Here is a 60,948-nt window from a genome sequence, read left to right on the forward strand (position 1 = left end):
AGTGAGGCCTGAGAGAAAGTCTCCTGGGGATCTGGGGGAACGTTTTCTCCCTGATTAGGACATAAAAAGCACATGCACAAGAAAGACTGTTTCCCACTCCTTTTCGTTTCTGGATAAGGTCTTGTAATGATACGATACCCTGGAGCTGTGGCAGCCTTCTTGAGACTATGAGAACACAAACCTGAAGATGAAGTTGAATACTCTGATACACTCTACAGATGGTAAAAAGGAAAAGTGGTCCTTCATGTCATCTTTGAACTTCTCCTTTGACTAACCCTAGAGCCCCTATACCTCAGGACTTAGAATGCCGCCTAGTGCATATGAGGTACTTGACAAACATCTATTGAATGAGTAAACAAATGATTTTAACTTTTCGAGATTTGTCTTCCTAAAAGATAAAAGAAATATCTATCAAAGCTAAACCTTCATCTACTCTATGATCCGGCAATTCCATCCCTAGGTATATATACAAAAGTGTTATGTGTTCACAATAGACATGCGAAAAAGTGTTCATAATAGCTCCAAACTGGAAGCAACTTCAAATGTCCATCAACAGGAGAATGGGCAGGTAAATGCTGGACTCTTCATGCTTTGGATTGGTGTGTAGCAACACAAAAGAGTGAACTGTTAACACTCACAACAGAATGAAGGAATCTCACAGAGAAAATATTGAGCAAAAGACAACATCCACATGAAGACATCCTATTGGATTCCATTAAATGAAGTTCAAGAACAGGGAAAACTGGTCCATGGTAGTAGAAATGAGTGATTATCTCGAGGGAGGGGCGGTAATCACTGAGGAACAGGGGCAGGAGAGATGCTCCGGAGGCGATGGAAATGGTCTGCGTTTTGGTTACGTGGATTTATACACGTGACAAATCAAGCTGCACGCTTAAAATGTATGCACCTTGAAATCGACAGAAACAATGTAAATCAACTATAATAGAAAAAATCAAAATCCAAAAAATAAAATAAAACGCATGTACCTTACTGTATAGGTTATACCTCATTTTTTAAAAAAGCAAAAAAATATGTTTAAGGAAGTATAAGAAACATTTTTTTACTGTGACTTTATTTAGGGAAGGTATTACCTTAAGTTCCTTCCAAAAGAACCTTCATAATCCCACTATCAAGTAGGCATTGCTATCATGCAGATATGAGACTCAGAGAGATTAAGTTACTTTCCAAGGTCACACAGCTAATCATGGCAAAGCCGAGATGTGAATACAATTTATCTGACTCCAAAGCCCATGGCTCTTTCTCTGTGTTACTTTAAAACAGGCAGGTACCTGCATAGCCAACTTCCCAAGGTCATGAAAAGAATTATCACTGTGACTCAGGAATACTCTTCCAGAGTGTGGATTTTTTTTTTTTTTTAATAGAAACTGCCTAAGTAGAACAGAAAAAAACTTTATGTAACAAAGAGAGTCATTGCAGAATTTGTAACAGTGAAAAGCTGCAAACAACCTAATTATTCAACAGCATATAATTAACCAAATTATAATGCACATATTCAATAAAATATTATGCAGCCATTAAAATTATGCTCAAGAAAGCTTATGATATAATGTTCAATGGAGTAAAATGGAATAAAAATTGCATTTACTGTAAGAATACAACCATGAAAAAAAATTTTAAACTCATGCCTATAGAGGCAAAAGCCTGAGAGTGTTTGCATGTAAAGAACATTAACAATGTCTGCCTCTGAAGAAGATGATTTGCCAAGGTGGGTGTAGGCATTAGGATGAGTGGAGGGTGAGGGAGAAGATAGGAACTTTTAATTTTTGCTTTACAAACTCTGCATTTGATTTGTTTTACAATGAAGTTGCATTTTCTGACAAAATTTTAATTCATTGAAAACAACTAGGGAGTGCCCATTGTGGCTCAGCAGGTTAAGAACCCAACTGTTATCCATAAGGATGCAGGTTTGATCCCTGGCCTTGCTCAGTGGGTGAAAAGATCCAGCGTTGCTGTAAGCTCCCATATAGGTTGCTCAGATCCGTTGTTGCTGTGGCCGTGGCAAGGGCTCTGTTTCGACCCATAGCCTGGGAACCTCCATATGCTGCAGATGTGGCCCTAAAAAGACCAAAACAAACAAACAAAAAACCCAAAACAAACAAAAAAACTGGAAAGAAATTTGTAAAATATTAACAGTAATTGTCTTTGGATAATAGGATTTAGATGATTTTTTAAAATGTCCTCTCACCTTTCTATACTTTTTTTTTAATGGCCACATCTGCAGAATGTGGAAGTTTCCAGGCCAGGGGTTGAAATGGAGCTCCAGCTGCAGCCCACAGCAACACCAGATCCGAGCTGCATCTGTGACCTCCACAGCACCTTGTGGCAACGCTGGATCCTTAACCCAAGGAGCAAAGCCAGGGATCAAACCCTCATCCTCACAGAGAAAATGTCTGCTCCTTAACCCATTGAGCCACAACAGGAACTCCTTTTTATACTTTTTAAAGTTTCCTATGAGGAGTATAGGTTTCTGAAGAAATTATTCCTGAAAAAATTAAACTTATTTCATGAGATGATGTATTTATTTGAAAGCACTCTGTAATCTTTGAAGCCATTCAATTACAAAAGTGATTTCATTACTACGATAAAACATATTAAATGCTGGAAATGCCATTTGTAAAGTCAAAGGGCAGATCCTCTAACCTACTGCCCACGCACTCAAATTCTGTGCAGGTGCCACCTTCTAGAAGATGGGAGGGAGGCTAGGCAAACCACCACCACCCACCCAGAACAATTATAATGCCTAGAAGTTTTTTTCTGGCAAAACCACAGGTGTTAGATTAGAACAGCAGTTCCTTGGGGCTGTGTTTCACAGCCCAGGCAGCACATTAGAGCAGCCTGAGAGAAGTTTGTAATGCCCCACCCCCAGAGATTAGAAAGCATTTGTTTGGGGTGAGGCCCAGGTGTGGGTATCTTTTTTAGATGTTTCCCAGTTAATGCTAATAAGCAAAGTGGAGGTGATGCTTTGGGGAGATTCTGAGGATAAATTCTCCTTGCAAAGTGCTGGGAAGAATTCTAAAACCCCTCTGGGATCGTTTAACTCTCTAACCAAAAAACTGGAAAAATACGGCTTTCTTCAAACCAACCTGAGGTTTTTGTTTTTTAAGTAAGAATTTTAATTGCCACTTTCGTCTCTATAATTTACAAAGGTCATCATGGAGATAATCTTATTTGATAATCTCACTGAATTAAGACAATGTATGTAAAGTGCTAACAGATGTAACTGTCTAGACAGTTCTGGGAGGTTCGGTGAGGCAAACGCTATTATTTACATTTTGCCCAGGTGGGAATTGAGAAGAAAAGTTCAGAAGTTTCCCAAGGTCAATTAATAGCAGAGCTGAACCCAGATACCTTCCCCAACTACGACATGCTGGCTTCAAGAACTGGCTTCTACCTTCGAGTTGCCCGTAATATTGCACTAGAACAGAAGATTCAAAAGAAGCCTCGCCTTCCTCCTCTCCCACAGCATCCCCAGCACTTAGAAAGCAAAGTGAACACACAGTGGTCCCTTGGTACGCATGTGAGATTGATTCCAGGACTCACACAGATAACAAAATCCAAGGATGCTCAAGTCCTGTATATAAAATGGTGCGGTATTTGCATTTAATCTAAGCACATCCTCCCATATACTTTTTTTCTTTTTTTGGTCTTTTTAGGCCACACTTGAGGCATTTGGAGGTTCCCAGGCTAGGGGTCCAATCAGAGCTGTAGCCACCAGCCTACACCACAGCCATAGCAACGCCGGATCCTTAACTCATGAAGTGAGGCCAGGGATTGAACTTGCAGCCTCATGGATGCTGGTCAAGTTCGTTAACCACTGAGCCACGAAGGGAACTCCCTCCCGTATACTTTAAATCATCTCTGGATTACTTATAATACCTAATAATCATGTAAGTACTATGTAAATAGTTGCCAGTGTGCAGCAAGTTCAAGTGCTTTGGGGAACTTTATGGATTTTTTTCCCCAAATATTTTCGACCCATGGTTGGTTGAATGTGAGGATTCAGTTCCATTCGAAGGGCTGCCTGTATTGTTCAGACGTATTTTACATGGAGTTGTGCCACCCACTAGCACTGCTGAGAGCAGGGCCTGGACGCATGAGTAAGTGTGTATTGACTGAAAGAATGAATGACTGTATCCTCCAAGATAACATTACCCCCATTTGTCTTAGTCCTTTCAGACTGCTCTAACAAAATGCCAGAGACTGGGTGGCTTATAAAAACAATCATCTATTTGTCACAGTTCTGGAGGCTGGGAAGTCCAAGATCAAGGGGCTGGTATGTTCAGTGTCTGGTGAAGGCTCACTTCCTGGTTCGTGGATGGCACTCATCTCCCTGTAACCTCACATGGCAGACAAGGTGAGGCTGTTACCGAAAAGATGTTACCAGAATCTGGGTTCTTGTTCACCGAGCTGAAGAATGAACTTCGAGAACACACAGGAGGCCAAGCAAGCCAAGTCTTTATTACAGGAGAGCAAATAGCTCCCCGCACAGACTGGGATGGGGAGGAAGAGTCTCCCTTTATATTGTTCTACGGAGGTTTTTATTTCTTAAGGATGGGGGTACCCACGTGGGGTCTAGACATTGTTCCTGTTTCTGATTGGCCTTGTCCAGCCCCCTATAGCCGGCCTTATCCAATAGGGGTCTTAGAGATGAATATGCCCCCTAAGTTTTATGGCTACTTTGTTCTTTCCCCTAGACTGCACGTCGCCTTTCCTCTCAATCCTTCCCCATCAGTCAAGGGGTGAGTTAGACGTTAACATCCACCCACACGTAAAGCAGATATATTTTCTATTGAAAACAAGGCCTGTGAACGCCCAAATCATAGACATTAATCCACAGCTATACCAAAGAATGCATCAAGATATTAATCAGCAACTATAGAAGAGAAGCCCAGGTTCCCACACTACCTACCTAAATCATCATTCATTCATTACTCTGCCTCGAGAGGGCTCTCGGGGGTATCATTTATAAGGGCGCTCATCCCATTTGTGAGGGCTCTACCCTCATGACCTGATCACCTCCCAAAGGCCCCACCCCCTAATATTGTCACATTAGTCATTAAGATTTAACATATATATATTTGGGAGTTGGGGACACAAACATTCAGTCTATAGCACCGTTTTACAGAGGAGGAAACCGAGACTCTATGAGGGCAGGTAATGTGCCCGAAGTAACAGAATTTATTCGGGACAGAACTGGAAGGCAAGAGAACTCAGGACAGCCAACTATGTGTTTTTATCAAACATCATACTAAACTACCAACTTCTGTGGTATTTAGAGACCAAGCCGTAAGGACGGGCTCTTAGAGATAATTTATGTGGCAACTCTTCTCTAGAAATTATACAAAGATATTATAATAGGAGGGATATTGAATAGGATTTGGCAGCCGTGATTTGCTATTATAGTGTTTTATTGAAAACAATTCATTTTATTTAAGACTTACTTCCAAAATCCTTAGCCTGATTAATGACAACCTTCTGAAATGATTTTTTTTAAATAAAAAAGATTTTGCTTCCTGAAAAATTCACATAATATAGTCTGTGACTGATCACCACAGTCATATATTTAGATCCACAATTACTAGATACAAATAAAAGAGAGCTGGAGAGAAGATAACATAAATGCTTTAAATCAGGAAAGGAAAAGACCTCTCTAGTCAATGTCTTGCAGAATCATTAACCAAAGTCCTAAACTGAAGTTCAAATAATTGAAAAATGAAAATGATCCATCTACTCTTGACAGGGAGATTGCAGTCTTATAAAAAAGTTGAATGCATCTGTGGATGAAAAGAATTGACACCACCATTTGGTAATTGGCTAAATAACAGTCATAAACAAATGGAAAAAATAACCAAATTGAGAATAGAAGTCAGAATTTTCCCCATCTTCTTTAAGAGGTCACAATACTTTGACCTAGAATTTTGATCGCTAAAATCACCAGTTATGTGGAAGAGCACCGCCTACGGTAAAAAGCATTATAATCATCCATCGTCTCTCTGTCCATTCATTCACCCCATCATCCATCCATCCATTCATCTATCCATCCACTAGGTTGAACAACATGAAGTTGCCATTATTTGATCATTTTTGATTTCTAAGAAAAGCAACTTCATGTGGTTCAGTATAAAATATTCAATTAATGCTTATTGAATGTGCCACCATGTTCAGTGCACTATGCAAGGTTTGGGGAGTGAGGCTTGAATAAGAAATACTCCCCATCTTTACAAATCTCCACTAGGAGAAACGCACACCAATTACTCTTTATAAGAGGGTTAAGGATCTGGTGTTGCTACAGCTGTGGTACAGGTCAAAACTGAGGCACAGATTCAGCCCCTGGCCTGGGAACTTCCACGTGCAGCAGGTGCTATAGGATTATATTGATGTGCTGTATATGCATAGAAAGAACATACAGAAAATTGTGAGTTGGGGAGTCCCCTTGTGGTGCAGTGGGTTAAGAACCTGGCATTGTCAGGAATTCCTGTCGTGGTGCAGGGGAAATAAATCTGACTAAGAACCATGAGGTTGCGGGTTCAATCCCTGGCCTCACTCAGTGAAGGATCCAGCACTGCCGTGAGCTGTGGCATAGGTCACAGACATGGCTCACATCATGTGTTGTTGTGGGCCAGCAGCTATAGCTCCAATTCACCCCCAGCCTGGTAACTTCCATATGCCTCGGGTGCAGCCCCTAAAAAGCAAAAAAAAAAGAAAAAGAAAAAAAAGAATCTGGCATTGTCACTGCAACAGCTTATGTTGCTGCTATGGCTCAGGTTCAATCTCTGGCCTGGGCAATTCCATATGCCTCAGGCATGACCAAGAAAAAAAAATTGTCAGTAGGGACATGGTTGGTGGGAGTTTATAAAGTTATTTTTCCTTTTCCTTATTTCTTCTATTTTAAAACTTTGTATTCAATGAACATGTATTATTTTTGTAATAAAAGTTTTTTGAAAATGTAACATGAAGTCTGCAGAATTGATGAATAGTTAAGATATATGTATACGATGAAGGACTTAAAACTTGAAATAGATAAAGCAACCTTATAAATAAGAGATTTAATATAGAAACAGACACTGGTCAGATCATACATAAAAACAGAGTTCTCTTGTGGTACAGCAGGTTAAGGATCTGACACTGTCACTGCTATGGCCGGGATTGCTCCTGAGGCATGGGTTCAATCCCTGGCCTAGGACCCTCCACAAGCTGCAGGTGTAGCCAAAGAAACAAAAAACAAAAACAAACAAACAAACAAAAAACAGAGACCACAACTTGCAGCAACCATTTTGGAAAACCAATCTATTATTTATAGTCACCAACCCAGGCAGCCAATATTCTATCTATAAGTCAGACCACTATTTCTATCAACTGGTCCAGAAAGCCAAACAATAATCTCTATAGCAACTGGCCCCAAACAGTTAAGACTTTATTAATCTCTGAGCCTCCCTAATTTTTGTCCCCACTTTGAACTTAGGACCAACCAGAGATAGCCCAATATGTGCCCCTAACCAACCACATGGGATGTCTTGCTTCTCATGAGCTTGCCTCAGCTTCCCCAAGCCAACAGCCTCCAACCGGGGCACGCCTGAAGCCTCCCTTGTTTTACTGTAAAAATTTCCCACTCCTCTGCCAGCCTTACAGTCTCTGCCAAAAGGCACTAATGGTGGCTGACTCCCTTGTTATAGCAGTCTAAATAAAGACACCTTGCCTCTTATATGGTTGGCCTTCACTTACTTCCACAGAAGAGAGAGAGAAATGAACTTGGGAATGAGCTTAGCACAGAGAATGCAAATGACAAAGGCATATACATTTATGAGAAATGGGCAACTCTCCACACCCCACAGATCACAGGGACTAGCCGGGTTCTGAACCAGCCCCAGGAACATGAAGCTGTTTTACTTCTTTGCGTTTCCTTTTTCACACCCTCTTTCAGCATGCTTTACCCCCAACTCCTTAACCTGAAAAGGAAAATCTGGAGCCACCATATGCCTCTGCTTTGGTTTGGTCTTTGAAGGCTAAGTTGGAATCAGGGAGACGTTAGGAACCAGATTTTATCACTAGAATATCAACTCCATGAGGGAAGGGAGCATGTCTGTTCAGCCTCCTCCACGTGCCCAGTTGAATGATTGAAACAAACATATGGATGCATCCAGGGCATAAGCTCTCTGTGGTACCTGCAGGAAATCAACTCAAATGACTAGATCATGTCGAAAACCTATTTTGCTTCCCTGAAGTTTCTAAACCAAGGCACATTCAGAGAATACCTCTGGTCCAAGCCATCAAATGTGGTCCAAATAGACTAGCCACATGGGAGGCAAATATTGGGGTCATCACTCCCTCATAACTTGTCCTATGATGTTCAGTACTCAGTTGGACATAGCTGTGTTTCTAACTCTTTCTTTGGTGCTCGCTGGATAGTAAACATGAATCGCTATTAATAATAATTTTCCACTGCACGTCCAGGACAATCCATCCAGAGAAAATTGGAACTTCTTCTTTGCTGAGGTCCAGTCCCATCAATTTGATGCTCATTTTATAGAAAGGCCATTGAGCAAAATTAATGTACCCAAACAAATAGAGTTTGTCCTTGTAACTGATTCTGAGTATGACAGGAAACAAAAGGGCTGCCTTAATGGCCTCCTCTGGGAAATTTATTTTCAGAACATTGAGTTATTTTCTTCTACTTGACCAGATTAGATTAAACTCCTAGTGAAAGAAAGAAACTAAAACTCAGTGATTTTCATAGAAATCACTTTGAGATCTAGCTTCATTTAAATTCACTTGTTATTGTTCAAGTCAAATAATGTTATAATCCTGGGGTTATTTTACTCCTTTCCATTTGACACTTTTTGTCCCATTTTTTTCACACTGACCTGAGCATGTTTCACTCCCAGCCTCTTAACCTGAAAAGGAAAATCTAGAGACACCATATGCCAGCAATGAGGGAGCCTGAGTATCTTTAAAATACTATTTACTGTACTTTGCCATGAGATAATACTTTGGATTACTATCCAAAACTCTGGCTGTCCTTTTTCTGCTGTATTGGACACATCAGTCAGGGAACCTGCCTCATTCTTAGTCGCCCGGCAGGGGTGGGGTGGGGTGGGGTGGGAGGGTCTCCCCCACAGCCTCTGGGATGTTTTATTCCACTCTGAAAACTTGCCAAGAGAAGGCTTAAGTGAGCTCATGTTACCCATAAACAGCTGCCAAAATCAGGAAGTTGTGAACAGATGGGAAGTTGTTGCTGAGAAGCAGCAGGAGGGGAGCAGAAGAGATGGGGCAGAGCAGAGCCAGCAGAATGGCAGGGAGCTTGGGACCCCTTGCTGCTGAGGGGTAAGGGAGAAGCTTAGTTCCTGATGAGGTTTCTCTCAAGTTCAGCTGGATGACAGTTCAGGTCACACGGACTTCCTATCATCAGGTGTATACTTAAAAAAACCCAACAGCAAGAACCTGAATGTGCTTCTCTCTCTCTCTCTCTCTCTCTCTCTCTCTCTCTCTTTTTTTTTTTTTTTTTTGTCTTTTAGGGCTACACCCACAGCGTATGGAGGTTCCCAGGTTAGGGGTCGAATCAGAGCTGCAGCTGTGGGATCTGAGCCGTGTCTGCAACCTACACCACGGCTCACTGCAATGCCAGATCTTTAACCCACTGATCGAGGCCAGGGGTCGAACCCCCATCCTCATGGATACTGGTCAGGTTTGTTAACCACTGAGCCATGATGGGAGCTCCTGAATGGTGCTTCTCTTTTTTAATACAAAATAGATGAATACCCGCCCCCAAACCTCATCACATTTGGAAGATCTTAATCTTCCTGTCCAAAGAGGGGTCACGAAACTGAGAGGAACCATAAGGTATAGGTACGAGTTCTAATCCAGCTCTGCTTCTGATTTGTGGGTCATCATAAGGAAGGGATTTAGCACCTCTAAATCTAGTATTTCAACCATAAAATGGAGTTGGACCAGATGCATTCTCTTGGTCATTTTTGTGGCCACACCCACAGCATGCGGATCCCCAGCCAGAGCTTAGACCCGCACCACAGCAGTGCCCTGAGTCAAAGCAGTGACAACATCGGGTCCTTAACCCACTGAGCCACCAGGTAACTCCTCACTTGGTAACTTTTTTTTTTATCATTTACTTATAGATGTATATTTTTCTGCTGTACAGCATGGTGACCCAGTTACACATACATGTATACATTCTTTTTTCTCACATTACGTGTTCCATCAGAAGTGACTAGACAGAGTTCCCAGTGCTACACAGCAGGATCCCATTGCTGATCCATCCCCCAGGCAACATTCTGCATCTATTTTTTTGAGTGCCTGCTGTGTGGAAGTTCTGTGCTGGCCGCTGGGACATAACAATGATCCAAGCACAGGTTTTGCTCTTTGGGCTTATATTCTCGTTGGCAAACAAGTTATTACAAAGTCGTATGATGTTAGTTCTCTGTTAGAGATAATTCACTTGGAGCCATTGAGGAGGGGCCCTTATTCCAGTTGGGGAAGGAGGCCCTCGCAGAAGCTTTCCTGGGAACACTGAGGTCTAGATGAGGATTGGGCATGTTCTAACTAGAGATGGAAAGAAAAGAATGGTCCTTGTGATGGTTAGTTTCGTGTGTCAGTTTGGTATGCTGCCCAGTTACTTAATCAAACACTGATCTAGGTATTGTTGAGAAGGTATGTTGGAGATGTGGTTAACATCTGTAAACCGGAGTTCCCATCCGTGTCTCAGTGGAAACGAATCTGACTGGTATCCATGAGGATGCAGATTCGATTCCTGGCCTCGCTCAGTGGGTTAAGGATCTGGCGTTACCATGAGCTGTGGTGTAGGTCACAGATGCGGCTTGGATTTGACATGGCTATCGCTGTGGTATAGGCCGGCAGCTACAGCTCTGATTTGACCCCTAGCCTAGGAACTTCCATATGCCAAGGGTGCGGGCATAAAAAAAAAAAATCCATAATCAGTTAACTTTATGTAAAGGAGATAAAGTGGGTGGGTCTCATTCAGTGGGTTTAAAGGCCATAAGAGCAAAAACTGCATTTCTCAGAGATGCAATTCGAGACTACAGCATCAAGTCCTGCCTGACTTTCCAGCCTGTTGGCCTGCCCTACAAATTTTGAACTTGCCAGCCCCTACAATGGCATGAGCCAGTTTCTTGAAATAAATCTTTCATATCCTATTGGTTCTTTTTCTTTGAAGAATCCTGACTGATACATGCAGGCACACACACAAGCCCTTAGATGGAGAGGAAGCCAGAAGGGTGGGTTAAAGACAATGGGAATGGCAGGGTCCAGAACTGGCAGAGCCTTGTAAACCCAAATAACATTTTGGATTACATTCCAAGCACTTTGGGAAAATGCTGAATCTTTAAGCAGAGGAGGAGCAATTTGGGAAGGCCAGTCCAGCTGCTCTACAGAAAAGAGATTTGAGGTAGAAGGCCTTGCCGATACCTTGGGTTGCCTGTCCAATATCTTTTCCTCCCTTACCTCTTATAGGCAGAATTATAATATGGTCTGCTGTCTGTCTATTCAAGGTGACTCAGAAAAATGGGATTATATATTCCTGCCTTGGAGAATAAATTCTGATTGGCCCAAGTCAATATGATGGTCCATTCTCTTTGTCTGTTGGTTCCATAGCAGGCATGTGAACCAGACACGGCCATTGAACTCTGAGGGGAGGCTTATCACGGGAGACTTCTGGGAGAGGCGTCCTCATTTGTAGGAATGCACTGGGAAGACAATACCTTTCTGCTTTTGCAGTCATCACTCACTCATGAGATTGGCAGCCCGAGAGGGAAGCCAATAAACTAGGCATGGATGAGCTAAAGGATGGAAAGAACCTGGGTCTCCAGTGACAGTGATGAGCCGGAGTGAACTAGCTCCCAAATGTGCCCTCTTGTTGGCCTTCTTTCTAAGTGAGATCTCTTTTAAACCAGTGTGACTTGGGATCTCTTTTTTTTTTTTTTTTTTTTTCTGCTGATGACATCCTAACTATCTGGGGGGCTAGAGTAGAAGTGAGAATCCAGCTAGGAGATAGTTGGAGTGGTATAAGACAGAGATGGTCAAGGGTGGTAGTGGTGAAGAGAGAAGTTGGTGATTCAAGAGATTATTTCAGAAGTAGAATCAACAGGGTGAGTGGTGGATGAGTGGAAGGATGGATCGATGAAGTCATTAGGGAAGTTCCATGCCATATGCCATGTTGACAATGTTTGCCTTAGTACATTTGGGCCACTTTAACAGAAATACCATATGTTGGTGGCTTATAAACAGTAGAAATTTATTGAAGGCTGGGAGGTCCAAGATTGTGGTGCTAGCAGATTTGGTATCTGGTGAGGATCTGCTTCCTGATTAATAGGCGCTGATCTTTTCACTGTCTCTTCGCATGGTAGAAGAGGGCAGGAAAGCTCTCTGGGGTCTTTTTTTTATAATGGCACCAGATCTATTCATGAGAGTTCCACTCTCACCACCTAATCACCTCCCAAAGGCCCCACTTCCAAATACTATATATTGGGGATTAGACTCTAACATACGAATTTTGGGAGAACATAGTCTATGGCAATTGCTTAATATGCCATTTGAAAATTTCTTATGGACCAGGAATGATTGCAGTTACACATCTGAGGTTCTTTTGCATCAACAGTACAAGCCACGATGATACAAGCCACGATGGAGTTCCCGTTGTGGCTTAGTGGTTAACAAACGCGACTAGTATCCATGAGGATGCAGGTTCGATGCCTGGCCTTGCTCAGTGGGTTAAGGATCCAGCAATTGCCGTGAACTGTGGTGTAGGTGGCAGACGAGGCTCAGATCCTGGGCTGTGGGCTGTGATTTATGCTGGCAGCTGTAGCTCCGATTTGACTCCCAGCCTAGGAACCTCCATATGCCACAGGTGTGGCCCTAAAAAGACAAAAAGACAAAAAAATTAGTTATCAGCATGTGAATTTGTTTATCGATCTGTATCAGAGCCCCAAGTCTAACTCTAGGAGCAGAAGCAACTGTGCAGGCGCTCTCCAGTGTTAACACGGAGCCAAGAGGGAGGATTTCCAATTGCCAGAGATTCCGCGAACAAATAAACATTTACTTTATTCTGAGGTCAGCTTGTTGGGAAAGCCTGGCAGAGAAGCAGCTTCCTGAAGGGAGTGGCCAGAGGTCATTTTAGCGTAGCTGGGACACCTTCCTCTTGGGGGGCTTGGACAGGTCTGGATATGATGATTACAGGTATGTGTAGCCTGTCACCTGACTGCTCCTGGATCCTTGCAGATGGGCCTGTTACACACCCAGTGAGGATGGGACAGTGTGAGGACGCTCAGAACACATTCAAGGCGTCCTAATGCGACCTAATGCAACCGCATTCGGCATGTGGTGTCTCACAGGCAGATTTTTCTGGCAAATTTCCTTCAACAAAGAGCTCGCATTGTGAGGTTTGGAATCATGGTCTTTTCAGCCATGGAAAAGCATTTCACCTGGTTGCATTTAGGAAGCAATTTCCCTTATTTTTTTGTGAATATTTCTTAGGTTTTTTCAGTGGCTTCCTTTTTTTTTTTTTTTTTTTTTTTGACAGTCATCAATTCCAAGGGAGCTATGCTAATAGACACACTGAGGTCTTGGTAGGGAACCTTTCATCTGATGATGACAGGTGCCAGTTACTGCTGTGGGTAACTGGTTTTTTTTTTTTTTTTTACAGTGAGTTGAATAGTTTCCCCAATAGGGGGAAAAATTGTGTCCATTCAAAACCTCAAAATGTGACTTTAGTTGGAGATAGAGTCTTTGCAGATGTAATTTGTTAAGATGAGGTCATACTTAGATTAAGGCATGCCCCAAATCTAATGATGGTGTCCTTATAAAAAGAGGAGAGGTCAAGCAGAGACACAGAGAGGAGCAGGCTAAGTGACGTCAGAGCAGAGATGAGAGTGAGGTGTCCACAGGCCAGGGACTTCTGTGAGTTACCAGAAGCGGAAAGAAACAAGGAAGTGTTCTCTCCAAGAGCCTTTGGAGGGAGCGTGGCTCTGTCGACACCTTGGTTTGGGGGACTTCTTGCCTCCAGAACTCTGAGAGAATACATTTCTTTGTTTTAAGGAATGCGGTGTGTGATGGTTTGGTAGGGCAGTTCCAGGAAACAGGCTTCAAAGGCTTAACCCCAGATCTCGGCAGGCCCACACCGGCTCACCCCATTTCTTTCTCTCCATCCTTAGGCTTAAGGATTTGACCTATTTTCCTTTTCTTTCATCAGCTGTCACCACCCACCGCCTCCCCTCACTCAAGCCCAGCAGCAGAGTGGTACCCAGTTGTCCCAGCTCCCCATTTTCCTTGTTGACAAGCTCATAGTCCTCTCTGTGCTTTTTGGGCTCTTTTGCTAATTACTACAGACAGGCAGGCAACCCCACAGGTAAGAATGAGGGGGAAATTACAAGGTGTATAAAACTTGTTAAACCACAGTTCCTGCAGTCTGCCTTGTTCCTGGATTTATCTAACATCTGCAATTAAATTGGCACTTGGGTATTTTTTTTGCTTTCTATCTGTTAAAATAAAAAAAAAATCAAATGGTGTACTTCTATTCAGTTATCAAATGTTTTAAATATTTCCTAAAAATAACATAAACTGCACACACTGGAAGTATCAATGCATTTTAACCAAGTACTATATTTTTAACCACCACCACGGCCTGTGTGCCACAAACCCATCCTCATCCGCAACCAGGATTTTGGAAAGAAAAAAAAAAATCTGGCAACTATTTGCTTAACTCCCTTCTGAGATGGTGCCATCTCTGAGCAACTAGGCTTCTGTCCTTCATGTTCATTCTGGGGCATGGCGCTGACCAGCCCTTTCCATCTTTTCTTACTGACATGTATCCTTTCCTTTGGAAGCTCTTCTTCTCACCTGGCAGTTATGATCGTCACCAGAGGTCTTCATGGCCCTTGACTGAAACCTGGGAACCTGGGTCGCCACCATTCCTGATCAGAGCGACTCACTGTGCCTAAAATATTTGTGCCAACAATATGGTTTGTGCTAAATACCTGCTTTGTTTCTAGGGATCTGGCATTTTGGTAGATGCTAGACAGGGGGTGCCAACATGACTAGCCCCAGTAAAAAACCTCAGACACTGAGTCTCTATCTAATGAGCCTGGGAGACAACATTTCACACGTGTCAGCATAACTTGTAGTCTAGGGAGATAGGAGTGTCCTGGGTGCCTCCAGTGGCACAGCAGTTAAGTGTCTGCTTTCCTCCCAGCTTCATCTCAGGTGCCTCTTACCTCTGCTGACTCTGCTCTGTAGCCTTTCACGTCAATCCGTCATAGATGCGAATATGACTATAAGCTGAGTCCTGTGAGTCCTGCTCCTGGTGAATCATGAAAGCTGGGGGTGCAGCTGGGGACCTCCCAACACAAGCTTTCTTGGTGATGTTTGAGGAGCAAATATCAGTACCACCAAAAAGAACTAGGAGGGATTGATAGCTTTCACTACAAAATATAATCACAGAACTCCTTTACATATAATTTTATTTATTCATTCATTTGTTCATGAATGTAGGAAACCCATGGTCACGCACACATTATGCTCTAGCCACTCTCTCAGGCACTGGAGGGAGTGAGAGAAGTGCAGGGAGAACATCACATCCTTCCCTACAAGGGGCTCAGTTTCATGGAACATTTTTTTTTTCCTTTTTTCTTTCTCCAGCCCCACAGCATATGGAGTTCCTGGGCCAGGGATCGGATCTGAGCCGTAGTTTCTACCTACGCCACAAGTGCAGCCACTGGGGATCCTTTAACTCACTGTGCCAGGCAAAGGATCAAACCTGCCTCCTGGCGGCTGCAGAGATACCACCGATCCCGTTGTGCCACAGTGGGAACTCTTCACAGAACCTTTTTTTTTGCTTTGCTTTTTAGGGCCGCACCTGCGACACATGGAGGTTCCCAGGCTAGAGGTCCAATCAGAGCTACAGCTGCCAGCCTACGCCACAGCCACAGCCACAGCCACGCTAGATCCAAGCCACGTCTGCGACCTGTACCACAGCTCACGGTAATGCCGGATCCTCAACGCACTGAGCGAAGCCAGGGATTGAACCCACCACCTCATGGTTCCTAGTTGGATTCGTTTCCACTGTGCCACGATGGGAACTCCCCTCATTATACCTTTAAATAGAGAAGCACCACGGGAGGGGGTCAGAGCAAGGATGTGGGGAGAACACAGGGTGGAGACATGGTGACCTCTGCTGAGGAAAGTGGGGACAGTGTTCTGAAGGAGTTGACATTAAACTGGGACTTTGAGGTCAGGTAGATGTTGGTCAAAGGGAGAAGAAGGCAGGGATGATTCTGACAGCAAGAACAAGGACACAGAGAAATGAAATATCTAGCTTTAGAAATAGAAGTTCAGGATGGCTTCAGCTGGGACGAGGTGAAACCTAGGGTTGATATTAGATTTTAGACATGATGTTAGAGTTTTAACATGGTAAATGTTTATGTTTGGTTTTGGGTTTGGGTTTTGGTGAGTAATGGGCTGACATTAGAAGTTTGTGACTGGGAGTTCCCGTCGTGGCTCAGGGGTTAACAAACCCGACTAGTGTCCCTAAGGACATGGGTTCGATCCCTGACCTCGCTCAGTGGGTTAAGGATCTGGCATTTCCTGAGCTGTGGTGTAGGTCACAGACATGGCTCAGATCCTGCATTGCTATGGCTGTGGTGTAGGCTGGCAGCTACAGCTCTGATTCACCCCCTAGACTGGGAACCTCCGTATGCTGTGACTGCAACCCTAAAAATACAAAAAAAAAAAAAAAAAGAAGTTTGTAACTGGCCATTGACAGAGGAAAGGATAAAGAAAATGTGTTATGTATATGTACAATGGAATGTTCCTTTGCCATACCAACGAATGAAATAATGCCACCTGCACAACATGGATGGACCTACAGGTGACCCTACTAAGTCAGAGAAAGACAAGTATCATATGATACCACTCATATGTGGAATCTAAAAAGATGATGCAAATTCACTTACTTATAAAACAGAAATTGATTCACAGAGATAGAAAACAACATAGGGTTACCAAAGGGGAAAGAGGGGAGGGGTAAATTTAAAGTCTGGGACTAACAGATACACACTACTATATCTAAAACAGATAAACAACAGGACCTACTACATAGCAGAGGGAACTAGAGTCAATATCTTTTAATAACCTATAATGGAAAATAATCTGAAAAAGTATATATATATTCATATATGTATACATATATGTATGTATATATATATATATCTGAATCACTTCGCTGTACACCTGAAACCAACAGTAATTAAAAAAAGCTATCTCCTGAAAAAAAAGTTAGTGACAATGATCAGAGCTCATAATTTAGAAAGGACCTTCCATTGGTTTCCTAAGTGAAGAAAGGCTGTATGATAGAATGGTGAAGAAGGAGTTCCCATCATGGCACAGCGGAAATGAATCCAACTGGGACCCATGAGGTTGCTGTGGGTTCGATCCCTGGCCTTGCTGAGTGGGTTAAGGATCCAGCGTTGCCATGAGCTGTGGCGTAGGTTGCAGATGCGGCTTGGGTCCTGCATTGCTGTGGCTGTGGTGTAGGCCAACAGCTGTACCTCCGATGAGACCTCTAGCCTGGGAACCTCCATATGCTGAGGGTGTGACTCTAAAAAGGGAAAAAAAAAAAATGGTGAAGAAGGTGGCCTCGCACCACTGGCCTTCCAACCCCAGTCCTGCAGTTTACATCGGGGTCATCTGGGACAAACCACTCCACCTGTGCATGCCTTCGTTTCTCCATGTGTAAAGAGGGACTAAGAAGAACCCCTGCCACAATGGATTGTAATGAGGGCGTATGTGCAAATAAACTCAAGGCACGTGGAACAGCATCTGGCTCTCAATAAACTGTAGCCTTCATTATTACCACATTAAAGCAGCATTTGTTTCACAAGTATTTTATCTGCACGGACATGTCAGGGAACAGATTCTGCTTAAAGCAAGATCCAGTATTAGTATAAGATAAATGTGGGTAGTGACAGAAGGTTTTCATTAATATATCGGTATTCAAATCACAAACCTATACATGTAAATATTGAAGTGGAACAGAATACAAAGATTGGAGGGCTCATCCAGAGGATCTCTGTGTCTCCTCTAGGCAATAATAGATTCCCCATGGAGCAAAAGTCCGCTGCAGGAGGGAAGCATAAATTAGGAGTTTGAAATTCACAGGTACCAACTACCGTATAAAACGTAGGTAAACAAAAGAACAACAAATCCACTGCAGCTGACTAGACAAAGCCCATACAGATTATCAGCCAAGTGACTATTATTGGATTTACTCAAAGGTCAGTATCCTTTCTGTTTTCTGTCCTTACATAGGACTTATCAGTTGAATCATAATTTTAAAAATCAACCACATTAAGACTTTCACCTGAGGGAGTTCCCTTCGTGGCACAGCGAAAACGAATCCGACTAGTATCCATGAGGATGCAGGTTTGTTCCTTGGCCTTGTGCATTGAGTCGGGGATCTGGTGTTGCCATGCGCTGTGGTGTAGATCACAGATGCGGCCCAGATCTTGTGTTGCTGTGGCTGTGGTGTAGGCTGGCAGCTGCAGCTCTGACTCAGCCCTAGCCTGGGAACTTCCATATGCCATGGGTGCAGCCCTAAAATGCAAAAAAAAAAAAAAAAAAGACTTTCACCTGAGTCAAGTAGTTCTTATTTCCCTTTTCCCCCATTGCTATTAAAAACAAAACAAAACTTTCAATGCACTAGAATCACTTTAATGTAACTTTTCAGTAAAAATATACATACACAAATGAAAACAATGCCAAACACATATACAGAAGTAGAAGCTACAGAAGTTTCATATAGAAGGGATTTGGAAATGCCCATGTATTTGGAACATCCGTCTCCAGACAGCCTAACACGCTATCACTATCACCCTCGATTGTGTCAATTATCCCTTTGAGTGTTTGACTGTTGTGTTAGTTTCTTGCCCCTGTTCCTTGGATTCCTTGGTTTATGGTCACATCACTCCAGTCTGTGCCTTATCTTCACATCTGCTTCCATGTGTCTTTTCTATTTGTCTCAAACTTCCCTCTGCCTTTATTTTATAAGGAACACTTGACATTGGATTTAGAGCCAACCAAGATAATCTAGGATGATATCACCCCCAAATCTTTACCTTTATTACATCTGCAAATTCTTTTTTTCCAAATAAGATAATAGTCACAAGTCCCAGGGATTTGACAAGGACATAATCTTTGGGGGAAAATTACCATTCAACGCACTACAACTGATCTTACAGAGACAGCTGTGAGTGATGGCTTGAAGTGATCCCTCAGTTTGCTACTCAGGAACTGAACCTGGGCAGCCTGGCTGAAAACCAGGAATCCCAGTCACTAGACCACCAGGGGCTAGAGGCTAAAGCTGAATTGCCTGATTCTTTTCCCCTGTTGAAAGCAAGAATGTTTCAAGGAGGCAAAAACCATAAAAAAAACAGGCAAAAAGTTTATTATGATAAGCACAACACATGTGGAGAATATTCAGGGAAGCAGTTTAGTAGCAAAACAGCACTCAGAGAGAGAGGACTGTGGATACCTCTGCTAGTAAGCATGCCAAAGGGGCGATTTAAATCACTGTTTTTTTTTTTGTTTGTTTTGGGGCTGCCCCTGCAGCATATGGAGGTTCCCAGACTAGGGGTCGAATTGGAGCTACAGCTGCCGGCCTACACCACAGCCACATCAGATCCAAGCTGTGTCCGTGACCTACACCACAGCTCAAGGCAACACTGGATCCTTAACCCACTGAGCAAGGCCAGGGATCAAACCCACAACCTCACGGTTCCTAGTTGTATTCGTTTCCGCTGTGCTATGACGGGAACTCCTTAAATCACTTCTATGGTGGCAGTTCTTCTAGGTCTTTGCTTTCCTTTGGGCAATTATCTTGTTTTATTCCTCACACCTGATCACACTCAGGGCCCTCTCCGATATACATGTGCAACTTTCAGCCAAGATGGATTCCAGCATGAGGGTTTATGGGAGGTCAGCACAACTTATTATGGGCTGGCGTCCCCTCCTTTTTTGACCTCAAGGGCCCTTTCTGCATATGTGCAGCATAACCCGCTGAGCAAAGCCAGGGACCGAACCCGCAACCTCATGGTTCCTAGTCGGATTCGTTAACCACTGAGCCATGACGGGAACTCCGAAAATAATTTTCTTTAGCTGCACTCACAGCATATAGATGTTCCCAGGCTAGGGATCAAATCCGAGCTGCAGCTATGATCTACTACAGCTGTGGCAATGCCAGATCCTGTATCCCACTGTATCGGGCTGAGGCTCAAACCCATGCCGTTGCAGAGACAACACTGTATCCTTAACCTGCTGTGACACAGTAGGAACTCCAAAAAATAATTAGTGATAGAGTACTATGTGACTTTAACATATATCTCAGAAGATCAAAGATTTGAGTGACATTGATGTTACAAAGTAGTTACCATAATCCTCTACTTATTTGAACATATTTTCACAGTATTTGTGTCGATAAAAACCAAAACTGGAATATAAGTGATGCTGAATCCTGTTTTATCTAACAGTAAGTAATATCCTTCTACTAATGTGTGAACAACAAACAAAAAAATAGCACCGTTCATCTCACTAGAAGATACATTTCCATAAAAATATGTCATAGGAGGTTATCTCAGACTAACCCTTTTATAGATAAAAGTTAAAAACTTTGGATAAAATATAAAAGCAATTATTCAAAGATGCTGGAAAGTAACCAAAAACAGGCAGGCAGAATGTGAAGGGACGGACACTCTTCAAAGAACTGAAATAGAATGAGTGTGACTTATGCTCATACATCTTTTCACTTGAGGGCACCACTCAGTCTGCCCTGTGAAAGGCAGTGGGAACTCAGTGAGAAAGCCACAACTGTAACGACTTAAGGGATTAGAGAATGGAGACGGGGGGTCCCAGAGCGGCTGGAAATTGAGGATGGAAATCCTTAAAAGGAAGGAATAACAGAGTGCGAGAACTCCGAAATCTATGCATACGCTCTGCCCAAAACCTTGGTTGACTCCTGATCTCTGTGTGCGTGGAGTACAAACTACCTACCTACTTGTATACGTCAACACTGGTTGGCAGAAGATAACAGAATCTAGAGGCTGTACAATATATCATATCCAATATCCAGTATACAGTAAACAATTAACAGATATATAAAGGAACAGGAAAGTTTTACTTGTAATCCAGAGAAAAAGTAGTCAATAGAAACTGACTCCAAGATGACTTACATGTAAGAATTAGCAAAGATCTTTCAACAGTTCTTATGAATACATGTAAGGACTTTTAAAAGTGTATGGTCGTAATGAATTAACAGAAAAACTCAGTAGAGATATAGAAACTTTAAAAAAAAAAAAAGGAAATTCTAGAACTAAAAAGTACAACATTTGACTTAAAACACTGAGTGGGCCTAATAGCTAATTAGAAATGGCTGAAGGGTTGGCAAACCTAAAAACAAATTAAGAGAAATTATCCAATCTTCAAAACAGATAAAAACTATTGAAAAAAAAAATGAATGAGACCTCCTGACCTCTAGGACAATATTCAAGAGTCTAACATACATGTAATAGGAATCACAGAAAGAATGCAAGAGAGAATGGGGCAAAAAATGTTTTGGAAAAATAATGGCTGAGGAGCACCCTGGTGACTTAGAAGTTAAGGATACGGCATTGTTACTGCTCGGCTTAGGTTCAATACCAGGCCCAGGAACGTCTATGTGCTGCAGGTGCAGCCAAAAAAAAGTCTGAGATCTCCCCAAATTTGATAGAATACATAAACTGACAGATTAAGAAACACAGCAAAACCCAAGCAGGATATATAAAAAGAAACTCATACCACAGGCTATTGAAAACCAAATGAAACAGAAAATCTTAAAGGCAGCTAGGGAAGAATGACATAGTAGAAATTGGGGGGGGGGGGTAAAGGGACACAGGATTCAGAAACAATGAAAGCTAGAGGACAAGGCATCACATTTTTAGAATTGAACTTGGCGCAGGAGTAGGAGGCCACATCAATGCAGAGAACATACTCTTTGAAAATGATAGTGAAATAAAGATAACTTCAGATAGGTGAAAACATAGGATTTATCACCAACAAACATGCATTACATGAAATACTTTGAAAAATTCTTCAGAGGGAAGGGAAATGGTACTAGATGAAAACTCCGATCTACAGGAAGGAATAAAGAGCACTGGAAATGGTAAGCATGTGGGTAAATAGAAAAGAATACACATTTTAAAAAATATTCTTAAAAGATGTAACTGTTTAAGGCAGAAATTATCCATGCCTTTACACATATGTGGGCCTCGTATATATGACAACGATAACATAAAGGACGGATGATAAATAGAACTTTACTTTTGCAAGGTTCTTACATTTTACAGCAGTTAGTACAATATGAGATCTGTGCACATTGAGCCAATTTCAGGATGCACATAGTAAGCGCTAAACACCACAAATTAATGTAAAGAGGTCTAGTAGAAGGTCAATAGAGGAATTAAGATGAAATATGAAGAAATATTGATTCACCCAAGAGAAAGTAGAAAAGGAAGAACAGAAGAACACAAAAGGAAATGAAACAAATAGAATACAAATTGAAATAATAGTAGATTTATATCCAGCCACATTAATCTTACATTAAATGTTCATGAACTAAAAACTCCAGTTAAAAGGCAGAAATTATCACTGACCCGCAGATGGCACAGGGGGTTAAGGATCCAGCATTGTCACTGCTGTGGCTGGGCTTTGATCCCAGCCAGAGAACTTCTGTATGCTGCAGGTTCAGCCAAAAAAAAAAAAAAAAAAAAAAAAAAACAGAAATTATCAGACTGGATTAAAAAAAATTAAGAACCAACTATAAGCTATGTATGAGACACATACATATTAACTATAAAGACACGAAAAGATTGTAAAGAAAAGGAAAAAGACTTATCAGTAGGCAAGCAGTTAACCCAAGAAAGGAGAAATGGTTATTTTAATATCAGACAATGTAGAATTCAAGTCAGTATTAAGAGATAAGAAGGTACAGTTCATGAAAGAAAGAAAAAAGAAAAGAAGGAAGGAGGGAGGGAAAGAAGGAAGGGAAGAAAGGTCTGATCATCAGGAAGACTTGAAAGCCTAACAGAAGACGTAAAAATCCTAAAAATTCACCTAATAAGACAACCTAAAAATTTATAAAGCTAAAACTCACCAAACTAAAAGAAGAAATAGACAAATCCACAAAGTTAGACTGTAATATTCTCTCAGTGAATGATGGAACTAAATATAAAAATCCATACAGATTTGGTTGATCAGAATAATACTCAATACTTAACTGAATTGATATTTTTAGAAAAAATTGACAGTTATACAACCACTCAACTGTAGAATACACTTTTTTTTTTTTTTTGATGCACCCGAAGCATTTGGAAGTTCCTGGGCCAGAGATTGAACCCCAAGCCACAGCAGTGAAAGGCTGGATCCTCAACCCACTAGGCCGCCAGGAAACTTCAGAACACACCTTCTTTTTAAAGCACCCATGTGATCTTCAAGATATATAATATACTGCGTTATGAAATTCCAAAAGGTTGAAATCTTCTCTGGCCACAACAAAATTAAATTAAAAATCAATAATAAGGAGTTTCCAATGTGGTGCAGTGGAAACAAATATGACTAGGAACCATGAGGTTGCAGGTTCCATCCCTGGCCTCACTCAGTGGGTTAAGGATCCGGCATTGCTGTAAGCTGTGGTGTAGGTCGCAGACACGGCTCAGATCTGGTGTTGCTGTGGCTGTGGCACAGGCCGGGCTCAGACTGGACCCCTAGGCTTGGACCTCCATATGTCATGGGTGTGGCCCCTAAATGACAAAAGACAAAGAAAACAATAATAATATGCAGTGACCATTTTGTAATACCTACAGAATTATTCTATTGAATACCTGAAACTAATATAAAGTTATGTCAGCTATAGTACAATAAAAATAATATCTAGAGGAATCCCTAAATATTTGGAAATGAAACAACACACTCAAATGATTTAAAGAAGAAATCATACAGAAAATTTAAAACTATTTTGAACGGAATGAAAATAAAAGCACTACATATCAAAAATTGTGGACTGCAGATAAAGCAGTGCTTAGAGGGAAATGCATAGCTATAAATGCTTATATTTAAAAAAAAAATACGGAGTTCCCTGGGGGCTCAGCAGGTTAAGGATCTGATGTTTTCACTGCTATGACTCTGGTTACTGCTGTGGCTCAGGTTCCATCCCTGGCCCAGGAACTTCCACGCACTGTGGGCATGGCCAAAACTAAACCAAAACAAAACAAGAAAACTATTAAAATCCTATCAACTATACTTCAGCTAAAAAAATTAAAACATAGTAAAGTCCAGAATCAATAATGTAATCTTTCATTCTAAGCAACTACAAAAATAAGAGAAAATCAAGTCCTAATTAAGTAGAAAGAAGAAAATAATGAGCAAAAACCAGTGGAGAACAGATCATCAATAAGATGGCTTTTTGAAAAGATTAAAAATTAGTATAAACTTGTAGCTAGATTAGTCAGAAAGAAAACGAGAAAATGCAAGCTACCAATATCAAGAATGTTTGAAACAAATGACAACGTCCCGGCTCATGGACTTCTAGTGCTGGCAACATGTTACCTAGAAATATGTAGGTGTAGATTGTGCTAAACTCTATGACAGAATTCTGCAGGGAGGGAGAGATCCATTTGGGTTGGGAGAAGCACCTCTGCAAAAATAAGTTACCTTCGTCCGCAGAGCTCAACCCGGCGAGACCTCTGCCAGGTTTCTTTCCGGGCCCTGGAGGCAGGTGGCGACCCCGCCCCACGACCAAAGCACCGCCCCCAGCCCCAGCCGCCCTGGTCCTTCCGCGCAGGCGCGTGCTTGGCGCGCAGTGGGGCGCGGCCAGTGGCCGGGCGGGGCAACTGTCCTGAGGGCGCCGAGAGGGACAGCACGCTTGTGAGGTCCCCTGGGTTGGACCGAACGACGCCGGTACCCAGCGATGCCGAGGCCAGACCCGGGTGCCTCGCCCCTCTGAGCCGGGCTCTGCGCGGAAGGCACAGAGAGAGGCCATGGCGGAGCCCTCCGAGCCCGGGCGGCCGGCGTCCGCAGGCAGCGGGAGCCTGGAGGAGGAAGAGGACGAGGAGCGGGAGCCGCTGCTGCCCCGGATCGTCTTGGCCCAGCCGCCGAAGGGCGCTCCGGGGAGCGCCGTGAGGCTGGTGAAGGCTGCCGAGGAGGAGGGCGCGGCCTCCGCTGGCCAAGCTGGCGACCAGGAACTGCTGCTCCAGCCCCGGGATGCGTCTCTCTCCCCATCCCTGGGTTTGGGGCGCCACCGGAGCTCGCCCACTCACCGGGACCGGCACCGCTCCTTGGGTTCAGGTGCGACCCAGCTCTTCTCTTCTCCCGCGCTCTCCCAGAGCGCTTGTCACCGCCGCCGCTCAGCCCCCATCCACGTCCCTCCTCGGGGGTCCCTGTCCCCGTCGTCTTTCTGCCTCTTGCTAGCCCTTGCCTAGTAGGAGAGGCTGTCGGCCAGGCGTCCCCTCCGGTGCTCAGGCCGAGGCGCGGGCCGCCGGTCACACCTCGGACACCTCGCTTTTCTCTCCTGCTTCCCCGTTTACTCTCACCTTTTCCAGGGGCTGTTGACTGTTCCACCTAAGGCTCAGGGTTGTCATTAAACTCTGGTCCTTGAGGCCTCCGCTAAGAGTGAAACGAAACTTTGGGAATCGGACAGGAAAACTTAACTCTTTAAAATGACGTAAGTTGTTTGCGCAAGTTTGGACTTGAGTTTTGGATTAAGTACCCTGAACTATCGAGAAAGTTGTGAATTTGCCAGGTGGATGACAGCCGAGAGGGGGAGAGAGGGGGGAAGAGAGAGAATATCCGGTTGTTCTTGGGACACGTTGCAAAGACTTTTTAATTAAATACTGTTATTGTGACGTTAGTCAGAGGGCAGAGGCAGTTGAATATCTGTACCTGCTCTCTCGCAAAGTTTTCTTTCTTGAGTCATTTCTATTTTTATACTTTTAAAAGAGAAAGAAAAGCCTTTATTTTCACAGTGAAGCAGCCTGACAGCCCCAGGTGAAAGAGTGGGTGGTTGAAATGACGATGAAAGGTAGTACAACGTAGGCACGCGGCTGCAGGCATGGATGTTGATAAATCGAGGTTTTTGGCATGGTCGAGTCGAATTAGGCTAATTTGATAGTGGAATAGAATAGACTACAGGCTAGTTTGTAAAGTGGTCATGAAAACGCCTAAGGATGTTTTAAATGATGTTGCATTGCACCTTGGGTATCACTCTGTTTGTGACAGCTCAAAAAAGCACAGAAAATGTGGTTTTCAGTAATGTGGCTTCATTTTCCTAGAGTCATTAGATTTTGCATGTCTTGCTATTAGTGCGCTAATGGACCTTCTACAGTTCACAGAATTTTGGTTAGACTAGTTATTCGAGTTGTAGGTGAGCTTAAGGTCAAACATTGCAGAGTACATTGGAGAGTCACAAGGGAAGCAGACTTTGATGAATAAAGCTTTAGCAAACCAGTCTAACATCCAGGTCAGCTAGCTACGATTATGTTAGCTATTGGATGCATTGACAGTACAGCATTAAACAGAAAAAAACAAACATGAGGTTGGGACTAGATCATCAATGGATCCACATTCACCCAGGTACATTGATAATCTGGGTGTGTATTCCCTAGAGTCCAGTCTGTAGAGTAACTAAGATTTGTGGTGGCTGGTTTGCCTTTCTCTACCTCTAAGTTACCTGCGTAACTAGATTTTTAAAAAGCCTAAAATCTTGAAAGTATGTTTATTTTATGAAAGTGAGCTCTATAAACACGTGATATTAAGGCCAAAAAAAGTAAAAGTGGGGATAGAATATAATATTTGAATTCAAATGGATTATTAAAGAGAATAACAGCCTTTTAAAGTGGTAATAACTTATATCACAGTTTACAGTTCGCTGAGGTCTTTTTGTGCGTATGCTTTATTAATTCTCACAAAGCAAAGCAAGTTACTGTTATTGACCTTCATGCTAGGTGTGAGGATCGCAAATAAATTAAAACTGTAATGACGAGTAGTTGATAGAACTTCAAAGGTAAGGCAAAGTCAAGAATCAGGAAGTGGAAAAGTGGGACTGAGCCTAGTTCTTTCATGTCCTGTACTTTCTCCATTTTTCTATAGAAATGTAAAATAATTGTTAACTTTTGTTGAGTTATATGGAGATCTCTCTTTTTTTTTTTTTGGCCTTAAGCCATGGTGTATAGAAGTTCCAAGGACAGGGATTGAATCCGAGCTGCAGCTTCGGCAACGCTTTAATACACTGCACTGGGCCAGGGATCCAGCCTGCACCCTGCACCTGAGTCGATGCAGTTGGATTCTTAACCCCCTGCACCAGGGCAGGAATTCCAGGAGGGCTTATTTTTAATGGATTTTAAAATAGTTTTGAGGAGTTCCCATCGTGGCTCAGCGGAAAGGAATCTAACTAGTAACCAAGAGGATGCAGGTTCGATCCCTGGCCTCGCTCAGTGGGTTAAGGATCCGGCATTGTGAGGAGCTGTGGTGTAGGTCGCAGATGTGGCTTAGATCCTGAGTTGCTGTGGCTGTGGTGTAGTTCGGCAGCTACAGTTCCGATTCGACTCCTAGCTGGGAACTTCCATGTGCCACAGGTGTGGCCCTAAAAAGACAAATTTTTTTTGAACTGTTAAAAATATTTTTAAAATTTCAAAATGTATCATTAATTAGATGATTAAGTTTAATTTTTAATGAGTTCATTAACTTACTTTGGCCTTTGCCATCCGATTCCATGAAGCCACCTCTCCAGTTCCAAGAAATTCTTGCCTTTCCAATGATTTTAACATCATTTAATAATGCTTAGCCCTTACATTTATGTAAACAGGAGCTTTCTGTACTTTAGCCAGTAGAAGAATGTCATATGTCTGTTATCTTTACTTGAACAAGGCATGTGACAAAGTCTAGAACCAGCATAAGCCATGGCGTTGTTGAATCAATGTCAAAGAATGATTAGTGGCATAATCCTTGTTCTGGTTGTCGTTTTAATCAGTGAGTTGGAGAGTAGTAAAGATGATAATAGTTAACAGCCACAAAACAGTTAATATGTGCAGGGCATAGTTCCATGTGCTTCACATATATTTATTATAACCTGCCCTATGATGTCAGCACAATTTTTTGTTTGTTTTTTTTTTTTTCCTTGGGCCGCTCCCTCGGCATATGGAGGTTCCCAGGCTAGGGGTCGAATTGGAGCTGTAGCCGCCGGCCTACGCCAGAGCCACAGCAACGTGGGATCCGAGCCAAATCTGGACCTACACCACAGCTCACAGCAACACCGGATCCTTAACCCACTGAACAAGGCCAGGGATCGAACCCGCAACCTCATGGTTCCCGGTCGGATTCGTTTCTGCTGTGCCATGATAGGAACTCCTGATGTCAGCACAATGTTTTATTCTCATTTTAAGGAAGCACTGAGAGGTGAAGTGACTCTTCAAGGTCCCAGTTAATACAACACCAGGAGCACTGTTCAATTTTGTTGGAGAGCCTAACAATTAGAGAATGGCATTAGAATTCACTGAGAGCTACAAAGTAAGAGAAAGTGTGTATTTATAAACTGCTTAATGATTCCTGGTGGCTTATGAATGTGCAAACCAAATAAAATCATCTAAGAATAAGGGAGAAAGATGAGAATGGGAAATAAAGGTAATGAAATAAACTTGACAGAGGCTGGAAAAGGAATACACAAAGCGCACGTCACACTCAATGCAGGCAGAGCACAGATTTCACTTTAAACATTACTGAGCAGCCAGCCGGAGAGAAACACAATCACGGTGTCCGTAAAGTTGCAACAGGCTATTTGAACCAAAACAAAACTGACAAAAAAAAAAAAAAAAGAAAAGAAAACCCATCGTGCCTTCTCTTGGAGAAGAGACTCTGTGCTGTGAAACATCTTTGTAATAAAAGCAATGAATTTCCTAGGAGTGTTTCTTACCACTTTCCTGGAGTTTGTTTCAGTAGAAGTACTTCTAGTGGGTAATGCTGTCAGCATTGGGAGGTCTAGATTCGAGAAGCTGAGCTTCTGGTTTAATTTAGAAAGGGAGGTATCAGAAGAGTAGCTGTCCCGAGGGTCTTGACCGTGCTCCCCAGCCGAGCCTCTGAGAGGCAGTGGGCAGCTGTGTGCTGGAGATGCTCCTCAAGCAGTAATTGGAGCACCCTTATTCTCTGTTTCCCATTTATTGCAGAGGTCCATCATTCAGCACATGTTTCAGCGCTTCTGAGGTGCCCGTGGAAATCGAGGCCTTGGAGAAACAATGGTGGCCAGATAGCACATGGATGGCCAGTCACCAGCCTTGTCCCTACAGAACCTTATAACCTAACGGAGGAAAGAGTCAGTTCAAACGAACAGCTCTAACAGAGCATATATGTGCCCGGATGGGGAAAGCTGAGGGTTCCATCAAGCCAAGCCCTGGGTTTAGGGGCCAGGACGCGTTGGCCTCCAACTTGATACTTGGTGAAGTACACTTGGTGAAGTTCAGATCAGCACACTTGTGAGACAGCTACTCTTTAGAAAATATTCTGGCCAGTGGGTCAGAAATAGTCCCAGCCCTTAGGTGAGAAAGAGTTCACTTTGGTATATACTAAAAATGAGAACTTGATAAGTTACCATGCATACTTATTTAAAACTAAATATAAAAGTTACGTAATGGGTTCTCGTAATCCTTTTTTGTTTTTTTGGCTGCTGTGTGCAGCAGCTTTATAAGAGATTGCAGTTCCCAGACCAGGGATTGAGCCCAAGCCAAAGTGGTAAAAACACCACATCCTAACCGCTAGACTCCCAGGGAACTCTGATTTTCAATTTCTACTTACCAGAGGATCAGCCTAACCCTTGAGTGTGGTTAAGGGCTTGTTAATAAATAATTCTCAGATTTATTGGGGGCCTACCTTGTGCCAGGCACAGTTTTAAGCACTTGGCCTCTATCAAAGGACAAAACAAAGATCTCTGGCCTCCTGGAACTTAGATCATTTTGTCACAGCAAACAGGTGAAGTCAAAGGATCGGTAAGATTAGCCATAGGGAGGCAGCTTGGCATATACATCAGAACTGTGTGGGCAAAGTTTCAGAGGGTGGGCTGGACCTCCTGGGAAGTCTGGAAAAGCACTGGAACTCGGCTCGGACACCACTTCTCTTCAGAGGAGTCCCAAAGGGAGTATGCAGAGGTAGAACGAGATTCTCCTCAGAAAATTCAAATGTGTTTTGATACAGGGACAAAAATTTCAGTTCATCTCATAAAAGTAGTGAACGTAATTTTAACTGAAAAAATGTTTAGTACAGCTGATTAAGCCTCTAAGCTATTAAAAATCAAACCAAAGACAGCAAACCTTCAAATCCCCGTGGCACATGCGTCCTCAAGTGGCGTAACGTTAGGATGTGTTCTCCAAGTTAAACTCACTGCTAAATGTACATTTAAGCAACTAAAATGAAGAAAGTTGTAGATTTAATGGTGAAGTATGAGTCAGAAAAATTATCTACTGAAAAATAACTGAATTTTAGAATAGTTGATATTGAGTCTTTTTTTTTCCCTTCCTGGCAGTAATTAGGTAGGACCAGTTGTCTTTTAAATGCCTTTCTGGATTGTGATGGTAAATCCAAGCCATCTTCAAAGAATGTGAGCTTTCGTGTCGCAAGATAACCTCATTTGTATAAAAGAATTGTTCAGAAAGGAATAAGTTAAAGAAAAAGGGGTCGAGAAACATCCTGGCTGATTTTATAGGAATGGTTCTGATCTGATTTGGGTGGAAGCTGAATTAAGTTTTCAGAGTATGATCCTGGGCTCCAAGAGAGTAACAAAGGCAGGCAGGTTCTATGATGAACTCATAAAGCTCAACTCATAAAGCAGTTTGATAACATCTCGGCGTCATGTCAAAGTCTGCACACAGTTTCCAAAAGAAGTGCCCAAGTGCAGGATGGGAGAGACCAAGCGTGGTCCATGAGTTTAGCCATTTCAACATGAATCAGTAGCACATCAGCAGTAAACAACGGATGTACTACGGGAGTGCTTCTTATCTGGGTATAGCGTCCAGAGATGTCTCTATTCTCTGCAGAAGGGCACTGATTCTGGAGACCGTGTTTTAAGAAGGCACATTGAAAAACTGAGACATGAAACAGAGGTGCAACTCAGATGTTAAACAGCCTGAAAACACTTCCATGTGGAAGGAGATGGAGAATAAAGAAGACTCAGGGGAAGGTGAACTGATCTTCAGCTCTTTGAAGGGCTGTCCCAGGGAAGGGAGGAGTCCATAGACTTTTGTTCTGCTCCAGACGGCAGGGCTAGGACATAGGGTGAAACTACAGGAGACCTATTTCTGAAAAAGAAGTTTATATTTGTTTTCAACCAAGTCAACAAAGCACCAAAAAAAGGAGTGATCTCTCTTTGCAAGTGTTTAAAGACCACCTGCTGGTGATATATTATGGAAAGGATATTAGTGCTGAGAGCAAAGTTGAAATAAATAACTTTTCCAGTTCTTTCTTGTTGCTAAGAGCCCCGACCTAGAAGAAATATCATTTGACTCATGATAATGATTGTTAGCACATTCTGCCACATCAGTAACACTTCATTTATTCATTTAAATGTTAAGAACCCACTAAATGCCAGTCCCTCTTCCAGGTGCTAGGGATACACAGTGAACAAGACCAAGTTTCTCCCTTCGTTCTTAAGAATTTTCATGGAAGAGATAATAATGATTTGGAAATGGGCATATCAGTTGCATAGACATGACCAAAGTACTTGGGTTATTTATTCTTTTAAGTAGGTTAAACATGCTGAAAAGCCTTCTTGGTAATATTTTTCGCAGCACAAACTTTTGAAAACTAGTAAATAGTTGTATTTGTATGTGAACTAAGGCAAATTTTAAGGAAAGTTTACGGTTTGCATTTTTATAAGTTTAAATGCATGTCGTAGTATCTAAATGCTTTCACAGTAAAATGTGAATAATTTTTGGCTTGTCTACCACTTTGAATGTTTCATTTTTTAATTCTACATGTGTTTATTGAGTGCCTCTTATGTTCCAGGCAATGTAAAAGTTCTGGGCATATAGCAGTGAAAGAAATGCTTGTCTTCTTGGAGCTCACACCATAAATAAGTTATATGTTAGGTGATAAGTGCTAACAAGAAAAATAAAGTGGAGGTTAGTGGAGACTGGGTAGGGTCTTGAGGGCCAAGATAAAGAACTTGGGACTTCTTTGAGTGAGACTGAGAACCCTCGGGCTGTTGTGAGCAAAGGGGAGTGATGTAACCTGATCTTGTTCTAAGAGGATTACTCTAGCTTCTCTGTTGAGTACCGGGAGGACATGGTTGCCTACAGGGTGCAAACTAGTTAGACTCTTGTAACAGTCTAGGCAGGGGTCGATAGTGACTTGAATCATGCGGAAGGAATGGAGGTGGTAAAAGGTGGTTGGAATCTGGATATTTATTTATGGTGGAGCCACACAACTTGCCGATGGATGTGGGAGGTGAGAGTATGAGATCATGGATGATTCCAAGGTTTTTGACAAGAGCAACTAGAAGATTTAGAGTTGCCAGTAACTGAACTAGGGGGTACTGGGAGTGAAACAATGGAGAGAAAGTGAGGTGTTGAGTTTGGGGCAGTGAAGTTGGAGCTGTTTACAAAACATCCAAGTGGACGTGCTCCGTACAGTAGTCTGGGGTTAAGGGCAGAGTCTAGGCTTGAGATACAGATCTGGGAATCATGAGTGCTGATGTGGCAGAGAAGAGGACCATGAACGGAACCGGGGGCATTCCAAAGTTACGTGGTCAGGGAGATGAGAATGAGCCCGTAGAGCCTGAAGAAGAGGAGCCAGTGAAATGAGACAACCTGGAGATGTGGCCTCTTGGAAGCCAAGTGAAGAAAGTGTTTTTAGGGAGAAGGAGAGACCAACAGGGTGAGATGGTGGCGTGGATCAAGGAATGAAAGCTTCATGGTTGGATTTAGCAATGTGACGGTCACTGTGTACCCTGACAAAAAATTATATCAGCGGAGTGGTCAGGTCAGAAGCGTGATTGAAGTGGGTTCAAAAGAGGGTGGGAGAGGAGTTCCCGTCGTGGCACAGTGGTTAATGAATCCGACTGGGAACCGTGAGGTTGCGGGTTCGATCCCTGCCCTTGCTCAGTGGGTTAAGGATCCGGCGTTGCCGTGAGCTGTGGTGTAGGTCGCAGACGCGACTTGGATCCCGCGTTGCTGTGGCTCTGGCGTAGGCCAGTGGCTACAGCTCCAATTCGACCCCTAGCCTGGGAACCTCCATATGCCGTGGGAGCAGCCCAAGAAATGGCAAAAAGACAAAAAAAAAAAAAAAGAGGGTGGGAGAAGAAAAAGTGGACATAGCAAATATAATTATAGCCTGTCTGCTATTAAAGGGAGCACGGAAATGAGGGAGTGTCTAGGAGACTTGGGGGCAAAAAGAGCTTTGCTTTAAGATGGGGAAGATTACAGCAAGCTTGTGTGGTGGTGGAAATGATCCAGTAAAGAGGGAAATACTGACACGGGAAAGAATCGCTGAAGAAACGTCCGGGAGGAGTCAGGAAGAGACAGATGTAGGGTCCAAAGTGGAGTTGACCTTAGCGCTGGGAGGGTTCCTCTGTAGCGACAGGTGGACGACAGAATGTGGATGGGTAGATACGGTGCTGAGAGCTGATGATGGTTCTCTCTGCTTGCTTCTCTTCTTGAAATAGGATGCTGACCATCTGCGAGAGGGAAGAGGTGTTGGAAATTTGAGGAGAGGAGAGGGTGTGAGAGAGTTGTCCAGAGATTGGAGGAGTCTGTGTATCGGGGAGTTGGCCTAGTTCAGGTTGCTATAAGGAAATACCCTAGCCTGGGTGGCTTCAAACAACAGACATTTACTTCTCACAGTTCTGGAGGCTGGGAAGTCCAAGGTCAGGGCGCCCACGTGGTCAGGTTCTTGGGAAGGGCGCTCTTCTTGGCCTTCTCACTGTGTCCTCCTATGGCCTAATCCCATCATGGGGTCCCCACCCTCATGGCCTCATGAAACCCAATAACCTCCCAAGGATCCCACTCCCCACATGATCACATTGGGGGTTAAGGCTTTCACATATTTCAGAGGGACACAAACATTCAGTGTCTAACAGGGATGCTTTCCAGGCAGCATAAAACGTCCTTCTGAGGTTTGCGATGGATTTAGGGAGACATCAGGCACTGTGTGTATCCAGTCAAGTTCAGCTGTCTGGGCAAGGGCATAGTCAGCAGACAGTTGAGTTAAACCAGGATTGGGCTATTTCCAGGTCACCATGATGAGGGGTTGGAAGGAAGAGGGTGGTTTTGTGATGATGACCTATAATTTAGGCTGGCCAAGCAGGGAAGCAGGGACACGAAGGGGTGAGAACCCTTGAGCAGTTCATGGTAGTTCAGTGTTTTGAAGGTCTTAGTGGGATGGAAGAATTTGTGGACTCGGGGAACCAGAGGGGGTCAACTAGGAAAATAGCAGGTGCCTGAAATGGGAAGTCTTGGGTCTGGTGACTGCAGATCTGAGGTAAGCTGCAGCCAGAGGCTGAGGTAGGATGCAGACCAAAACCAAGGTGACATAAGGTATTAGTGCGATCATTTCAGATAGGAGATCTTGTTTTCCATGTCATTACCTGAAGCTTGAAGTAGGGTTAGAGGAAAAAAAAAAAAAAAAAGGAGCATCCAACCAGCCCATACAGCACTTACTTAGGTTTTTCTGTACCTAAATGTCTCAGTGCTAATAACCTAATCCAGTATTACAGGTCCACGTTACGATCATTCTCATAGCTGGCCTTTCTTCTTCTTCTTGTTCAATGTTTACACTGATTTTCTAAATGCAATAATTTTTGGTTCTTCAGAGCTGAATACATTCTTGGATGATCCAGAATTTGCTGATACTATATTGAAAGCAGAGCAGGCAATAGAATTTGGAGTTTTTCCCGAAAGAATCTCTCAAGGTTCAAGTGGAAGTTACTTTGTGAAGGATCCTAAGAGGGTGAGAATTTCACAGACCTACTGTATCTAACATATTTTTGGAAAACACTCATTTAAATGTGAAGTCGTTGTGAGTTTCTGAAGATATTTTCCTAATAATCTGGTTGCACCTTCTTTTCAGAAATAAAGGTCAGTTTATTTTTAACTAAAGCAGTCTACTATTTAAGAATAGCTATTCAGGAGTTCCCATCGTGGTGCAGTGGAAATGAATCCGACTAGGAACGATGAGGCTGTTGGTTCAATCCCTGGCCTCGCTCACTGGGTTAAGGATCTGGCATTGCCATGCACTGTGGTGTAGTTCGCAGACATGGCTCGGATCCTGAGTTGCTGTGGTTGTGGTGTAGGCTGGAAGCTGTAGCTCTGATTGGACCCCTAGCCTGAGAACCTCCATATTACTTGGGCACAGCCCTAAAAATAAAAAAAAAAAATTAAAAAAAGAATAGCGGAGTTCCCGTCGTAGCTCAGTGGATAACGAATCCGACTAGGAACCATGAGGTTGCAGGTTCAGTCTCTGGCCTTGCTCAGTGGGTTAAGGATCTGGCGTTGCCGTGAGCTGTGGTATAGTTGCAGACTCGGCTTGGATCATGCGTTGCTGTGGCTCTGGTGTAGGCCGGTGGCTATAGCTCAGATTCGACCCCTAGCCTGGGAACCTCCATATGCCGTGGCAGCGGCCCAAGAAATGGCAAAAAGACAAAAAAAAAAAAAAAAAAGAATAGCTATTCATTTTAAGTCTGTTTTATTATTATAATATTTGACTTCAAGTATTTATTGAATACAATCAGCTACAGATTTGTTCATTTATAAGTCTTTACCTTACAGTAACCAGAGTAGAAGTTTAAACTTTCAAAACCTCTTTAGTGTCATTTCCAAAGTGCTTGCAATTTTTCAAAGATTTATTTTTACCCTCAGAATATTTTTTCCAGCATTATATTGGAGCCTGGGCAGTCTGAGGTTTGAAGGTATCAGAATGTGACAAAGTGGGGAGTTCCCGTCGTGGCGCAGTGGTTAACGAATCCGACTAGGAACCATGAGGTTGCTGGTTTGGTCCCTGCGCTTGCTCGGTGGGTTAAGGATCCGGCGTTGCCGTGAGCTGTGGTGTAGGTTGCAGACGCGGCTCGGATCCCACGTTGCTGTGGCTCTGGCGTAGGCCGGAGACTACAGCTCCAATTAGACCCCTAGCCTGGGAACCTCCATATGCCGAGGGAGCGGCCCAAGAAATAGCAAAAAAAAAAAAGGCAAAAAAAAAGAATGTGACAAAGTGAAATGAACCAAAGTATAATTCTTAGGCAGAAAAGAGAAGCTTATAGGGGACTTTGTTTCACTTAATCTAGAATTTTTCAGAAAACTGTATTATTTCCAAAAGCTTTCTGGATGATGCATGGCCAGCAGTTCATTTTCAGGAGGAAAAAAAGATTATAATTTCATCCAGATATTTTCTTGCAAAGACTGAAGTTATATTTTAAAACGTAGTCTTTTTTGAGATTTAAATATATATGTTATGTCAATCTTTTTTCCAAGCTTTACTTCATAATTTGTTCTTATTGACTATTTTACCAGTGACTCAGACTTTATTGCATTATAAAACAATTATATACTTATAATGAAGATTCTTATTTCTTATCTAAGGATGATTCCGCTTCTAAATTTAATATGAAGATATTTTATCAGACCAATAATAATGATTATAGAGCAATTTTTTAAAGAGAATAGAATTTATTTAAAATCGGTTCATAAAAACTAACTGAAAAAAGATTAGGGTAAGAGAATCTGGCAGCGTAGATATCACTGTCTTATCATCACCTTTGTATTTTAGAGATGACTATTTGTCATTGGATTTATTCACTTAACAAGTGGTTGAATGCCTGCTGTGTGCCTGGTGTGGTTCTGAGCACTTGGGCTATAGCCCTAACAAGGAAAGTCCTTGCCCTTTTAGATGGACATAAAAATTGGGGAAAGTAGACAGTAAATACTCATGGAATTTGGATATGTGATAGGTATTGAATAAAAGCCCTGTTTGATCTAAGTCAGTGGTTCTCAAACATTTTAAAATCTGTGGAACCCCTTCTTAACTAGGAAGGCCAGTAACATAAAGCAGGTGAAATCAGTGGATCTGGTTAAGCGGCAGGGCGTCTCAGAACCCTGCCCTCCCCTCTTCTCTCACCTTCCCTAGGATTTCTCAGCACAGTTTGAAAATCATTAGCCCAGAGGATTATTGATTTTAGATTGTTAAATGAAAATGAGTAGCAAACTGTGATTGGAATGAAACCTCTTAATAGTTAAGGATCACGCCCAAATCTGTGGTGGGAAGAAATAGAAAAAGATTAGAATGCATTTTATGGATTATTATTTCTCTATATTAAAAGTATATTACAATTTCTACTTTTTTTTTCTCTTATAGAAAATTATTGGTGTGTTTAAACCCAAATCGGAAGAGCCTTATGGTCAGCTGAATCCAAAATGGACCAAATACGTTCATAAGGTCTGCTGCCCTTGCTGCTTTGGCAGAGGCTGCCTGCTTCCCAATCAGGGGTACCTTTCCGAGGCTGGCGCTTCCCTTGTGGATGAAAAACTTCATCTGGACATTGTACCAAAAACAAGGGTAAGGGAGAAGTCATTTTTAATCATGGACTTTCTAATCTCCACTTCTCCTTGGACACTTTGGTAATATTTCTAGTGACACGGACTAAAGTTGAGCCCTGTTTTTGGTACTCCAGAGTCACGAATCTCTCGTAAATTGATTCTAGTGTAGATCCACAAGTGTCCAAGGGAATCTCTCTTGTGCATCTGAGCTGAGATGATGCTGACAAAAACAGGAAAGAGAACTAGCCTTTAGAAAGCAGAAAAAGGGAGTTCCTGTTGTGGCTCAGTGGTTAAGGAACCTCAAACAAGGATGAGGACTCAGGTTCAATCCCTGGCCTTGCTTAGTGCATTCAGGATCCGGCGTTGCCGTGACCTGTGGTGTAGGTCGCAGACGTGGCTTGGATCCTCCGTTGCTGTGGCTCTGGCGTAGACCAGCAGCTGTAGCTCCAATTGGACCCCTAGCCTGGGAACCTCTATATGCTGTGGGTGTAGCCCTAAAAAAAACAAAGAAGGAAAAAAATCTGGGATCTAGAGAATCTGTCGAAGGTAGAGTTAACTAATAGGCTCAGAAGGCTGCTTTTTCTTTTTGGCTTTTCTACATTTTTACTTGAAGACTTCCTCAAAAATCTTCATTCCTAATTATACATATCAAGACTATTACTGCTTTCTTCCACTGGCCAATTTTAGGCTGCCTCTCTCAGACAGAAATGCACATGTGCCATTTAACCAACTTTTCGAAGTCCCTCAGCCTTTTCTTTTTTAGATTCCTTGGGGCATTTATCATAGTGTTAAACTTCACTAATTTACAGCATTAGAGTGAGTTCCATGGTGTATGGGCGTAGAAATACTATAGTGCAGATTCTAACGGCCCCTTTTCTAAATGCTGTCCTTCTAGGTGGTTTGGCTTGTCAGTGAGACATTCAACTATAGTGCAATTGACCGTGCAAAATCTCGAGGCAAAAAGTATGCTTTGGAGAAAGTGCCGAAAGTAGGTAGAAAATTTCATCGGGTAGGACTTCCTCCTAAGGTAAGTAAGTTACAGTCATGGGCTGTATTAGGGGGCAGTATCACATGTTCCCTGAGCTCTGTGTGCTGGGCGCTGTGCTGTGGGCTCTGAATGTATGAGTGAAAATGGTTTCTTATCTTTCAGAGCTTATAGCCATCTGTGTGTGATGGGAGAAAGCTCTGGGGTTAGTAAAGTGCAGGGAACCTGGAGAGGATAGTGGAAAGATGCCAAGCCCAGTTTGGAGGGTGCGGGAATTTCTGAGAGGAACTTGCACCTAAGGCTTCACAAGGTAATGGCTGAAGGAGAGTTAGACCTCGGTTTTACTCTGAGCCTCTCCACCAGTTAGCTCTGAGACTTGGGCAGGTCCCTTCCTCTCCAAGCCCCTGTTTCTCTAGAATGGGATGCTAAAAACTACCTCTTAGGGTTTTCAAAATAAAATGAAAAAATGTATGTCAAATACTTCGTATAGTACCAGGCACATAGTAAAGTCAATGACAGTAACTGTACTTACTACATATTAGATTTTGTTTTCTTACCACTGTGAAATAAAACAAGGAATGATTAGTAACTAGCTAAGCAAGGATGGAGAGAGATAATGGGAAAAGGATTCTAGAAAAAGCTCTATACTTTATTATTTTTTAAAAAATATATTTGACCTGCAGTTTTGTTGTTTTGTTGTTGCTATGTGTTTATCTATATAAAAGAATTCAAGTAGAAATACGTATCTTGTGTTATTATTGTACTCCAAGTAAGAAGGAAGCTTGAAAAAATTTGCAAAGCCTGTTACCCCTTGCATATGCTGAAATAATTGTGACTAAAGAAGAATATTATTTCTGTATTTATGACGACTAGGACTTCAGAATAAGTGTGTTAGAGAAAATATTTAGGATAATGTTTCATACTAACAACAAGAATATAAAGTGTTAGGATAAAAGATAGGTTTTTTTTTTGGTGCTTTGTTTGTAGTTATGAAGCCAGCTAGGTTACCTGTTACCTGTGTGTCCTGTTGTTTAAATTTGTGCCCTGTTTAAATTTGTATTTCCTTCTTTAAGAAAGTATTTAGGAGTTCCCGTCGTGGCGCAGTGGTTAACGCATCCGACTAGGAACCATGAGGTTGCGGGTTCGGTCCCTGCCCTTGCTCAGTGGGTTAACGATCCGGCGTTGCCGTGAGCTGTGGTGTAGGTTGCAGACGCGGCTCGGATCCCGCGTTGCTGTGGCTCTGGCGTAGGCCAGTGGCTACAGCTCCGATTCGACCCCTAGCCTGGGAACCTCCATATGCCGCGGGAGCGGCCCAAGAAATGGCAAAAAGACAAAAAAAAAAAAAAACGTATTTAATGTTAACAACTAGTAAGTTTAATGATGCCTTGTAAAATAGACATATCTTTAAGGAAAAGACTTTTTTAAAAACCGCAGTGATTGAGTAGTTCTTAAAAATGTATGACAGGATCTTAAGATACATAGTCAAAGAATTGATTCTTTTTTAAAAATAAAGTTGTTTTCTGTATTTCATGTTGTAAAAAGAATCCCGAAGTATTTCTTCAGTAAGATAAAATTACATTGTTATTAAATAACCATGATAGGTATAAATTTTGGTCCTCATAATTAAATTCATTTCAACGAGTATTTTTTGAAAATAGCAGTCTTGTTGAGAGTATCAGCTTGAGGGCACCTGTGTTTTTTTTTTTTTAAATTATCCTGAAATAGCTGCTGTGTTTCTTGAAAGAATAGGATTGAGCATTTTCTATTTGCTATGTCTTCTTTATATGAGCATTTTAAATTAATGTAAAAAATAGTTTTCTTGATAAATGTGCCTTATCTAAATTAGTGTTAACTTTGATTTTTCTTACTGTGTTTATATATAGCATTTTATGGCAATACTGTGGAGAAATTTTTAAGGTAGCCCTTTTGTTCTTGTATTTTCTTTTCTAATTCTTAATTCTTAAAATTATAGATTGGTTCCTTTCAGCTATTTGTTGAAGGTTACAAGGAGGCTGAATATTGGCTTAGGAAATTTGAAGCCGACCCTTTGCCTGAGAATATTAGGAAACAGTTTCAGTCACAATTTGAAAGATTAGTGATTTTGGATTACATCATCAGAAATACAGGTACTGAAGTTCTCTCATTTGTTCACTCAGGTCATGTCAACTTTCACACTGTCTTCAACTCTTATTTATCCAAATCAAAAACATACAATTTTGATGCAACAGTCCTGAAGCCACTTTTCCTTTACCTGCCTAACAAAACAGAGATGTAGTACTGATTCTCCCAAGCAGAATGAATCCTGGACTGGAGATTCTGATCAAAGCAGGCTCCTGCCCAGGGGATAGTGATCAGTTCCTATCCCTGGTGGGGAGAGTTGCTTGGCAGCAGGACAAAGCCTGCTGGAAATTGGAAATGTTATCTGCATAATATGAATAATTAAAACTTGATTGTGTAAAATACTTTAAGTGCTTATTTTGACATTACATGACTATTAGTATAGTCTATAAATACATTCAGCTCTTAATTTTCTCTGTGCTGAAAGAGAGTAGTGATGTAGATTATCCAGAACAGTGGATGTGGTTCCCTGGACTGTCAGGGTCGGTGTTACATGGGCATTTGTTACAAATGCATCTTTAGGAGCCCACCCCAGACCTACTGAATGTGGGGCCAGCAGTTCACATTTTAACAAGTCCTCTAGGTAATTCTGATGCACTCTAAAGTTTGAGAACCACTGGTTTAAAATGTTTGCTCATTTATATTAGTTTCTGAAAATGCCTTGTACTTTTTTAGATTTACCTTTTAAAATCATACGGTTTTAGGTTAATATTAAAATTGGTGTACAGTCCAATGGAATATTACTTAGCCATGAAACAGATGAAATATTGCCACTTGCAGCAACATGGAGGGACCTAAAGAATATCATACTTGGTGAAGTCAGTCAAAGACAAAAATTATATGATATCACTTATATGTGGAATCTACAAAAATAATACAGATGAATCTACATTCAAAACAAAAACAGACTCATAGACATGGAAAACAAACTTATGGCTACCCAAAGAAAGAGGGAAGGGGGGAAGGACAAATTGAAATATGAGATTAAAAGATACAAACTTTTGTACATAAAGTAGATAAGCAACAAGAATTTACTGTGTAGCACAGGGAATTATATTCAATATCTTGTAATAACCTATAATAGGAAATAATATGAAATATGTATATGTAACTAATCGCTTTGCTGTACACCTGAAACTAACACAGTATTGTAAATAAACTACACTTCAATTAAAAAAGAAATTAGTGTACAGTCTGAAGTACTCTATATAGACATTAGGTTAAGAGCCCAACCAGAAATTTGCCTGGTAAAAGGGGTAGATGCTCTTTCTTCCTGAGGTGAAAAGAAGTTATCTTTTTTAATAACCTGGTTTTAAGAGTTCTTGGCGGTAATTGTACCTACCTCACAGAATGGTTCCAAGAATCCAGTAAACTAAAATAAAACATGTTAAGCAGTTACAACATCTGGCACAGAGTAAATGCTCAGTAAACGTTAGCTAACATTTATGAGTGATTTTTAGTCGGCCTGATTTTTAAATTGGAGCCTTTTATATGTCTGTGCTACAGATAACAAGTAAAGGTCTCAAAAGTGAAGAGATGACTAGATTTCTCCTCTTGACATTAAGCTATGATATCCATTAAAAATGAAGTAACAGGAGTTCCCGTTGTGGCACAGTGGAAACGAATCCGACTAGGAACCATGAGGTTGCGGGTTCCATCCCTGGCCTCGCTCAGTGGTTTAAGGATCTGGCGTTGCCGTGAGCTGTGGTGTAGGTCCCAGACGCAGCTCGTATCCCATGTTGCTGTGGCTGTTGTGTAGGCCTGCGGCTACAGCTCCGATTGGATTTCATGCCTGGGAACCTCCGTATGCCACAAGTACGGCCCTAAAAAGACATTAAAAAAAAAAAAAATGAAGTAACATTTCTTTTTTATTTTGAAAGATAGGGGAAATGATAATTGGCTAATCAAATATGAAAAGAAGAAACAAGAAAAAGAAATTAAGGTAAGGAAATTATATGTGTATATATATGCACACATACATATAGACACACTATCAATTTCTTTCTTTTTTTTTTTTTGTCTTTTTAGGGCCACACCTGTGGCATCTGGAGGTTCCCAGGCTAGGGGTCGAATTGGAGCTACAGCTGCCGGCCTACGCCACAGCCACAGCAACACCAGATCCGAGCCACATCTTCAACCTACACCACAGCTCATGGCAATGCCAGATCCTTAACCCACTGAGCGAGGCCAGAAATTGAACCTCTATGCTCATGGATACTAGTCAGATTTGTTTCTGCTGAGCCACAATGGGAACCCCCTGACACACTGTCAATTTCTGTAAAAAGTTCCTTGAAGTCAAGTTATTCTTCATCACTTAGTATTTCCTTCACTTAGATTCTTGGTTTTATTTCCTTTTTCTCTTTTTTTATCATCTTTTCTCTTTCCTTCCCGTTTACATTGCGTTTTCTTTTCCCTTTGGCCATCTATGGCATATGGTGTTCCTAGGCCAGGGATCAGATCTGAGCCACTTTGTGACCTAAGCTGCAGCAGCAATGGCAGATCCTTAACCCACTGTGCCAGGCCGGGGATCGAACCTGCATCCCAGTGCTCCCAAGACACTGTCAATCCCACTGCACCACAGCGGGAACTCCCACATTGCATTTTTAAATTATATTTGCAAGGAGTTCCCGTCATGGCTCAGTGGTTAACGAATCCTACTAGGACCCATGAGGTTGCGGGTTTGATCCCTGGCCTTGCTCAGTGGGTTAAGGATCCAGCATTGCCGTGAGCTGTGGTGTAGGTTGCAGACGCGGCTCGGGTCCCGTGTTGCTGTGGCTGTGGCTGTGGCTGCAGCTGCAGCTGTGGTGTAGGCTGGCAGCCACAGCTCTGATTAGACCCCTAGCCTGGGAACCTCCATATGTCAGAGGAGTGGCCCTAGAAATGGCAAAAAAGACCAAAAAAAAAAAATTTATTTTCAAAATAGGCAGCTTTATTTTTTTGTTGTTGTTGTATTAAAAAAAAAGAATGATGTTAGCTCAGTACATTTTTTAGAGCTTGTGAATTTGTTGCATTATCATTGTATTTATTTTGCTCTCAGAAAGGCTTCTGGTGTCTTTTGCCAAAATGTATGTATTTTATTAATTTACTTCTTTCTGAGTCTTATGATTCAGTATTAGGTAATCCAAAATTACCGATGAAATGGAATATGTGTGCTTTATCTGCAAATCATACCCATTGAACTTAAAAAAAATATGCTTCTGCTGCTTATAAGAAGCTGGTTTTTGCAAACAGACTGTGAAGACCCTTAACACGATCAGAATGATACATTTTAGATTGATTCCTATCAACTTTGACTACCCAAGTTCAAATTTTAGATATTTACAGAAGAGATATTTTCAGAATACTTTTATCTGTTTGAAACAGTTTATACATACACTTAGGAAAGTTTTAAATGAGTGAAAAAAGAAATTTCTCTGGAGTTCCCATTGTGGCACAGCAGAAACGAATCCGAGTGGTATCCATGAGGATGTGGGTTTGATCCCTGGCCTTGCTCAGTGGGTCAGGGATCCAACGTTGCTGTGAGTTGTGGTGTAACTTGCAGACATGGCTCGGATCCCGAGTTGCTGCGGCTGTGGTGTAGGCTGGTGGCTACAGCTCAGATTTGAACCCTAGCCTAGGGCCTTCCATATGCCACACATGTGGCCCTAAAAAGCGAAAAAAAAAAGAGGAAAGAAAGAAATTTCTCCATGTTTACAGTCTGTGTATTTTTATCACTTAAAGTTACTGCATTGCTTTAAAAGTTTGTAGTTTTCAGTGTTCATCAAAGAAATTTAAAATCATATATTCATAGTACTCAGCAATAAAAAAGAACAAACTTGATACATACAATATTGTGGATGAGTCTCAAAATCCTGCTGAATGAAAGAAGCTGCGCAAAAGGGAAGATACTTTCTGATCCTTTTATCTAAAAATCCAGAATAGTGTAGGCTAATCCCTAGTGAGTGAAAGCAGAGCAGATTGCCAGAGGTGGGGTAGAGGAAGGGAGGGGACTGCTAAGGGACACAGAAACTTCTGGGTGGCTTCACATCTGTCAGTGCTTATCCAGTTGTACACTTTAATATGTAAAGTTTATTGTGTGTAAATGATACCTCAATAAAGTTGTAAATAGGAAAAATGATAGAAATTTTAAAGGTAGTAATTATAACAGAAATGAGTTTAAAATACATGTAAAAATACACATGTTTAAAATAGTTTCTAAACACATTTTATTGGTATATTTTAAACAATTAGATTTTACTTAAAACATTATTATTTTGCTCTTGAGTATTCTGTGCATTTTCATTGAGGTAAGATATTTGATTATAAACTAACAGAAACCTGGCATATATCACATGGACTGTCACTCTGATACTTTTCTTTTCATTTTAAAATTCTTCACCTTTTGATATTTTATCTAGGCCACAATAATGGCAGCCATCTATTTTTAGATGCTAGGAAGTAACTCTTTAATATGAACATTCTCTTGCTCCTGAGGTGTTCGGTTTCTGCTACAGAAGAATGTTGAAGTAGGAATGGCCTACATTCTGTACTCAAGAGTATCTTGAAGTTCCTTCTATTGGACCTGATTATATTTAGCTGTGGTCGTTGGGGAGTTTCATTTAGAAATGTTTTGTATTTCAACTAATTATTTCTGTGAGACCCTAGGAAAGACCTGATTTTAATAAGGTAACTTCGTTATCTTAAACATATTTTGCATATATCATCCATTTAAGCAAGCTAACAATAAATTATCCAGCACAACATTTTTTTTTTCCCTCCGATGCATGCAGCGGCTTGATGTGGGATCCCAATTCCTAGACTAGGAATTGAACTCAGGCTGCAGCAGTGAAAGTACTGAGTCCTAACCACTAGACCACCAGGGAACTCCCCAGAGCAACACTTTTTAAAGTCTTAATAATTTCAGGTCTTCTTCCCCAAAGAGGAAAAAGTGAAACTATATAACTGCCTAAGTTTATAATATCAAAAAATTTTTTAAATCGATTATGAAATTTTTAATGATTTTTAAGACAGTCTTCCCTTAAAGGGTAAATTTGTATTTTTATAAGCTTTTCAGATAAAATGTCTTTAAACCTCAAGGATTATTGTAAATTTGTCAACCATCATGTAAAAAATAAAAATCATTAAAAAAAATCAACTATAATGGAGAAAATAAAAATCATAAAAAATAATTATTGTAAATTTGTCTCTTGGAAATATTCATATAAATTTTTTTATCAACAGACTATTTTTCTCCTCTTTAGGAAGCAAAATGGACAAATGTGGATAAAGAATCTCTTATTAAAATAGCTGCAATTGATAATGGTCTGGCATTTCCTTTTAAACATCCTGATGAGTGGAGAGCGTGTGAGTATTTAGAACTTTCCATAGGTTGTATAGTTATCCTTTTTCCAGAATAGGAAGGGAATGAAATTTATGGGCATCAAAAACACTGGGCGAAGTATAATTATCTATTACGGCTCAGTTCTGGGCATTAGGGATGCAAAGATGGGTCCTAGACCCTGTGGGTCTGGCTGTGTATTGTTTGCTTATTTTTGGATGACTGTCTGGTTTTGTTTTTTAGCTTATGTTAGCTTTGAAAAATAAGTTTGCTAGCTTTCCAGTTTCTAAATACATGTAACATGGGAATTATCTGTTTTAATATTTTGGTAGAATTCTATTTTAATATTTGGGTAGTATTCACCCCTAAAGCCCTTTAGGCCCACTTCCCCCTTTTCTAATTAGTAATGCTTTAACTACCTTAACAGTCTCTTCTATGGTTAATTGTCAGATTTTCTACATCTTGAGCCAGTTTTAGACATTTGTTACTTTGCTTAAAATTATCCGTGTTATGTGAGTTGTAATTTATAGGTATAAAAGTTTGTTATGGAATTCTCTTATGATTTAAAAATCCCCTCTGGGGTTCCTGTTGTGGCTCAGCGATTAATGAACCTGACTGGTATCCATATGAGAACTTGGGTTCGATCCTTGGCCCCGCTCAGTGGGTTCAGTGGGTTAAGGATCTGGCATTGCCGTGAACTGTGGTGTAGGTCACAGACATGGCTTAAATCCCGAGTTACTGTGGCTGTGGTGTAGGCCGGTGGCCATAGCTCCGATTAGACCCCTAGCCTGGGAACCCTCATATGTCTCCGGTGAGGCCATAAAAAGGAAAAAAAAAAAAAAAAAACCCTCTGTGTATGTTAAATATTTAGGAGTGAAATGACTTTTTTTTAATTAGACTTGCCAAGGATTTGCCTGTTATAAAAAGCACTGGCCTGTGTGTATATATATAATTTTTTGCTTTTGTCAGATAGTTGGCCTTTTATTGATCAGATTTTCAGTTTATTTGCTTTCTCTTTTTCCTTGATTTATGTTTTCCATCATTTTTCCTTTTTCTATTGTGTTCATTCTGGTTTTTTCCCCAATGTGTTTTTTTTCTAGGTATCATTTGACTAAACCTCAGATTGGATAGGTGTTGCTCTTTTATTCTGCTTTTACACATTCATACTCTCAGATTTTCTTTTTGATGAGAATAATTTAGAAGTGTTTTGTTTGCTTTTAAATTTCTAAATCAGTTAATTAAAAAAACTATCCATTATTATTTTCAAGTTTCATTAGTTTGTAATATGTGATTGTAACTGTGAATTCTGCTTTTTGAGGCTTGTTAGTAATTCCTTAGTAATTTGATGTGTGGCCAATTTGAAGGACTGTATTTGAAAAGAATGGAGTTGAGCACAAAGTTCTTTATCTGTCTACTAATTAAAACTTAGATCATATTCTTGACTTATTTTTGGCCATTTGATCTATTACTTTTTGAGAGACAAAGTTCACTGTGATTGCGATTTTGTCAGTTTCTTCATGCATTTTTGTACATTTTTTGTTTTGTATTTCACACACATAAAGGTCCAGCATTTTATCTTACTGGTGGCTTGTTCTCTTTATTAGTGTAAAATATATCCCACTTTATCCCTTGTGCTGTTTTTTGCTTTTCTTATTTTCTCTGTTGTAACATTGCTATACCTCATTTCTTTTTATTAGCATTTACTCGTATCATTCTATACTTTCATTTTCAACTTTCATCGTTTTGTTTTAAGTAAATGACATATGAACAGCTCTTAGGTGGATATTTATTTTTTTTTACTCAATCTGTGATCCTTTTAATAGGTACACTTAACTCTGTAGTCTGTCTTAATAAACTACTGATGTGTTTGAACTTTTCCTGCCATCTTTTTTTTTTTTCTATTTACCATGTATTTCATATTTTTTCTTTTTTTCCTTTCCTGTGTTTGGTTAAACTGACTTGCGATGTCTTTGTTCTATTTCTTTTTTTCCTCTAATGGTTTGGATCTGTATGCAAATCGCATTTTATCAGGTTTAAGATGCCTACAGTACCTCTGGAAATGTTTACCAAACACACAGTTAGGGATTAAGGGTCTGGAACTTGAAAGAGGAATTGGCGTTGAGGATATAGTTTTTAAGCTATCGCCTCGGTCAGTGGAAGCCAGGGTGATGTTTGTTTTTGCCTAAATCATTTCGGGTAAATCGGGGTGAATGGACAATGTGAGGTACCTAGGTTCTCTCAGTAAGTGTTTCATGAATGTTTAGTGAGTGAAGGAGAGAGAGGACTCAGCACAGAATCTGGGAATGGTGACACAGGAAACAAGAGGAAAAGCCTGCAAACAAGAGAAGTGGCTTAAAGGACAGAAGGCACACTTTGGGGGGGGGGGGTCTCCCCTAACCGCGTCGGAGAGCGTTTGCCAGGAAGGTGGTGGACACCAGTGCCGCTTGCTGCCGAGACACCCTGAGCAGCAGGAGGACTGCAAACGGGCCTTAGGAAATGACTGGGGGGCCTCGGGGAGGGTTTGGACGGTCCTAGGAGAAGTTGAGGGGTAGGGACGGGAAGCCAGGCAGGCGTAGACGAAAGGCTTTTCTGTAATTGTTCAGGGAAAACTGAAAGGGAAATTGGGTGTGGCTTCCGGGAGATGTGGGCCCGAGGAGAGGCTTTCTTTGGTGGCGTGGCCTGTCCTCCCAGTGTTCAGAGATCTCTTCGGAGATCAAAGAGAATTAAGAAGGAACGACTCTAAAGGCAGAGTTCAGTCCTCAGAGCGCTCTCTGTGCCAGGAGCCGGCAAAGCTGGAGGCTCTCCTTGGACATGCTCACGGTCGCTCCATGGGTGATCTTACTGTCATAAGCCTTACTCTTGCTTGCAGGAGTCTGAATATGCACCCTGTCTAAGCCTGCCACTCCCTCACAAATCCTTCTAGTCCTGGCACTGTGTAGATTTAATGGTCTTCTTGGGAGAGAACTCGAGTTATCCCGGAATCATGGATCTTCCATCCCTCAAAGCCACTTAACGATTTACCTGCTAGTGATTTAAAACTTGAGAACATTACACACACACACACACACACACACACACACACACACACACACACGAGTGCTCATTCCTGACAGCTTATGGCTGGAAAAGCAGGGAGACCTCAGCCATGGTAGTTGGCACTATGAACAAATTATAAGCACCCCTTAATTTCCAAACCCAGGAACCAGAGTTTCAGACGTATTTTTGTGATACAAGGCTGTTTAAGATAGACTCCTTATCAAAACTCCTACTTTTTCCTGTTTAAAACTCAGAAACCTAACTAGTTCAGGTAGTACTTTGCTGTACTTTACTGTCTGAACTAACCATCCAAACTTAGAAATCTGAATAATTTAGATGGCAAACAATAATTGTTCTCCCTGTTAACTTCTTTTTCCTGTCTTTTTTCTTTTTTTAACCTGGGAATTGTAGGAAAACAACAGGGTAAACGTGGGTCTAAATAAACCATTTCCTCCCACTGATAAGAAAAATACTTTTTTAAAATTAGATCCATTTCACTGGGCTTGGCTTCCTCAAGCAAAAGTTCCTTTTTCTGATGAAATAAGAAACCTGGTTCTACCATATATTTCTGACATGAACTTTGTGCAAGATTTATGTGAAGATCTTTATGAACTTTTTAAGGTAAATAAATGTTTATTTTTAATTATTGCAGAAAACAAAATCTTAAAAGAGATTTTCTTAATGGAGCTAATTCACAGTTTGCTGCTTCTGCTGTCACTGCAGTAGAAGCTGCTATAACAGAAGGGAATGGGCAGTGTTCCTTTATAGGAGCATACATTTGTGAAATTACACTGAGAGTATTCTTTGAAGTGAGACTATATTAAAATTTGAGAAGTTGTTTTCTTCTAAAGTTGAATTTTTGCATGATTACTCTATAAATTGCAAGCAGTGTTTAGGTGACCTACTGTGATTTAATTCTTGCTCTCAAAAGAAAAAGCCTAAACTCATTGACTGAAAAGTCATTTAAAATCCTTTCTGAAACAAATTGGAGTGTAAGTTAACTATTGTCATTTGAGAAATATACAAAAATACATCAAGTAAAAGTAATCTTTTCATGTTATTTTTTCTATTAGAAATGCTTTCTAATGACCTTATGTGCTAACTTGAAGAGCTCATTTGTTTTCAGGTGTTTTCAAAGATCTTAGTTTTGGAATTACAATAATGTTTGCTTTCCTTTTTGCGATAGACTGACAAAAGATTTGACAAAGCCACTTTTGAAAGGCAGATGTCTGTGATGCGGGGCCAGGTATGTCACTTGTCAAGATCTTGTTCATTAAGGAAAAAAATCTCTTTGAAACAGTAGTCCATTTTTGCCCTCCGTTTTGACCCAAAGATGCAACTCTCAATACTGTCCTTTATTCTGAACCAAAACAGCTCAGATGGTGAGAAATGAAGTTAATTGCAATACTCTCTTTTTCTCTATTGTCTTCTGTATTAGATGTTTTTACCTTGTGTATTATTTAGTCAGCCACTTTCCTTCTACTGCTAATTCTTTGTCCTCATTTTGATAATTGTCTTCCTGAGTATCAGTATCTTTCTCTTCTTCACATCAACTTACTTGAATGTTTCAATACCAAGTTCTGTCTTCTGTGGATTATCTTCCTCATAGAATATGTTTGGCCTCTGCTAGAGCAGTCAGTAAATAACCATGTCACCAAGGCTGAGCACTAATTGAGCCATAAAAGTACTAGTTGTATAACTCAGTCCTCTTACCCTTCTCACCTCCTTTAATTAGAGGTACAAGGTATTAATTGCGTCTGCTGGTATGGACCTGCACACCGGGCTGACCTGCAGGTGATTCTTCTACTCTATTAATAGTATTTAGTTTCCAGAAGGAAGACTTGAAATGGAAATAAACTATAGTGTAAACATTGACTTTTAGTGACTTACGAATTAATTTTTTCTTCCTAAAATATGCATTTCATTTAAGGTAGCTATTTGCTTTATACCTGAGACAAAGAAGACAAGACTAGTTTTTGCACTGTTTATTATATAACATTAACAAATAGAATTAAATTAGGTAATCATTTATTCATCAAATATTATTTGACAGAACCAGTGCCTGAAACTGTCCTTGTGATTGACAGAAAGCAGTGAGTGAAACCAAGCTCCTCCCCTCATGGAGTCCTTTTCTGAGGAGGAGGCCAGGGGAAGGGGATGGGTTGTGGGCTTGTGTGTCTCTCTCTGTTGTTGCACGTATACAATGCTTGGCTGGAGTCATGAGTTTTAAACAGTGAGTGAAATGGCTGGAGAAGGGGGCTAGAGCCAGATTATGAAGGGCCTTAAGTGACAGTATAGATTCCACACGAAAGGGATTGGAGCACTTAGAGATTAGCATAAAAAAAGGTTGTGATAACCCCAGTGTTGATCAGTAGACGACTGACTTAAGGAGATGTGGTACCTATATACAATGGAATATTACTCAGCCACGAAAAAGAATGAAATATTGCAGCAACATGGATGGACCTAGAGACTGTTTGTTATACTTAGTGAGAAAGTCAGATAGAGAATGACAAACACTATATGATATCACTTATATGTGGAATCTAAAAAAGAGTACAGATGATTCTATATACTAAACAGAAGCAGACTTGTAGACGTAGAAAACCAGTTTATGGTTACCAAAGGGAAGAGGGAGAGGAGAGGGACAAATTAGGAGAATAGATTAACAGATACAAACTACTGTACATAAAATACATAATAAAGATTTACTGTATAGCACAGGGATTTATCCCCAAAATCTTATAATAACCTTTAATGAAATATAATCTGAAAAGAAAACAACTGAATCACTGTGCTGTACACCTGAATCTAATGTGATGTATTGTACATCAAATACAGGTTTTTTTGAAGTTGTGATAATGACCAAGTTGTCTATTTACTAGTGTGGAGAGATCTCCAGTATGTATTATATTAAAAAATAGGGAGTTCCCATCATGGCTTAGCAGTAACAAACCTGACTAGTCTCCATGAGGACGCAGGTTCAATCCCTGGCCTCACTCAGTGGGTTAATGATCTGGTATTGCCATAAGCTCTGGTGTAGGTCCAGACACGACTCAGATCTCGCGTTGCTGTGGGTGTGGTGTAGGCCAGCAGGTACAGCTCCTATTTGACTCCTAGCCTGGTGCGACCCTAAAAAGACACACACACACACACACACACACACACACACACACACACACAAAAGCATAATAGTATGGGAGTTCCCGTCGTGGCTCAGTGGTTAACGAATCCGACTAGGAACCATGAGATTTTGGGTTTGATCCCTGGCCTTGCTCAGTGGATTAAGGATCTGGCATTGCCGTGAGCTGTGGTGTAGGTTGCAGACTCGGCTTAGATCCCGTGTTGCTGGGGTGTAGGCCGGCAGCTGCAGCTCCAATTCGACCCCTAGCCTGGGAACCTCCATATGCCATGGGAGTGGCCCAAGAAATGGCAAAAAGACAAAAAAAAAAAAAAAAAGAAAGAAAGAAAGAAAAAAAGGCATAATAGTATATATAAGCTGCTAGTATATTGTGTTTAAAAAAAGAAATCAGAATATTTTTGTAAAGGGGGGAGGATTGTGATAAGACATATTTCTGGAGAAGAGACCCTATCCTGGTTTCTTCCATGAACTCCCTGAGATTTATGTGTTAAATTCTGTTCCTTCTATGTGTTTGAGGCATGGGGTGGCCAATAGAATTTATATCTCAGCACAGGTATCCCTAGCCCAACAAAGAACCACTGCAGACTGGACAGTCGGGTGCACATTGGCTCAGCAGATTAGTGTCTAGCCAGGGTGCCTCACGTGGAGGTGTTTTTGGTAATTCAGACATGAATGATAGGCTTAGATGCTGGATGATTGTAATTATGTTGCTAAGTGTTACCACCCTAAACTAGATTGGAGCTAAATTTTTAGACATAGGCAATTATGCCCTAATTTGACATTTTTGCTTGAAACAAATTGATTTGACTTAACATTATGCTCCACCTTCTGGAATCCTTATCCCTAAAGATGTATCTTTATCTTAGGAATGTTTGGCTTTTTTAAAAATAAAGCTTGTAAATAATTTTGTAAACTTTTTGTCTTTTTAAAAAAATTTTTTTATCTTTTTTAGGGCTGCACTCGCAGCATATGGAGGTTCCCAGGCTAAGGGTCCAATCGGGGCTGTAGCTGCCGGTCTGCACCAGAGCTACAGCAACGCAGGCTGTGAGCCACATCAGCAACTCGGGATCTGAGCCGCGTCTTTGACCTACACCACAGCTCACAGCAACGCCGGATCCTTAACCCACTAATCGAGGCCAGGGATAGAACCCTCGTCCTCATGGGTACTAGTCCGGTTCATTAACCGCTGAGCCATGACAGGAACTCCTAATTTTGTAAACTTTAATTGTAGATTAAAGTTAGTACCTGAGCAATTTAAATTTAAATTTTAAAATGCTTATCTGAAAAGATATGGGGACATTCCAGTTCTGAAGTCTATTACAAAGATGTACCAGTGACTATCTGCTATTTTAGGTTTATTTGTTCATATCTTGGCTCATTTACAAAGGAACAAGGTATTATATAAATGGATGTAATGGAAATAAGAATGACAAGATCAGGATCTGGGGAAAGAAAAAAGTAAAATGATACCTTGGTTACATGTTTTAATTTGATTTTGTTTTGGTTTTTTATTTTAAGTTGGTTTTGACCTGACAGCCAAAAAGAATAAGGTACCCTGACCATGTAAAGTTCCTTAGTTTTAGCCTTTTCTTAAAAAAAAAAAAAAAATATATATATATATATATATATATATATACACACACACATATATGTGCACACACACATGTGTATGTGTTTTCAGACTGAAAAAAAATCTGGTATTATATTCTATTCTAAAATAAATCAGTGATTTGAAACCAAGGCTTAAAAAACAAAAACAACCCGTGTTTTAAGCAACAGAATTCCTTATTCAGCCAGTTCCTTAATTGAGTCAAAATACTTGTGTTATTTCTATAGCTTATAATTACCCCTTGAATCCCACTCTCTTCATTTTTTCCCACTCTTTTAATTTTGCCAGTTAACAGCATGATTTGTGCTTTGTACAACCAAGTCTTTTGCCCTAGTTTATGGTAAGTTTTTGGTTCTGCACACATAATCAGTGACGTGTTTTAATTCTTCAAATAAAGATGCAGACTGGAGCTAGGAAGTTACGTGAAGGCATTTCTTTTAAAATTTGGCTAGTAATGTTTATTAAGTTAAAAATTTTGAATTTTACATTAAATAGCGGTAGAGGCATGAGTAGGTTCAATAAGAGCATTCATTTTATAGTCTACCTGTGCCTGTTTGAAACACTGAACCTCAGAAATGTGTTTTACACATGATCTGAAAATGACAGAAATGATAAAACAGTTTTATTAATACAGAGCGAACTTCTGTGCAGTGACTTGTAAACCAGAAGCTCATTTGCAGATTCAGTCAAAATCGGTGTTAAAAAAACTAACACTTTTGTACACCTTGAGAACTTGACACTTTACTAGATATTTTTAAGTTTGTTATTATTTCTCCTAACAACAACTCTACATAGTTATCTGCATTTATAGCTTGGCTCACAGGGGTTAATATGTCACAGTCTGTCTAGGTCTGGCAAGCCTATAACATTTAGGCATTGCCTCTGCCTGGGGCCATTGTTATCTCTGGATTTAGTCATTTTCTAAGTGGCATCCTTACCTCTTCTCCCACATTAGACGAGGGCAGTAGCTCAAAAAGCAGATGCAGCCATCTGATCAGTTCTTTGGTGATTTACAAGTCCCTTGAGTGGGTGGGAGCTCACGTCCGGATTCTGAGCACGATCTGCAGGAGCGTCACAATCCGCCTCCCCCCTGCACACCTGCCTTCGTCTCTTGTCACCTCCAGTTCCCCCTAAGCCACTCGTAACCATCCTCCTGGTCCCAGTGCCCAGTTCCCAGTGGAGCCCTTGTGCGTGCTGTTGTCTCTCCTCAGGTGCTGCTTCCTCTTCATCTGGAGAACAGCTTTTCCGTCAAGCTCCAGCTCTGTCTTCTGAGGCTCCTTCTGCTGCCCAGGGAGTTTGGTTTCCACAGCACTCCCTGGGAGCACCCGCATCACACTGCATCCAGAAATTGGATGTTGAAACAAACAGCACGTTGGGCACGGTGCTATTGAACAATAGCTTAAAACCAACCAGAAAGTAGGATGGATGTAGTTTTATGTAGATAGTACAGTAATTCTCATGCCCACTCAAACCTGAGGACCAGCAGATTCATCTAAAGGAAACAGAGTCTATATGCAGAATTCTGAGTTTGTACCCTCTGCCCTTGACCTGACTGTCACATTTCCAAAACATTATCAAATGTGGCCTAGATGGAGAACTCCAAAGTGTTTCTTTCTCCTTGCCTGCAGTGTCTTGTCTAGTTCCAAAAACAGTCTTCTCTGATTTAAATATACAATAATAGATGTGTTTATTTTTTGAGAAATGAAAAAATGGGTGGTATATAGAGAAGAGGATCAAATTTTTTTTTTTTTTTAGGGCCACATCCTCAACATATGGACGTTTCCAGGCTAGGGGTTGAATTGGAGCTAGAGCTGCTGGCCTGTGCCACAGCCACATGGGAGCTGAGCCGTGTCTGTGACCTACACAGCAGCTCACAGCAGCGTTGGATCCTTAACCCGTTGAGCAAGGCCAGGGATCGAACCTGCATCCTCATGGATGCTAATCAGATTCGTTAACCGCTGAGCCACAATGGGAACTCCCAAGAAGGATCAAATTTTAAAGCCAGGCGTAGATCCACACTAGATTCCGGTTATTTGTGCCTGTTGCTGTTTGTTTCTAGAATGTGAGTACTTTGAGGGCTCAGATGGGGGTGCTTCATTTCCTATTTAGTCTTCTCTCCTCCCCAACACAGTGCATGCTCAGTAAATGTTTCTTTAGTAAACAAATGCCAGATACAAGTGTCTTCTCAACTTTCAAAGAAATATTAGTATTTAAGATAGTTTTAAGATTGAATCATTTTTGCTCTTGCTCTTGGAGAGACAGCAGTGAGTGATGGCTTGAAGTGAGATCTTAATTCTCTGCTCAGGAATTGAATCTGGGCAGCCTGGGTGAAAACCAGGAATTGTAGCCACTAGACCAGCTGGAGGCTAAAAGCAGAATTGCCCTGATTGTTCCTGCCTTTGAAAGCAAGAATGGTTCAAGGAGGCAAAGGCTGTAAAAGCAGGTACAAAGTGTATTGTTAGAAATACCGTACACCATGTGGCAGAGCTCACAGAGACACAGTCTGTTTACCGAAGGCAGAGGCAAAGCAGTAGCTCCCACCCAGAGGAGGCGCGTGGGTGCGGGCGTGCTTCCGAATGAGGGGCGCACCAGCGCGGCGATTTAAACCACTTAAGTAGGACAGTTCCTCTGGGGCTCTGTTTTCCTTTGGCCAATTTTCTGGTTATGTTTCGCACACCTGACCAGACCCAGGGCCCTCCCCTCTATGTGTGCACATCTTTTCACCAAGATGCCTTCCAGACAAAGGGTCATGGGACAGTTATTCGGACTTTTTACATGGCCTGGCACCCCCTCCCTTTTTCACCCAGAGGGGTCTCTCTTTGCGTGTGTCGTTGGCGTCTCCCTGGCCCTGAGGATAGGGGGTGTGTAGCCTCTTGACCTTTTGCCCAGGCGGGCTTAGCCCCTCTCTGCCCCAGCCATTACCGTGGCTTAGCGTGTCCACAGAAGACAAATTCTAGTCGTTTACCTTGTGCCTGTTGTTATTTCTGTCTTGAGGTCTAAACAGGTGGCTGGCTGTAAATGTCTGACCTGGAGCTCACCTGTCTCCTGCCTCAAGAAGTATAAATAAGGGACTAGTTATAAATATCTGGGGCCCAGCTGTCTCCTGTTATACACAGGAGCGAGGCCCTATGCCTCACTATTACACAGTTGAAAAATTTTAATCTTACAGAATGACTTTTATGTTCTTTGTCCACTCTGTTCCTAGATTCTCTACAACAATCACATATTGTTTTTAGCATCAGGAAAATATTAAATGTTACTTAAATTAGTGTGTTGAGACTAACAGAACAGGATTTTTAAAATCGAAAGAGAAAACTAACCAGAGCATTTCATTCCTTAGCCATGCTGATAGCCACGTTTTATTTCCATGGTAAAGACAATGCTTATAAATATGTTATCAACTCTTTTTGTCTTGTTATCCAGATATAACCAGTCCAGATGATTTTTTTTTTGTCTTTTTGCTATTTCTTGGGCCGCTCCCGCGGCATATGGAGGTTCCCAGGCTAGGGGTCCAATCGGAGCTGTAGCCACCGGCCTACGCCAGAGCCACAGCAACGTGGGATCTGAGCCGCATCTGCGACCTACACCACAGCTCACGGCAACGCCAGATCCTTAACCCACTGAGCAAGGACAGGGATCGAGCCTGCAACCTCATGATTCCTAGTCAGATTCGTTAACCACTGCGCCACGACAGGAACTCCAGTCCAGATGATTTTAAGGAAAGAACTTAAAATGGATCATAAACCATAAATACAATGAGTAATACTACTACTAGTAAAGGTTTATTTCCCTGATGTGTTAAGTACTTCAGATCTTCTAGAATCTAAACCGTGTAGTTTATACAATTTTATTATGAAGTTTATTTATTAGTATGGTTTGTGTTGAAACCTTTATGTTTATCTCACAATCTTTAAGTAATTAGTAAGATGCACACCATCTGCATATTAGATATTTTCAAATACCTGAAGGAGACAAGAAAGTACACACAAAAAAAGGATTTTTTACCAGATATGCAGGGAAAAAATAAAAAGGAAATATTAAATTTTCATTTGAACAGAGTAGAATAAGCTGCAGGCTATGCATTCAGTTTCATAACCTTATGTTATGCTCAAGTAGCAATTCCAAGGGTATGTTTAAACATGGACTATATTTTACTTTTTCTAGTTTTACTTTTCCTGTTTGAGTAGATTCTTAAATAAAACTATTTTAAATGCTGCCTTCCCAAATTCTGTAAGTCACTTGCCTTGTGTCATGCTTTCCCATAGCACTTTTTCCTTCTAATACCTGGCATAATGTACTTGTTTATGATGTGTATCGCCTCTTCCCCTGCTAAGATGTGAGCTCTGTGCAGGCAGAAATTTTGTTTGTTTCTCTTACTGTCCTATCCCCAGCACTTAGAACAGAGCCTAGCCTGTAGTAAGCATGCAATAAACAGATGTGTGGAATGGGTGGGTCAGTGAGAATCAGGTATTTCGTTAGAGCCAGACTGGTTAGACCAGTATTTGTTCAGGTTCAGTGTCAAACAGCATATGCATGTGGAAGCATTCACTTTAGTCAGCCTCTGACTCCTACATGCTCCTGGATGGAGGTACCTTCTAGAATATTTTAAAGTTACTAATTGGCAAAAATTATTTAATCCTAATTTTGTGCGTTTGTGTGTGTATACACGTGTGTGTGTGTAAGCATGCATACGTATATAACACACACACAGCAATCACAGTCCCGTGGGGCACAAATGGATGAAATGCAAACGGTAGTTCTGAATAAGTGGTTACGGTGATGTCAGGGAGCTGAAGGATTTTGTCTGTTTTGAGCAAGTAAAAATCTCTGCTCTTTCCTCAGATCTTAAATCTCACTCAGGCGCTGAGGGACAGGAAGAGTCCGGTCCAGCTGGTGCAGATGCCGTGTGTGATCGTCGAGCGCAGTCAGGGCGGAGGCCAGGGTCGGATTATCCACCTGAGCAGTTCCTTCACCCAGACCGTCCACTGCAGGAAGCCATTCTTTTCCTCCTGGTAGCAGACGTCAGAGTAAGAGAAGCCAACTGTGTGGCATTATTGTGTTATTGGGACCTGACAGTACCATAAAGCTGCTGTTGCGAGCTCCAGTTGCCAAAACCTCAAGTAGTATGTCTCTAAACGGTTAGCTTTTGAATGTAATCGAAGTTTACAGGTTTTTAGCCAAATATTAAATTTCTTTTTCAGGGAAGAGGTGATGCATCTCCTATATCATATTTTTGTAGAAACATTGTACTTTATGTTGATGTGAGTTTAAGAGGTAATTTCATAGTTTACACGTTCTGAAATGACTGTAATTACTCGAGAACTCCAAACAGAGCTATGAGGTCTTTGATGACTTTGAATACAGTAACTTTTTATATGCTTTTTAAACGTTGAGAAGAATGCTCATGTTAATAACTCTTTTTACATTATAAGAGGCCTTTGAGGATGAAACTGCTCTTTAGGAGCTTGAATAGAGTAGTAATAGAAAAATAGGTAAGAATAAAGCAAAGTTGCCTTAATTTAAAAAGCTGCTGTTTTAGAACTCGAATAAATGCTCCTAAAGTAACCATTATTAGGGACCAGAAAATAGTATCTTGTTTAAGTTATGGATAACCATTTTCCTTTTCGTATGTCAGAATATTTTTGGTCAATTATTTTGCTATAGTGAGGAAGAAAAAAAAAATCTAAAGATATCTCCCCATTTAAAATAAAAAATGGAAACACTCAACTTAGACTTGAGGGGAATAATATGAAATTAAGATAGATCTCCAGTACTTTGAAATTCCAAAACAGCACTAAAAATTCCCTTCTGTTTCTTGCATCGGATCCATAGTTAATCTGTTAGTGCCTCAGAGTACTGCTCTGATTCAGTTGAGTATTTCACCTAGTATTAAACCTCACTGAAAGGTAAATCATAACTCAGTCTGTATACTGGATTGCATTTTGGGGTCCTAGGATATAACCTCTTAAAAATAATAGCAGTATCGTAGGGTACTTGAATTACTGATGTTCTTATAATTACAGTCAACTTTAGAATATCAGCCCCAGTTAAAGGGGAACAGGACAGAGATAACCATAAAATCACTTTTATTTGATTCTGAACATCAGAATATCTGACATCCTGGGCCTTTGGAGCATTTTTAACTCATCAAGTGGTTTAAATTGAAATAAGCCTAGGGAGTTCCCACTGTGGCTCAGCAGTAACGAATCTGACTAGCATCCGTGAAGACATGGGTTCAATCCCTGGCCTCACTCAGTGGGTTAAAGATCCAGTGTTGCTGTGAGCTGTGGTATAGGTCACAGAAGCAGCTCAGATGAGGCCGTAAAAAATAAATAAATAAATAAATAAATAAAATTGAAATAAGCCCAATATGAAGATTTGATACCAAAGAAGCAGAAGCTTCATTTTCTCCTTAGCCTCCAAACAAATAACTTCACCACTTAGACTAAAACTGGGCAGTTTGTGGTTCTGGCCTTTTGTTTTTTAAGCTTTCTGTCCTGTATTTTTTAAAAGGAAGTGACTTTTTGGAGTTCCCGTCATGACTCAGCGGTTAACGAATCCGACTAGCATCCATGAGGACGTGGGTTCAATCCCTAGCCTCACTCAGTGGGTTGAGGATCCGGCGTTGTTGCCGTGAGGTGTGGTGTAGGTCACAGACGCAGCTCGGATCTGGTGTTGCTGTTTCTGTGGGTAGGTCAGTGGCTACAGCTCCAGTTGGACCCCCAGCCTGGAAATGTACATATGCCGCGGGTGTGGCCCTAAAAGACAAAAAAAAAAATTAATGACTTTTATGTAAAAAGTATTTCCTGAAGGTGAAATTAGGATGGTCGTCAGACTTGCCGTTCTCCTTTCCTTCCCATCTCTTTCTTGGTCTTCATGGATGAGACAAATGAGAAAACCGCTGTCCTAGTAGAAAGCCTTGGGCAACCTCTGCTCTCCTACCTCCCCCCACGCTCCATGCTCATAATGTTGAGATAATGGAAAAAGTGACTGGAAATTCCAAACCCAGGCTACTATCTTTAGCTAAATGCCAGTAATTAAAATGTGCCTTTTGAAGATGTGTTCTTAATGGGATCAGTGGTTATGATGTGGGTACTGCTTTCATAAAACATTTTTTTT

At 41.2% G+C, this 60,948-nt stretch overlaps 1 protein-coding gene across 2 annotated transcripts; it reads left to right on the forward strand.

Annotated features, from left to right (window-relative positions):
* The first annotated feature begins 24,906 nt into the window (after positions 1–24,906).
* On the forward strand, positions 24,907–59,587 carry PI4K2B (phosphatidylinositol 4-kinase type 2 beta). 2 transcript variants are annotated; one of them, XM_047798593.1, is made up of 10 exons: positions 24,908–25,407; positions 34,907–35,043; positions 37,441–37,641; positions 38,518–38,649; positions 40,580–40,733; positions 42,606–42,667; positions 45,966–46,068; positions 49,566–49,699; positions 50,265–50,324; positions 58,672–59,587. In XM_047798593.1, the coding sequence occupies exons 1-10, from the start codon at positions 25,101–25,103 to the stop codon at positions 58,843–58,845; spliced, it is 1,464 nt and encodes a 487-aa protein (XP_047654549.1). In that variant the 5' UTR covers positions 24,908–25,100; the 3' UTR covers positions 58,846–59,587. The 2 variants fall into 2 exon arrangements, with proteins under 2 accessions (XP_047654550.1, XP_047654549.1); XM_047798594.1 differs by lacking the exons at positions 49,566–49,699; positions 50,265–50,324 and having other exon boundaries at positions 24,907–25,407.
* Positions 59,588–60,948: the final 1,361 nt, after the last annotated feature.

The sequence above is a fragment of the Phacochoerus africanus genome, chromosome 10 (assembly GCF_016906955.1).
Source record: "Phacochoerus africanus isolate WHEZ1 chromosome 10, ROS_Pafr_v1, whole genome shotgun sequence".
In the NCBI taxonomy this organism is placed as follows: domain Eukaryota; kingdom Metazoa; phylum Chordata; class Mammalia; order Artiodactyla; family Suidae; genus Phacochoerus; species Phacochoerus africanus.

Coding starts and splice junctions, on each gene's coding strand:
- PI4K2B (XM_047798593.1), top strand. CDS start 25,101: ATGGCGGAGCCCTCCGAGCCCGGGCGGCCGGCGTCCGCAGGCAGCGGG. Junction 25,408..34,906: donor GCACCGCTCCTTGGGTTCAG/GTGCGACCCAGC, acceptor TTGGTTCTTCAG/AGCTGAATACATTCTTGGAT. Junction 49,700..50,264: donor ATCTTTATGAACTTTTTAAG/GTAAATAAATGT, acceptor TTTTTGCGATAG/ACTGACAAAAGATTTGACAA.